Source organism: Vicugna pacos, unplaced genomic scaffold (genome assembly GCF_048564905.1).
Source record: "Vicugna pacos unplaced genomic scaffold, VicPac4 SAC-SAT, whole genome shotgun sequence".
Classification (NCBI taxonomy): domain Eukaryota; kingdom Metazoa; phylum Chordata; class Mammalia; order Artiodactyla; family Camelidae; genus Vicugna; species Vicugna pacos.
Window position 1 is genome coordinate 23,660,479 of NW_027328721.1, and position 71,675 is coordinate 23,732,153.

Consider the following 71,675-nt stretch of genomic DNA (forward strand, 5'->3'; position numbering starts at 1 on the left):
AGGATTCCGGAACCATTGTCAGGGCGTGGGGGAGCTCGAGAGAAAGCTCCACGCAGCTCTCTTCAGTCACAGGTGTTCCCTGTTCGGGGAAGTCCGAGAAATACCTTCCCTGACCTTGGGGAGGCAGCCTCGGTCACTGGGATATCCTGCAAACCCCCCTAGCATTCCCTGGCACAGAGACATTAGGAAAAACCTCAGGGGAGACGAACTTAGGCATTCCATTAGAACCCACGCGCTGCCGACCGTTGGTGGAACATCCCCACGCTCAGGATTCCGGAACAATTGTCAGTGCGTGGGGGAGCTCGAGAGAAAACTCCTAGCAGCTCTCTTCAGTCACAGGTGTTCCCTGTTCGGGGAAGTCCGGGAAATACCTTCCCTGAACTTGGGGAGGCAGCCTCGGTCACTGGGATATCCTGCAATCACCCCTAGCATTCCCTGGCACAGAGACATTAGGAATACCCTCAGGGGAGACGAGCTTTAGCATTCCTTTAGAACCCACGTGCTGCCGACCGTTGTTGGAACCTCCCCACGCTCAGGATTCCGGAAACATTGTCAGTGCTTGGGGGAGCTCGAGAGACAACTCCACGCAGCTCTCTTCAGTCACAGGTGTTCCCTGTTCGGGGAAGTCTGGGAAATAAATTCCCTGACCTCGGGGAGGCAGCCTCGGTCACTGGGATATCCTGCAATCACCCCTAGCATTCCCTGGCACAGAGACATTAGGAAAACCCTCAGGGAAGACGAGCTAAGGCATTCCGTTAGAACCCACGCGCTGCCGACCTTTTGTGGAACCTCCCCACGCTCAGGATTCTGGAACCATTGTCAGTGCGTGGGGGACCTCGAGAGACAACTCCACGCAGCTCTTTTCAGTCACAGGTGTTCCCTGTTCGGGAAAGTCCGGGAAATAACTTCCCTGACCTTGGGGAGGCAGACTCGGTCACTGGGATATCCTGCAATCAACCCTAGCATTCCCTGGCACAGAGACATTAGGAAAACCCTCAGGGGAGACGAGCTTAGGCATTCCGTTAGAACCCACGCGCTGCCGACCGTTGGTGGAACCTCCCCACGCTCAGGATTCCGGAACCATTGTTAGTGCGTGGGGGAGCTCGAGAGACAACTCCACGCAGCTCTCTTCAGTCACAGGTGTTCCCTGTTTGGGGAAGTCCGAGAAATATCTTCCCTGACCTTACGGAAGCAGCCTCGGTCACTGGGATATCCTTCAATCACCCCTAGCATTCCCTGGCACAGAGACATTAGGAAAACCCTCAGGGGAGACGAGCTAAGGCATTCCGTTAGAACCCACGTGCTGCCGACCGTTGGTGGTACCTCCTCACGCTCAAGATTCCGGAACCATTGTCAGTGCGTGGTTGTGCTCGAGAGACAACTCCACGCAGCTCTCTTCAGTCACAGGCGTTCCCTGTTCGGGGAAGTCCGAAAAATACCTTCCCTGACTTTGCGGAGGCAGCCTCGGCCACTGGGATATCGTGCAGTCACCCCTAGCATTCCCTGGCACAGAGACATTAGGAAAACCCTCAGGGGAGACGAGCTTTGTCATTCCGTTAGAACCCACGCGCTGCCGACCGTTGGTGGAACCTCCTCACGCTCAGGATTCCGGAACCATTGTCAGTGCGTGGGGGAGCTCGAGAGAAAACTCCACGCAGCTCTCTTCAGTCACAGGTTTTCCCTGTTCGGGGAAGTCCGAGAAATAACTTCCCTGACCTTGGGGAGGCAGCCTCGGTCACTGGGATATCCTGCAAACCCCCCTAGCATTCCCTGGCACAGAGACATTAGGAAAACCCTCAGGGGAGACGAGCTTAGGCATTCCATTCGAACCCACGCGCTGCCGACCTTTGGTGGAACCTCCCCACGCTCAGGATTCCGGAACCATTGTCAGTGCGTGGGGGAGCTCGAGAGACAACTCCACGCAGCTCTCTTCAGTCACAGGTTTTCCCTGTTCGTGGAAGTCCGGGAAATACCTTCCCTGAACTTGGGGAGGCAGCCTCGGTCACTGGGATATCCTGCAATCACCCCTAGCATTCCCTGGCACAGAGACATTAGGAAGACCCTCAGGGGAGATGAGCTTAGGCATTCCTTTTGAACCCACGCGCTGCCGACCGATGGTGGAACCTCCCCACTCTCAGGAATCTGGAACCATTGTCAGTGCGTGGGGGAGCTCGAGAGACAACTCCACGCAGCTCACTTCAGTCACAGGTGTTCCCTGTTCGGGGAAGTCCGAGAAATACCTTCCCTGACCCGCGGGGGCAGCCTCGGTCACTGGGATATCCTGCAATCACCCCTAGCATTCCCTGGCTCAGAGACATTAGGAAAATCCTCAGGGGAGACGAGCTTAGGCATTCCGTTAGAACCCACGTGCTGCCGACCGTTGGTGGAACCTCCCCACGCTCAGGATTCTGGAACCATTTTCAGTGCGTGGGGGAGCTCGAGAGACAACTCCACGCAGCTCTCTTCAGTCACAGGTGTTCCCTGTTCGGGGAAGTCCGAGAAATACCTTCCCTGAACTTGCGGAGGCAGCCTCGGCCACTGGGATATCCTACAATCACCCCTAGCATTTCCTGGCATATAGACATTAGGAAAACCCTCAGGGGAGACGAGCTTAGGCATTCCGTTAGAACCCACATGCTTTCGACCGTTGGTGGAACCTCCCCACGCTCAGGATTCCGGAACCATTGTCAGTGCGTGGGGGAGCACGAGAGACAACTCCACGCAGCTCTCTTCAGTCACAGGTGTTCCCTGTTCGGGGAAGTCCGAGAAATACCTTCCCTGAACTTGCGGAGGCAGCCTCGGGCACTGGGATATCCTGCAATCACCCCTAGCATTCCCTGGCACAGAGACATTAGGAAAACCCTCAGGGGAGACGAGCTTAGGCATTCCGTTAGAACCCACGCGCTGCCGACCGTTGGTGGAACCTCCCCACGCTCAGGATTCCGGAACAATTGTCAGTGCGTGGGGGAGCTCGAGAGACAACTCCACGCAGCTCTCTTCAGTCACAGGTGTTCCCTGTTCGGGGAAGTCATGGAAATACCTTCCCTGACCTTGCGGGGGCACCCTCGGCCACTGGGATATCCTGCAATCACCCCTAGCATTCCCTGGCTGAGAGACATTAGGAAAACCCTCAGGGGAGACGAGCTTAGGCATTCCGTTAGAACCCACGCGTTGCCGACCGTTGGTGGAACCTCCCCACGCTCAGGATTCCGGAACAATTGTCAGTGCGTGGGGGAGCTCGAGAGACAACTCCACGCAGCTCTCTTCATTCACAGGTGTTCCCTGTTCGGGGAAGTCCGAGAAATACCTTCCCTGAACTTGCGGAGGCAGCCTCGGCCACTGGGATATCCTGCAATCACCCCTAGCATTCCCTGGCACAGAGACATTAGGAAAACCCTCAGGGGAGACGAGCTTAGGCAATCCGTAAGAACCCACGCCCTGCCGACCGTTGGTGGAACCTCCCCACGTTCAGGATTCCGGATCAATTGTCAGTGCGTGGGGGAGCTCGAGAGACAACTCCACGCAGCTCTCTTCAGTCACAGGTGTTCCCTGTTCGGGGAAGTCCGAGAAATACCTTCCCTGACCTTGCGGAGGCAGCCACGGCCACTGGGATATCCTGCAATCACCCCTAGCATTCCCTTTCACAGAGACATTAGGAAAACCCTCAGGGGAGACGAGCTTAGGCATTCCGTTAGAACCCACGCGCTCCCGACCGTTGCTGGAACCTCCCCACGCTCAGGATTCCGGAAAAATTGTCAGTGCGTGGGGGAGCTCGAGAGACAACTCCACGCAGCTCTCTTCAGTCACAGGTGTTCCCTGTTCGGGGAAGTCCGAGAAATACCTTCCCTGACATTGCGGAGGCAGCCTCGGGCACTGGGATATCCTGCAATCACCCCTAGCATTCCCTGGCACAGAGACATTAGGAAAACCCTCAGGGGAGACGAGCTTAGGCATTCCGTTAGAACCCACGCGCTGCCGACCGTTGGTGGAACCTCCCCACGCTCAGGATTCCGGAACAATTGTCAGTGCGTGGGGGAGCTCGAGAGACAACTCCACGCAGCTCTCTTCAGTCACAGGTGTTCCCTGTTCGGGGAAGTCATGGAAATACCTTCCCTGACCTTGCGGGGGCACCCTCGGCCACTGGGATATCCTGCAATCACCCCTAGCATTCCCTGGCTGAGAGACATTAGGAAAACCCTCAGGGGAGACGAGCTTAGGCATTCCGTTAGAACCCACGCGTTGCCGACCGTTGGTGGAACCTCCCCACGCTCAGGATTCGGAAACAATATCACTGCGTGGGGGAGCTCGAGAGACTACTCCACGCATCTCTCTTCAGTCACAGGTGTTCCCTGTTCGGGGAAGTCCGAGAAATACCTTCCCTGACCTTGGGGAGGCAGGCTCTGTCACTGGGATATCCTGCAAACCCCCCTTGCATTCCCTGGCAAAGAGACATTAGGAAATACCTCAGGGGAGAAGAGCTTAGGCTTTCCGTTAGAACCCACGCGCTGCCGACCGTTGGTGGAACCTCCCCACGCTCAGGATTCCGGGACCATTGTCAGTGCGTGGGGGAGCTCGAGAGAGAACTCCACGCAGCTGTCTTCAGTCACAGGTGTTCCCTGTTCGGGGAAGTCCGAGAAATATCTTCCCTGAACTTGGGGAGGCAGCCTCTGTCAACGGGATATCCTGCAAAACCCCCTAGCATTCCAAGGCACAGAGATATTAGGAAAAACCTCAGGGGAAACGAGCTTAGGCTTTCCGTTAGAACCCATGCGCTGACGACCGTTGGTGGAACCTCCCCACGCTCAGGATTCTGGAAACATTGTCAGTGCGTGGGGGAGCTCGAGAGACAACTCCACGCAGCTCTCTTCAGTCACAGGTGTTCCCTGTTCGGGGAAGTCCGTGAAATATCTTCCTTGACCTTGGGGAGGCAGCCTCTGTCACTGGGATATCCTGCAAACCCCCCTAGCATTCCCTGGCAGAGAGACATTAGGAAAACCCTCAGTTGAGACGAGCTTAGGCTTTCCATTTGAACCCACGCGCTGCCGACCGTTGGTGGAACCTTCCCACGCTCAGGATTCCGGAAATATTATCACTGCGTCTGGGAGCTCGAGTGACAACTGCACGCAGCTCTCTTCAGTCACAGGTGTTCCCTGTTCTGGGAAGTCCGAGAAATAACTTCCCTGTCCTTGGGGAGGCAGCCTCTGTTACTGGGATATCCTGCAAACCCCCCTAGAATTCCCTGACACAGAGACATAAGGAAAACCCTCAGGGGAGACGAGCTTAGGCTTTCCGTTAGTACCCACGCGCTGCCGACCGTTGGTGGAACCTCCCCACACTCTGGATTCCGGAAACATTGTCAGTGCGTGGGGGAGCTCGAAAGACAACTCCACGAGGCTCTCTTAAGTCACACGTGTTCCCTGTTCGGGGAAGTCTGAGAAATACATTCCCTGAATTTGGGGAGGCAGCCTCTGTCACTGGGATATCCTGCAAACCCCCCTAGCTTTCCCTGGCACAGAGACATTATTAAAACCCTCAGGGGAGACGAGGTTAGGCTTTCCGTTAGAACCCACGCGCTGCCGACCGTTGGTGGAACCTCCCCACGCTCAGGATTCCGGAACCTTTGTCAGTTCGTGGGGGATCTCGAGAGACAACTCCACAGAGCTCTCTTCAGTCACAGGTGTTCCCTGTTCGGGGAAGTCCGAGAAATACCTTCCCTGACCTTGGGGAGGCAGCCTCTGTCACTGGGATATCCTGCAAAACCCCCTAGCATTCCCTGGCACAGAGACATTAGGAAAACCCTCAGGGGAGACGAGCATAAGCTTTCCGTTTGAACCCACGCGCTGCCGACCGTTGGTGGAACCTCCCCACTCTCAGGATTCCGGAACCATTGTCAGTGCGTGGGGGAGCTCGAGAGACAAATCCACGAGACTCTCTTAAGTCACACGTGTTCCCTGTTCGGGGAAGTCCGAGAAATACATTCACTGACCATGGGTAGGTAGCCTCTGTCACTGGGATATCCTGCAAACCCCCCTAGCATTCCCTGGCACAGAGATTTTAGGAAAACCCTCAGGGGAGACGAACTTAAGCATTCCGTTAGAACCCACGCGCTGCCGACCGTTGGTGGAACCTCCCCACGCTCAGGATTCCGGAAGCATTGTCAGTGCGTGGGGGATCTCGAGAGAAAACTCCACGCAGCTCTCTTCAGTCACAGGTGTTCCCTGTTTGAGGAAGTCCTAGAAATAACTTCCCTGACCTTGTGGAGGCAGCCTCTGTCACTGGGATATCCTACATACACCCCTAGCATTCCCTGGCACAGAGACATTAGGAAAACCCTCAGGGGAGACGAGCTTAGGCTTTCCGTTAGAACCCACGCGCTGCCGACCGTTGGTGGAACCTCCCCAAGCTCAGGATTCTGGAAAAATTGTCAGTGCGTGGGGGAGCTCGAGAGACAACTCCACGCAGCTCTCTTCATTTACAGGTGTTCCCTGTTCTGGGAAGTCCGAGAAATACCTTTCCTTAACTTGGGGAGGCAGCCTCTGACACTGGGATATCCTGCAAACACCCCTAGCATTCCCTGGCACAGAGACATTAGGAAAAACCTCAGGGGAGACGAGCTTAGGCTTTCCGTTAGAACCAACGCGCTGCCGACCGTTGGTGGAACCTCCCCACCCTCTGGATTCCGGAACCATTGTCAGTGCGTGGGGGAGCTCGAGAGACAACTCCACGCATCTCTCTTCAGTCACAGGTGTTCCCTGTTCGGGGAAGTCCGAGAAATACCTTCCATGACCTTGGGGAGGCAACCTCTGTCACTGGGATATCCTGCAAACCCCCCTAGCATTCCCTGGCACAGAGACATTAGGGAAACCTTCAAGGGAGACGAGCTTATGCTTTCCGTTAAAACCCACGCGATGCCGACCGTTGGTGGCCCTCCCCACGCTCAGGATTCCGGAAACACTGTCAGTGTCTGGGGGAGCTCGAGAGACAACTCCACGCAGCTCTCTTCAGTCACAGGTGTTCCCTGTTCGGGGAAGTCCGAGAAATAACTTCCCTGAACTTGGGGAGGCAGTCTCTCTCACTGGGATATCCTGCAAACCCCCCTAGCATTCCCTGGCACAGAGAAATTACAAAAAACCTCAGGGGAGACGAGCTTAGGCTTTCCGTTAGAACACACACGCTGCCGACCGTTGGTGGAACCTCCCCACGCTCAGGATTCCGGAACCATTGTCAGTGCGTGGGGCAGCTCGAGAGACAACTTCACGCAGCTCTCTTCAGTCACAGGTGTTCCCTGTTCGGGGAAGCCGAGAAATACCTTTCCTGTCCTTGGGGAGGCAACCTCTATCACTGGGATATCCTGCAAACCCCCCTAGCATTCCCTGGCACAGAGGCATTAGGGAAACCCTCAAGGGAGACGAGCTTATGCTTTCCGTTAGAACCCAAGCGATGCCGACCGTTGGAGGCCCTCCCCACGCTCAGGATCGCGGAAACATTGTCAGTGTCTGGGGGAGCTCGAGAGACAACTCCACGCAGCTCTCTTCAGTCACAGGTGTTCCCTGTTCGGGGAAGTCCGAGAAATAACTTCCCTGACCTTGGGGAGGCAGTCTCTGTCACTGGGATATCCTGCAAACCCCCCTAGCATTCCCTGGCACAGAGATATTAGGAAAACCCTCTGGGGAGACGAGCTTAGGCTTTCCGTTAGAACCCACGCGATGCCGACCGTTGGTGGAACCTCCCCACGCTCAGGATTCCGGAACGATTGTCAGTGCGTGGGGGATCTCGAGAGACAACTCCACGCAGCTCTCTTCAGTCACAGGTGTTCCCTGTTCGGGGAAGTCCGAGAAATACCTTCCCTGACCTTGGGGAGGCAGCCTCTGTCACTGGGATATCCTGCAAACCCCCCTAGCATTCCCTGGCACAGAGACATTAGGAAAACCCTCAGGGGAGACGAGCATAAGCTTTCCGTTTGAACCCACGCGCTGCCGACCGTTGGTGGAACCTCCCCACGCTCAGGATTCCGGAAACATTGTCAGTGCGTGGGGGAGCTCGAGAGAAACTCCACGCAGCTCTCTTCAGTCACAGGTGTTCCCTGTTCTGGGAAGTCCGTGAAATACCTTCCCTGACCATGGGGAGGCCGCCTCTGTCACTGGGATATCCTGCAAACCCCCCTAGCATTCCCTGGCACAGAGACATAAGGAAAAACCTCAGGGGAGACGAACTTAGGCTTTCCGTTGGAACCCACGCGCTGCCGACCGTTGGTGGAACCTCCCCACGCTCAGGACTCCGGAACCATTGTCAGTGCGTGGGGGAGTTCGAGAGAAAACTCCACGCATCTCTCTTCAGTCACAGGTGTTCCCTGTCCGGGGAAGTCAGAGAAATAACTTCCCTGAACTTGGGGAGGCAGCCTCTGTCACTGGGATATCCTGCAAACACCCCTAGCATTCCCTGGCACAGAGACATTAGGAAAATACTCAGGGGAGACGAGCTTAGGCTTTCCGTTAGAACCCACGCGCTGCCGACCGTTGGTGGATCCTCTCCACGCTCAGGATTCCGGAACCATTGTCAGTGTGTGGGGGAGCTCGAGAGACAATTCCACGCAGCTCTCTTCAGTCACAGGTGTTCCCTGTTCTGGGAAGTCCGAGAAATACCTTCACTGAACTTGGGGAGGCAGCCTCTGTCACTGAGATATCCTGCAAAAACCCCTAGCTTTCCCTGGCACAGAGACATTAGGAAAACCCGCAGGGGAGACGAGCTTAGGCTTTCCGTTAGAACCCACGCGCTGCCGACCGTTGGTGGAACCTCCCCACGCTCAGGATTCCGGAACCATTGTCAGTGCGTGGGGGATCTCGAGAGACAACTCCACGCAGCTCTCTTCAGTCACAGGTGTTCCCTGTTCGGGGAAGTCCGAGAAAAACCTTCCCTGACCTTGGGGAGGCAGCCTCTTTCACTGGGATATCCTGCAAAGCACCCTAGCATTCCCTGGCACAAAGAAATTAGGAAAACCCTCAGGGGAGACGAGCATTAGCTTTGCGTTTGAACCCACGCGCTGTCGACCTTTGGTGGAACCTCCCCACGCTCAGGATTCCGGAACCATTGTCAGTGCGTGGGGGAGCTCGAGAGACAACTCCACGAGGCTCTCTTAAGTCACACGTGTTCCCTGTTCGGGGAAGTCCGAGAAATACATTCCCTGACATTGGGTAGGTAGCCTCTGTCACTGGGATATCCTGCAAACCCCCCAAGCATTCCCTGGCACAGAGACATTAGGAAAACCCTCAGGGGAGACGAGCTTAGGGTTTCGGTTAGAACCCACGCGCTGCCGAACGTTGGTGGAACCTCCCCACGCTCAGGATTCCGGAACCATTGTCAGTGCGTGGGGGAGCTCGAGATACAACTCCACGCAGCTCTCTTCAGTCACAGGTGTTCCCTGTTTGAGGAAGTCCTAGAAATAACTTCCCTGACCTTGGGGATGCAGCCTCTGTCACTGGGATATCCTACAAACCCCCCTAGCACTCCCTGGCACAGAGACATTAGGAAAACACTCAGGGGAGACGAGCTTGGGCTTTCCGTTAGAACCCACGCGCTGCCGACCGTTGGTGGAACCTCCCCAAGCTCAGGATTCTGGAAAAATTTTCAGTGCGTGGGGGAGCTCGAGAGACAACTCCACGCAGCTCTCTTCAGTTACAGGTGTTCCCTGTTTTGTGAAGTCCGAGAAATACCATCCCTGAACTTGGGGAGTTAGCCTCTGTCACTGGGATATCCTGCAAACATCTCTAGCATACCCTGGCACAAAGAAATTAGGAAAACCCTCAGGGGAGACGCGCTTAGGCTTTCCGTTAGAACCCACGCGCTGCCGACCGTTGGTGGAACCTCCCCACGCACTGGATTCCGGAACAATTTTCAGTGCGTGGGGGAGCTCGAGAGAAACTCCACGCAGATCTCTTCAGTCACAGGTGTTCTCTGTTCGGGGAAGTCCGAGAAATACCTTCCCTAACCTTGGGTGGCAGCCTCTGTCAATGGGATATCCTGCAAACCCCCCTAGCGTTCCCTGGCACAGAGACATAAGGAAAACCCTCAGGGGAGACGAGCTTTGGCTTTCCGTTAGAACCCACGCGCTGCCGACCGTTGGTGGAACCTCCCCACGCTCAGGACTCCGGAACCATTGTCAGTGCCTGGGGTACCGCGAGACACAACTCCACGCAGCTCTCTTCAGTCACAGGTGTTCCCTGTTCGGGGAAGTCCGAGAAAAACCTTCCCTGACCTTGGGGAGGCAGCCTCTGTCACTGGGATATCCTGCAAACACCCCTAGCATTCCCTGGCACAGAGACATTAGGAAAACCCTCAGGGGAGACGAGCTTATGCTTTCCGTTAGAACCCACGCGCTGCCGACCGTTGGTGGAACCTCCCCACGCTCTGGATTCCGGAACCATTGTCAGTGCGTTGGGGAGCTCGAGAGACAACTCCACGCAGCTGTCTTCAGTCACAGGTGTTCCCTGTTCGGGGAAGTCCGAGAAAAACCTTCCCTGACCTTGGGGAGTCATCCTCTGTCACTGGGATATCCTGCAAACCCCCCTAGCATTCCCTGGCACAGAGACATTAGGAAAAACCTCAGGGGAGACGAGCTTAGGCTTTCCGTTAGAACCCACGCGCTGCCGACCGTTGGTGGAACCTCCCCACGCGCAGGATTCCGGAACCATTGTCAGTGCGTGTGGGAGCTCGAGAGACAACTCCACGCAGCTCTCTTCAGTCACAGGTGTTCCCTGTTTGGGGAAGTCCGAGAAATACCTTCCCTGACCTTGGGGAGGAAGCCTCTGTCACTGGGATATCCTGCAAACCCTCCTAGCATTCCCTGGCACAGAGACATTAGGAAAAACCTCAGGGAAGACGAGCTTAGGCTTTCCGTTAGAACCAAAGCGCTACCGACAGTTGGTGGAACCTCCCCACGCTCAGGATTACGGAACCATTGTCAGTGCGTGGGGGAGCTCGAGAGACAACTCCACGCAGCTCTCTTCAGTCACAGGTGTTCCCTGTTCGGGGAAGTCCGAGAAATACCTTCCCTGACCTTGGGGAGGCAGCTTATGTCACTGGGATATCCTGCAAACACCCCTAGCATTCCCTGGCACAGAGACATTAGGAAAACCCTCAGGGGAGACGAGCTTAGGCTTTCCGTAAGAACCTACGCGCTGCCGACCGTTGCTGTATCCTCCCCACGCTCAGGATTCCGGAACCATTGTCAGTGCGTGGGGGAGCTCGAGAGACAACTCCACGCAGCTCTCTTCAGTCACAGGTGTTCCCTGTTCGGGGAAGTCCGAGAAATACCTTCCCAGACCTTGGGGAGGCAGCCTCTGTCACTGGGATATCCTGCAAACACCCCTAGCATTCCCTGGCACAGAGATATTAGGTAAACCCTCAGGGGAGACGAGCTTAGGCTTTCCGTTAGAACCCACGCGCTGCCGACCGTTGGTGGAACCTCCCCACGCTCAGGATTCCGGAACCATTGTCAGTGCGTGGGGGAGCTCGAGAGACAACTCCACGCAGCTCTCTTCAGTCACAGGTGTTCCCTCTTCGGCGAAGTCCGAGAAATACCTTCCCTGACCTTGGGGAGGCAGCCTCTGTCACTGGGATATCCTGCAAAACCCCCTAGCATTCCCTGGCACAGAGACATTAGGAAAACCCTCAGGGGAGACGAGCTTAGGCTTTCCGTTAGAACCCACGCGCTGCCGACCGTTGGTGGAACCTCCCCACGCTCAGGATTCCGGAACCATTGTCAGTGCGTGAGGCAGCTCGAGAGAAAACTCCACACAGCTCTCTTCAGTCACAGGTGTTCCCTGTTCGGGGAAGTCCGAGAAATAACTTCCCTGATCTTGGGGAGGCAGCCGCTGTCACTGGGATATCCTGCAAACCCCCCTAGAATTCCCTGGCACAGAGACATTAGGAAAACCCTCAGGGGAGACGAGCTTAGGCTTTCCGTTACAACCCATGCGCTGCCGACCGTTGGTGGAACCTCCCCACGCTCAGGATTCCTGAACCATTGTCAGTGCGTGGGGGAGCTCGAGAGACAACTCCACGCAGCTCTCTTCAGTCACAGGTGTTCCCTGTTCCAGAAAGTCCGAGAAATACCTTCCCTGACCTTGGGGAGGCAGCCTCTGTCACTGGGATATCCTGCAAACCCCCCTAGCATTCCCTGGCACAGAGATATTAGGAAAACCATCAGGGGAGACGAGCTTAGGCTTTCCGTTAGAACCCACGCTGCCGACCGTTGGTGGAACCTCCCCACGCTCAGGATTCCGGAACCATTGTCAGTGCGTGGGGGAGCTCGAGAGACAAATCCACGCAGCTCTCTTCAGTCACAGGTGTTCCCTGTTCGAGAAAGTCGGAGAAATAACTTCCCTGAACTTGGGGAGGCAGCCTCTGTCACTGGGATATCCTACATGACCCCAAGCATTCCCTGGCACAGAGACATTAGGAAAACCCTCAGGGGAGACGAGCTTAGGCTTTCCGTTAGAACCCACGTGCTGCCGACCGTTGGTGGAACCTCCCCACGCTTAGGATTCCGGAACCATTGTCAGTGCGTGGGGCAGCTCGAGAGACAACTCCACGCAGCTCTCTTCCGTCACAGGTGTTCCCTGTTCGGGGAAGTCCGAGAAATAACTTCCCTGACCTTGGGGAGGCAGCCTCTGTCACTGGGATATCCTGCAAAAACCCCTAGAATTCCCTGGCACAGAGACATTAGGAAAATCCTCAGGGGAGACGAGCTTAGGTTTTCCGTTACAACCCATGCGCTACCGACCGTTGGTGGAACCTCCCCACGCTCAGGATTCCGGAACCATTGTCAGTGCGTGAGGGAGCTCGAGAGACAACTCCACGCAGCTCTCTTAAGTCACAGGTGTTCCCTGTTCGGGGAAGTCCGTGAAATATCTTCCTTGACCTTGGGGAGGCAGCCTCTGTCACTGGGATATCCTGCAAACCCCCCTAGCATTCCCTGGCAGAGAGACATTAGGAAAACCCTCAGTTGAGACGAGCTTAGGCTTTCCATTTGAACCCACGCGCTGCCGACCGTTGGTGGAACCTTCCCACGCTCAGGATTCCGGAAATATTATCACTGCGTCTGGGAGCTCGAGTGACAACTGCACGCAGCTCTCTTCAGTCACAGGTGTTCCCTGTTCTGGGAAGTCCGAGAAATAACTTCCCTGTCCTTGGGGAGGCAGCCTCTGTTACTGGGATATCCTGCAAACCCCCCTAGAATTCCCTGACACAGAGACATAAGGAAAACCCTCAGGGGAGACGAGCTTAAGCTTTCCGTTAGTACCCACGCGCTGCCGACCGTTGGTGGAACCTCCCCACACTCTGGATTCCGGAAACATTGTCAGTGCGTGGGGGAGCTCGAAAGACAACTCCACGAGGCTCTCTTAAGTCACACGTGTTCCCTGTTCGGGGAAGTCTGAGAAATACATTCCCTGAATTTGGGGAGGCAGCCTCTGTCACTGGGATATCCTGCAAACCCCCCTAGCTTTCCCTGGCACAGAGACATTATTAAAACCCTCAGGGGAGACGAGGTTAGGCTTTCCGTTAGAACCCACGCGCTGCCGACCGTTGGTGGAACCTCCCCACGCTCAGGATTCCGGAACCTTTGTCAGTTCGTGGGGGATCTCGAGAGACAACTCCACAGAGCTCTCTTCAGTCACAGGTGTTCCCTGTTCGGGGAAGTCCGAGAAATACCTTCCCTGACCTTGGGGAGGCAGCCTCTGTCACTGGGATATCCTGCAAAACCCCCTAGCATTCCCTGGCACAGAGACATTAGGAAAACCCTCAGGGGAGACGAGCATAAGCTTTCCGTTTGAACCCACGCGCTGCCGACCGTTGGTGGAACCTCCCCACTCTCAGGATTCCGGAACCATTGTCAGTGCGTGGGGGAGCTCGAGAGACAAATCCACGAGACTCTCTTAAGTCACACGTGTTCCCTGTTCGGGGAAGTCCGAGAAATACATTCACTGACCATGGGTAGGTAGCCTCTGTCACTGGGATATCCTGCAAACCCCCCTAGCATTCCCTGGCACAGAGATATTAGGAAAACCCTCAGGGGAGACGAACTTAAGCATTCCGTTAGAACCCACGCGCTGCCGACCGTTGGTGGAACCTCCCCACGCTCAGGATTCCGGAAGCATTGTCAGTGCGTGGGGGATCTCGAGAGAAAACTCCACGCAGCTCTCTTCAGTCACAGGTGTTCCCTGTTTGAGGAAGTCCTAGAAATAACTTCCCTGACCTTGTGGAGGCAGCCTCTGTCACTGGGATATCCTACATACACCCCTAGCATTCCCTGGCACAGAGACATTAGGAAAACCCTCAGGGGAGACGAGCTTAGGCTTTCCGTTAGAACCCACGCGCTGCCGACCGTTGGTGGAACCTCCCCAAGCTCAGGATTCTGGAAAAATTGTCAGTGCGTGGGGGAGCTCGAGAGACAACTCCACGCAGCTCTCTTCATTTACAGGTGTTCCCTGTTCTGGGAAGTCCGAGAAATACCTTTCCTTAACTTGGGGAGGCAGCCTCTGACACTGGGATATCCTGCAAACACCCCTAGCATTCCCTGGCACAGAGACATTAGGAAAAACCTCAGGGGAGACGAGCTTAGGCTTTCCGTTAGAACCAACGCGCTGCCGACCGTTGGTGGAACCTCCCCACCCTCTGGATTCCGGAACCATTGTCAGTGCGTGGGGGAGCTCGAGAGACAACTCCACGCATCTCTCTTCAGTCACAGGTGTTCCCTGTTCGGGGAAGTCCGAGAAATACCTTCCCTGACCTTGGGTAGTTAGCCTCTGTCACTGGGATATCCTGCAAACACCCCAAGCATTCCCTGACACAGAGACATTAGGAAAACCCTCAGGGGAGATGAGATTAGGCTTTCCGTTAGAACCCACGCGCTGCCGACCGTTGGTGGAACCTCCAAATCTCAGGATTCTGGAACAATTGTCAGTGCGTGGGGGAGCTCGCGAGACAACTCCACGCAGCTCTCTTCAGTTACAGGTGTTCCCTGTTCTGGGAAGTCCGAGAAATACCTTCCCTGAACTTGGGGAGGCATCCTCTGTCACTGGGATATCCTGCAAACACCCCTAGCATTCCCTGGCACAGAGATATTAGGAAAACCCTCAGGGGAGACAAGCTAAGGCTTTCCGTTAGAACACACACGCTGCCGACCGTTGGTGGAACCTCCTCACGCTCAGGATTCCGGAACCATTGTCAGTGCGTGGGGCAGCTCGAGAGACAACTTCACGCAGATTTATTCAGTCACAGGTGTTCCCTGATCTGGGAAGTCCGAGAAATACCTTCCCTTAACTTGGGGAGGCATCCTCTGTCACTGGGATATCCTGCAAACACCACTAGTATTCCCTGGCACAGAGAAATTAGGAAAACCCTCAGGGGAGACGAGCTTAGGCTTTCCGTTAGAACACACACGCTGCCGACCGTTGGTGGAACCTCCTCACGCTCAGGATTCCGGAACCATTGTCAGTGCGTGGGGCAGCTCGAGAGACAACTTCACGCAGCTCTCTTCAGTCACAGGTGTTCCCTGTTCGGGGAAGCCGAGAAATACCTTTCCTGTCCTTGGGGAGGCAACCTCTGTCACTGGGATATCCTGCAAACCCCCCTAGCATTCCCTGGCACAGAGACATTAGGGAAACCTTCAAGGGAGACGAGCTTATGCTTTCCGTTAAAACCCACGCGATGCCGACCGTTGGTGGCCCTCCCCACGCTCAGGATTCCGGAAACACTGTCAGTGTCTGGGGGAGCTCGAGAGACAACTCCACGCAGCTCTCTTCAGTCACAGGTGTTCCCTGTTCGGGGAAGTCCGAGAAATAACTTCCCTGAACTTGGGGAGGCAGTCTCTCTCACTGGGATATCCTGCAAACCCCCCTAGCATTCCCTGGCACAGAGAAATTACAAAAAACCTCAGGGGAGACGAGCTTAGGCTTTCCGTTAGAACACACACGCTGCCGACCGTTGGTGGAACCTCCCCACGCTCAGGATTCCGGAACCATTGTCAGTGCGTGGGGCAGCTCGAGAGACAACTTCACGCAGCTCTCTTCAGTCACAGGTGTTCCCTGTTCGGGGAAGCCGAGAAATACCTTTCCTGTCCTTGGGGAGGCAACCTCTATCACTGGGATATCCTGCAAACCCCCCTAGCATTCCCTGGCACAGAGGCATTAGGGAAACCCTCAAGGGAGACGAGCTTATGCTTTCCGTTAGAACCCACGCGATGCCGACCGTTGGAGGCCCTCCCCACGCTCAGGATCGCGGAAACATTGTCAGTGTCTGGGGGAGCTCGAGAGACAACTCCACGCAGCTCTCTTCAGTCACAGGTGTTCCCTGTTCGGGGAAGTCCGAGAAATAACTTCCCTGACCTTGGGGAGGCAGTCTCTGTCACTGGGATATCCTGCAAACCCCCCTAGCATTCCCTGGCACAGAGATATTAGGAAAACCCTCTGGGGAGACGAGCTTAGGCTTTCCGTTAGAACCCACGCGATGCCGACCGTTGGTGGAACCTCCCCACGCTCAGGATTCCGGAACGATTGTCAGTGCGTGGGGGATCTCGAGAGACAACTCCACGCAGCTCTCTTCAGTCACAGGTGTTCCCTGTTCGGGGAAGTCCGAGAAATACCTTCCCTGACCTTGGGGAGGCAGCCTCTGTCACTGGGATATCCTGCAAACCCCCCTAGCATTCCCTGGCACAGAGACATTAGGAAAACCCTCAGGGGAGACGAGCATAAGCTTTCCGTTTGAACCCACGCGCTGCCGACCGTTGGTGGAACCTCCCCACGCTCAGGATTCCGGAAGCATTGTCAGTGCGTGGGGGAGCTCGAGAGAAACTCCACGCAGCTCTCTTCAGTCACAGGTGTTCCCTGTTCTGGGAAGTCCGTGAAATACCTTCCCTGACCATGGGGAGGCCGCCTCTGTCACTGGGATATCCTGCAAACCCCCCTAGCATTCCCTGGCACAGAGACATAAGGAAAAACCTCAGGGGAGACGAACTTAGGCTTTCCGTTGGAACCCACGCGCTGCCGACCGTTGGTGGAACCTCCCCACGCTCAGGACTCCGGAACCATTGTCAGTGCGTGGGGGAGTTCGAGAGAAAACTCCACGCATCTCTCTTCAGTCACAGGTGTTCCCTGTCCGGGGAAGTCCGAGAAATAACTTCCCTGAACTTGGGGAGGCAGCCTCTGTCACTGGGATATCCTGCAAACACCCCTAGCATTCCCTGGCACAGAGACATTAGGAAAATACTCAGGGGAGACGAGCTTAGGCTTTCCGTTAGAACCCACGCGCTGCCGACCGTTGGTGGATCCTCTCCACGCTCAGGATTCCGGAACCATTGTCAGTGTGTGGGGGAGCTCGAGAGACAATTCCACGCAGCTCTCTTCAGTCACAGGTGTTCCCTGTTCTGGGAAGTCCGAGAAATACCTTCACTGAACTTGGGGAGGCAGCCTCTGTCACTGAGATATCCTGCAAAAACCCCTAGCTTTCCCTGGCACAGAGACATTAGGAAAACCCTCAGGGGAGACGAGCTTAGGCTTTCCGTTAGAACCCACGCGCTGCCGACCGTTGGTGGAACCTCCCCACGCTCAGGATTCCGGAACCATTGTCAGTGCGTGGGGGATCTCGAGAGACAACTCCACGCAGCTCTCTTCAGTCACAGGTGTTCCCTGTTCGGGGAAGTCCGAGAAAAACCTTCCCTGAACTTGGGGAGGCAGCCTCTGTCACTGGGATATCCTGCAAAGCACCCTAGCATTCCCTGGCACAAAGAAATTAGGAAAACCCTCAGGGGAGACGAGCATTAGCTTTGCGTTTGAACCCACGCGCTGTCGACCTTTGGTGGAACCTCCCCACGCTCAGGATTCCGGAACCATTGTCAGTGCGTGGGGGAGCTCGAGAGACAACTCCACGAGGCTCTCTTAAGTCACACGTGTTCCCTGTTCGGGGAAGTCCGAGAAATACATTCCCTGACATTGGGTAGGTAGCCTCTGTCACTGGGATATCCTGCAAACCCCCCAAGCATTCCCTGGCACAGAGACATTAGGAAAACCCTCAGGGGAGACGAGCTTAGGGTTTCGGTTAGAACCCACGCGCTGCCGAACGTTGGTGGAACCTCCCCACGCTCAGGATTCCGGAACCATTGTCAGTGCGTGGGGGAGCTCGAGATACAACTCCACGCAGCTCTCTTCAGTCACAGGTGTTCCCTGTTTGAGGAAGTCCTAGAAATAACTTCCCTGACCTTGGGGATGCAGCCTCTGTCACTGGGATATCCTACAAACCCCCCTAGCACTCCCTGGCACAGAGACATTAGGAAAACACTCAGGGGAGACGAGCTTGGGCTTTCCGTTAGAACCCACGCGCTGCCGACCGTTGGTGGAACCTCCCCAAGCTCAGGATTCTGGAAAAATTTTCAGTGCGTGGGGGAGCTCGAGAGACAACTCCACGCAGCTCTCTTCAGTTACAGGTGTTCCCTGTTTTGTGAAGTCCGAGAAATACCATCCCTGAACTTGGGGAGTTAGCCTCTGTCACTGGGATATCCTGCAAACACCCCTAGCATTCCCTGGCACAGAGATATTAGGAAAACCCTCAGGGGAGACAAGCTAAGGCTTTCCGTTAGAACACACACGCTGCCGACCGTTGGTGGAACCTCCTCACGCTCAGGATTCCGGAACCATTGTCAGTGCGTGGGGCAGCTCGAGAGACAACTTCACGCAGATTTATTCAGTCACAGGTGTTCCCTGATCTGGGAAGTCCGAGAAATACCTTCCCTTAACTTGGGGAGGCATCCTCTGTCACTGGGATATCCTGCAAACACCACTAGTATTCCCTGGCACAGAGAAATTAGGAAAACCCTCAGGGGAGACGAGCTTAGGCTTTCCGTTAGAACACACACGCTGCCGACCGTTGGTGGAACCTCCTCACGCTCAGGATTCCGGAACCATTGTCAGTGCGTGGGGCAGCTCGAGAGACAACTTCACGCAGCTCTCTTCAGTCACAGGTGTTCCCTGTTCGGGGAAGCCGAGAAATACCTTTCCTGTCCTTGGGGAGGCAACCTCTGTCACTGGGATATCCTGCAAACCCCCCTAGCATTCCCTGGCACAGAGACATTAGGGAAACCTTCAAGGGAGACGAGCTTATGCTTTCCGTTAAAACCCACGCGATGCCGACCGTTGGTGGCCCTCCCCACGCTCAGGATTCCGGAAACACTGTCAGTGTCTGGGGGAGCTCGAGAGACAACTCCACGCAGCTCTCTTCAGTCACAGGTGTTCCCTGTTCGGGGAAGTCCGAGAAATAACTTCCCTGAACTTGGGGAGGCAGTCTCTCTCACTGGGATATCCTGCAAACCCCCCTAGCATTCCCTGGCACAGAGAAATTACAAAAAACCTCAGGGGAGACGAGCTTAGGCTTTCCGTTAGAACACACACGCTGCCGACCGTTGGTGGAACCTCCCCACGCTAAGGATTCCGGAACCATTGTCAGTGCGTGGGGCAGCTCGAGAGACAACTTCACGCAGCTCTCTTCAGTCACAGGTGTTCCCTGTTCGGGGAAGCCGAGAAATACCTTTCCTGTCCTTGGGGAGGCAACCTCTATCACTGGGATATCCTGCAAACCCCCCTAGCATTCCCTGGCACAGAGGCATTAGGGAAACCCTCAAGGGAGACGAGCTTATGCTTTCCGTTAGAACCCACGCGATGCCGACCGTTGGAGGCCCTCCCCACGCTCAGGATCGCGGAAACATTGTCAGTGTCTGGGGGAGCTCGAGAGACAACTCCACGCAGCTCTCTTCAGTCACAGGTGTTCCCTGTTCGGGGAAGTCCGAGAAATAACTTCCCTGACCTTGGGGAGGCAGTCTCTGTCACTGGGATATCCTGCAAACCCCCCTAGCATTCCCTGGCACAGAGATATTAGGAAAACCCTCTGGGGAGACGAGCTTAGGCTTTCCGTTAGAACCCACGCGATGCCGACCGTTGGTGGAACCTCCCCACGCTCAGGATTCCGGAACGATTGTCAGTGCGTGGGGGATCTCGAGAGACAACTCCACGCAGCTCTCTTCAGTCACAGGTGTTCCCTGTTCGGGGAAGTCCGAGAAATACCTTCCCTGACCTTGGGGAGGCAGCCTCTGTCACTGGGATATCCTGCAAACCCCCCTAGCATTCCCTGGCACAGAGACATTAGGAAAACCCTCAGGGGAGACGAGCATAAGCTTTCCGTTTGAACCCACGCGCTGCCGACCGTTGGTGGGACCTCCCCACGCTCAGGATTCCGGAAGCATTGTCAGTGCGTGGGGGAGCTCGAGAGAAACTCCACGCAGCTCTCTTCAGTCACAGGTGTTCCCTGTTCTGGGAAGTCCGTGAAATACCTTCCCTGACCATGGGGAGGCCGCCTCTGTCACTGGGATATCCTGCAAACCCCCCTAGCATTCCCTGGCACAGAGACATAAGGAAAAACCTCAGGGGAGACGAACTTAGGCTTTCCGTTGGAACCCACGCGCTGCCGACCGTTGGTGGAACCTCCCCACGCTCAGGACTCCGGAACCATTGTCAGTGCGTGGGGGAGTTCGAGAGAAAACTCCACGCATCTCTCTTCAGTCACAGGTGTTCCCTGTCCGGGGAAGTCCGAGAAATAACTTCCCTGAACTTGGGGAGGCAGCCTCTGTCACTGGGATATCCTGCAAACACCCCTAGCATTCCCTGGCACAGAGACATTAGGAAAATACTCAGGGGAGACGAGCTTAGGCTTTCCGTTAGAACCCACGCGCTGCCGACCGTTGGTGGATCCTCTCCACGCTCAGGATTCCGGAACCATTGTCAGTGTGTGGGGGAGCTCGAGAGACAATTCCACGCAGCTCTCTTCAGTCACAGGTGTTCCCTGTTCTGGGAAGTCCGAGAAATACCTTCACTGAACTTGGGGAGGCAGCCTCTGTCACTGAGATATCCTGCAAAAACCCCTAGCTTTCCCTGGCACAGAGACATTAGGAAAACCCTCAGGGGAGACGAGCTTAGGCTTTCCGTTAGAACCCACGCGCTGCCGACCGTTGGTGGAACCTCCCCACGCTCAGGATTCCGGAACCATTGTCAGTGCGTGGGGGATCTCGAGAGACAACTCCACGCAGCTCTCTTCAGTCACAGGTGTTCCCTGTTCGGGGAAGTCCGAGAAAAACCTTCCCTGACCTTGGGGAGGCAGCCTCTGTCACTGGGATATCCTGCAAAGCACCCTAGCATTCCCTGGCACAAAGAAATTAGGAAAACCCTCAGGGGAGACGAGCATTAGCTTTGCGTTTGAACCCACGCGCTGTCGACCTTTGGTGGAACCTCCCCACGCTCAGGATTCCAGAACCATTGTCAGTGCGTGGGGGAGCTCGAGAGACAACTCCACGAGGCTCTCTTAAGTCACACGTGTTCCCTGTTCGGGGAAGTCCGAGAAATACATTCCCTGACATTGGGTAGGTAGCCTCTGTCACTGGGATATCCTGCAAACCCCCCAAGCATTCCCTGGCACAGAGACATTAGGAAAACCCTCAGGGGAGACGAGCTTAGGGTTTCGGTTAGAACCCACGCGCTGCCGAACGTTGGTGGAACCTCCCCACGCTCAGGATTCCGGAACCATTGTCAGTGCGTGGGGGAGCTCGAGATACAACTCCACGCAGCTCTCTTCAGTCACAGGTGTTCCCTGTTTGAGGAAGTCCTAGAAATAACTTCCCTGACCTTGGGGATGCAGCCTCTGTCACTGGGATATCCTACAAACCCCCCTAGCACTCCCTGGCACAGAGACATTAGGAAAACACTCAGGGGAGACGAGCTTGGGCTTTCCGTTAGAACCCACGCGCTGCCGACCGTTGGTGGAACCTCCCCAAGCTCAGGATTCTGGAAAAATTTTCAGTGCGTGGGGGAGCTCGAGAGACAACTCCACGCAGCTCTCTTCAGTTACAGGTGTTCCCTGTTTTGTGAAGTCCGAGAAATACCATCCCTGAACTTGGGGAGTTAGCCTCTGTCACTGGGATATCCTGCAAACATCTCTAGCATACCCTGGCACAAAGAAATTAGGAAAACCCTCAGGGGAGACGCGCTTAGGCTTTCCGTTAGAACCCACGCGCTGCCGACCGTTGGTGGAACCTCCCCACGCACTGGATTCCGGAACAATTTTCAGTGCGTGGGGGAGCTCGAGAGAAACTCCACGCAGATCTCTTCAGTCACAGGTGTTCTCTGTTCGGGGAAGTCCGAGAAATACCTTCCCTAACCTTGGGTGGCAGCCTCTGTCAATGGGATATCCTGCAAACCCCCCTAGCGTTCCCTGGCACAGAGACATAAGGAAAACCCTCAGGGGAGACGAGCTTTGGCTTTCCGTTAGAACCCACGCGCTGCCGACCGTTGGTGGAACCTCCCCACGCTCAGGACTCCGGAACCATTGTCAGTGCCTGGGGTACCGCGAGACACAACTCCACGCAGCTCTCTTCAGTCACAGGTGTTCCCTGTTCGGGGAAGTCCGAGAAAAACCTTCCCTGACCTTGGGGAGGCAGCCTCTGTCACTGGGATATCCTGCAAACACCCCTAGCATTCCCTGGCACAGAGACATTAGGAAAACCCTCAGGGGAGACGAGCTTATGCTTTCCGTTAGAACCCACGCGCTGCCGACCGTTGGTGGAACCTCCCCACGCTCTGGATTCCGGAACCATTGTCAGTGCGTTGGGGAGCTCGAGAGACAACTCCACGCAGCTGTCTTCAGTCACAGGTGTTCCCTGTTCGGGGAAGTCCGAGAAAAACCTTCCCTGACCTTGGGGAGTCATCCTCTGTCACTGGGATATCCTGCAAACCCCCCTAGCATTCCCTGGCACAGAGACATTAGGAAAAACCTCAGGGGAGACGAGCTTAGGCTTTCCGTTAGAACCCACGCGCTGCCGACCGTTGGTGGAACCTCCTCACGCGCAGGATTCCGGAACCATTGTCAGTGCGTGTGGGAGCTCGAGAGACAACTCCACGCAGCTCTCTTCAGTCACAGGTGTTCCCTGTTTGGGGAAGTCCGAGAAATACCTTCCCTGACCTTGGGGAGGAAGCCTCTGTCACTGGGATATCCTGCAAACCCTCCTAGCATTCCCTGGCACAGAGACATTAGGAAAAACCTCAGGGAAGACGAGCTTAGGCTTTCCGTTAGAACCAAAGCGCTACCGACAGTTGGTGGAACCTCCCCACGCTCAGGATTACGGAACCATTGTCAGTGCGTGGGGGAGCTCGAGAGACAACTCCACGCAGCTCTCTTCAGTCACAGGTGTTCCCTGTTCGGGGAAGTCCGAGAAATACCTTCCCTGACCTTGGGGAGGCAGCTTATGTCACTGGGATATCCTGCAAACACCCCTAGCATTCCCTGGCACAGAGACATTAGGAAAACCCTCAGGGGAGACGAGCTTAGGCTTTCCGTAAGAACCTACGCGCTGCCGACCGTTGCTGTATCCTCCCCACGCTCAGGATTCCGGAACCATTGTCAGTGCGTGGGGGAGCTCGAGAGACAACTCCACGCAGCTCTCTTCAGTCACAGGTGTTCCCTGTTCGGGGAAGTCCGAGAAATACCTTCCCAGACCTTGGGGAGGCAGCCTCTGTCACTGGGATATCCTGCAAACACCCCTAGCATTCCCTGGCACAGAGATATTAGGTAAACCCTCAGGGGAGACGAGCTTAGGCTTTCCGTTAGAACCCACGCGCTGCCGACCGTTGGTGGAACCTCCCCACGCTCAGGATTCCGGAACCATTGTCAGTGCGTGGGGGAGCTCGAGAGACAACTCCACGCAGCTCTCTTCAGTCACAGGTGTTCCCTCTTCGGCGAAGTCCGAGAAATACCTTCCCTGACCTTGGGGAGGCAGCCTCTGTCACTGGGATATCCTGCAAAACCCCCTAGCATTCCCTGGCACAGAGACATTAGGAAAACCCTCAGGGGAGACGAGCTTAGGCTTTCCGTTAGAACCCACGCGCTGCCGACCGTTGGTGGAACCTCCCCACGCTCAGGATTCCGGAACCATTGTCAGTGCGTGAGGCAGCTCGAGAGAAAACTCCACACAGCTCTCTTCAGTCACAGGTGTTCCCTGTTCGGGGAAGTCCGAGAAATAACTTCCCTGATCTTGGGGAGGCAGCCGCTGTCACTGGGATATCCTGCAAACCCCCCTAGAATTCCCTGGCACAGAGACATTAGGAAAACCCTCAGGGGAGACGAGCTTAGGCTTTCCGTTACAACCCATGCGCTGCCGACCGTTGGTGGAACCTCCCCACGCTCAGGATTCCTGAACCATTGTCAGTGCGTGGGGGAGCTCGAGAGACAACTCCACGCAGCTCTCTTCAGTCACAGGTGTTCCCTGTTCCAGAAAGTCCGAGAAATACCTTCCCTGACCTTGGGGAGTCAGCCTCTGTCACTGGGATATCCTGCAAACCCCCCTAGCATTCCCTGGCACAGAGATATTAGGAAAACCATCAGGGGAGACGAGCTTAGGCTTTCCGTTAGAACCCACGCTGCCGACCGTTGGTGGAACCTCCCCACGCTCAGGATTCCGGAACCATTGTCAGTGCGTGGGGGAGCTCGAGAGACAAATCCACGCAGCTCTCTTCAGTCACAGGTGTTCCCTGTTCGAGAAAGTCGGAGAAATAACTTCCCTGAACTTGGGGAGGCAGCCTCTGTCACTGGGATATCCTACATGACCCCAAGCATTCCCTGGCACAGAGACATTAGGAAAACCCTCAGGGGAGACGAGCTAAGGCTTTCCGTTAGAACGCACACGCTGCCGACCATTGGTGGAAACTCCCCACGCTCAGGATTCCGGAACCATTGTCAGTGCGTGGGGGAGCTCGAGAGACAACTCCACGCAGCTCTCTTCAGTCACAGGTGTTCCCTGTTCGGGGAAGACCGAGAAATAATTTCCCTGACCTTGGGGAGGCAGCCTCTGTCACTGGGATATCCTGCAAACTCCCCTTGCATTCCCTGGCACAGAGACATTAGGAAAACCCTCAGGGGAGACGAGCTTAGGCTTTCCGTTAGAACCCACGTGCTGCCGACCGTTGGTGGAACCTCCCCACGCTTAGGATTCCGGAACCATTGTCAGTGCGTGGGGCAGCTCGAGAGACAACTCCACGCAGCTCTCTTCCGTCACAGGTGTTCCCTGTTCGGGGAAGTCCGAGAAATAACTTCCCTGACCTTGGGGAGGCAGCCTCTGTCACTGGGATATCCTGCAAAAACCCCTAGAATTCCCTGGCACAGAGACATTAGGAAAATCCTCAGGGGAGACGAGCTTAGGTTTTCCGTTACAACCCATGCGCTACCGACCGTTGGTGGAACCTCCCCACGCTCAGGATTCCGGAACCATTGTCAGTGCGTGAGGGAGCTCGAGAGACAACTCCACGCAGCTCTCTTCAATCACAGGTGTTCCCTGTTGGAGGAAGTCGGAGAAATACCTTCCCTGAACTTGGGGAGGCAGCCTCTGTCACTGGAATATCCTGCAAACCCCCCTAGCATTCCCTGGCACAGAGACATTAGTAAAACCCTCAGGGGATACGAGCTTATGCTTTCCGTTAGAACCCACGCGCTGCCGACCGTTGGTGGAACCTCCCCACGCTCAGGATTCCGGAACAACTGTCAGTGCGTGGGGGAGCTCGAGAGACAACTCCACGCAGCTCTCTTCAGTCACAGGTGTTCCCTGTTCGGCGAAGTCCGAGAAATACCTTCCCTGACCTTGGGGAGGCAGCCTCTGTCACTGGGATATCCTGCAAACCCCCCTAGCATTCCCTGGCACACAGATATTAGGAAAACTCTCAGGGGAGACGAGCTTAGGCTTTCCGTTAGAACCCACGCGCTGCCGACCGTTGGTGGATCCTCCCCACGCTCAGGATTCCGGAATCATTGTCAGTGCGTGGGGGAGCTCGAAAGACAACTCCACGAAACTCTCTTCAGTCACAGGTGTTCCCTGTTCGGGGAAGTCCGAGAAATACCTTCCCTGACCTTGGGGCGGCAGCCTCTGTCCCTGGGATATACTGCAAACCCCCTAACATTCCCTGGCACAGAGACATTAGGAAAATCCTCAGGGGAGACGAGCTTAGGCTTTCCGTTAGAACCCACGCGCTGCCGACCGATGGTGGAACCTCCCCACGCTCAGGATTCCGGAAAAATTGTCAGTGCGTGGGGGAGCTCGAGAGAGAACTCCACGTAGCTCTCTTCAGTCACAGGTGTTCCTTGTTCGGGGAAGTCCGAGAAATAACTTCCCTGACCTTGGGGAAACAGCCTCTGTCACAGGGATATCCTGCAAATCCCCTAGCATTTCCTGGCAAAGAGATATTAGGAAAACCCTCAGGGGAGACGAGCTTAGGCTTTCCGTTAGAACCCACGCGCTGCCGACCGTTGGTGGAACCTCCCCACGCTCAGGATTCCGGAAACATTGTCAGGGCGTGGGGGAGCTCGAGAGACAACTCCACGCAGCTCTCTTCAGTCACAGGTGTTCCCTGTTCGGGGAAGTCCGAGAAATAACTTCCCTGACCTTGGGGAGGCAGCCTCTGTCACTGGGATATCCTGCAAACACCCCTAGCATTCCCTGGCACAGAGACATTAGGAAAACCCTCAGGGGAGACGACCTTAGGCTTTCCGTTAGAACCCACGCGCTGCCGACCGTTGGTGGAACCTCCCCACGCTCAGGATTCCAGAACCATTGTCAGTGCGTGGGGAAGCTCGAGAGACAACTCCACGCAGCTTTCTTCAGTCACAGGTGTTCCGTGTTCGGGGAAGTCCGAGAAATACCTTACCTGACCTTGGGGAGGCAGCCTCTGTCACTGGGATATCCTACAAACACCCCTAGCATTCCCTGGCACAGAGATATTAGGAAAATCCTCAGGGGAGATGAGCTTATGCATTCCGTTAGAACCCACGCAATGCCGACCGTTGGTGGAATCTCCCCACGCTCATAATTCCGGAACCATTGTCAGTGCGTGGGGAAACTCGAGAGACAACTCCACGCAGCTCTCTTCAGTCACAGGTGTTCCCTGTTCGGGGAAGTCCGAGAAATACATTCACTGACTTTGGGGAGGCAGCCTCTGTCACTGGGATATCCTGCAAACCCCCCTAGCATTCACTGGCACAGAGACATTTGGAAAACCCTCAGGGGTGACGAGCTTAAGCTTTCAGTTAGAACCCACGCGCTGCCGACCGTTGGTGGAACCTCCCCACGCTCAGGATTCCGGAACAATTGTCAGTGCGTGGGGGAACTCGAGAGAAAACTCCACGCAGATCTCTTCAGTCACAGGTGTTCCCTGTTCGGGGAAGTCCGATAACTAACTTCCCTGACCTTGGGGAGGCAGCCTCTGTCACTGGGATATCCTGCAAACCCCATTAGCATTCCCTGGCACAGAGACATTAGAAAAACCCTCAGGGGAGACGAGCATAAGCTTTCCGTTTGAACCCACGCGCTGGCGACCGTTGGTGGAACCTCCCCACGCTCAGGATTCCTGAACCATTGTCAGTGCGTGGGGGAGCTCGAGAGACAACTCCACGCAGCTCTCTTCAGTCACAGGTGTTCCCTGTTCCAGAAAGTCCGAGAAATACCTTCCCTGACCTTGGGGAGGCAGCCTCTGTCACTGGGATATCCTGCAAACCCCCCTAGCATTCCCTGGCACAGAGATATTAGGAAAACCATCAGGGGAGACGAGCTTAGGCTTTCCGTTAGAACCCACGCTGCCGACCGTTGGTGGAACCTCCCCACGCTCAGGATTCCGGAACCATTGTCAGTGCGTGGGGGAGCTCGAGAGACAAATCCACGCAGCTCTCTTCAGTCACAGGTGTTCCCTGTTCGAGAAAGTCGGAGAAATAACTTCCCTGAACTTGGGGAGGCAGCCTCTGTCACTGGGATATCCTACATGACCCCAAGCATTCCCTGGCACAGAGACATTAGGAAAACCCTCAGGGGAGACGAGCTAAGGCTTTCCGTTAGAACGCACACGCTGCCGACCATTGGTGGAAACTCCCCACGCTCAGGATTCCGGAACCATTGTCAGTGCGTGGGGGAGCTCGAGAGACAACTCCACGCAGCTCTCTTCAGTCACAGGTGTTCCCTGTTCGGGGAAGACCGAGAAATAATTTCCCTGACCTTGGGGAGGCAGCCTCTGTCACTGGGATATCCTGCAAACCCCCCTTGCATTCCCTGGCACAGAGACATTAGGAAAACCCTCAGGGGAGACGAGCTTAGGCTTTCCGTTAGAACCCACGTGCTGCCGACCGTTGGTGGAACCTCCCCACGCTTAGGATTCCGGAACCATTGTCAGTGCGTGGGGCAGCTCGAGAGACAACTCCACCAAACTCTCTTCAGTCACAGGTGTTCCCTGTTCGGGGAAGTCCGAGAAATAACTTCCCTGACCTTGGGGAGGCAGCCTCTGTCACTGGGATATCCTGCAAAAACCCCTAGAATTCCCTGGCACAGAGACATTAGGAAAATCCTCAGGGGAGACGAGCTTAGGTTTTCCGTTACAACCCATGCGCTACCGACCGTTGGTGGAACCTCCCCACGCTCAGGATTCCGGAACCATTGTCAGTGCGTGAGGGAGCTCGAGAGACAACTCCACGCAGCTCTCTTCAATCACAGGTGTTCCCTGTTGGAGGAAGTCGGAGAAATACCTTCCCTGAACTTGGGGAGGCAGCCTCTGTCACTGGAATATCCTGCAAACCCCCCTAGCATTCCCTGGCACAGAGACATTAGTAAAACCCTCAGGGGATACGAGCTTATGCTTTCCGTTAGAACCCACGCGCTGCCGACCGTTGGTGGAACCTCCCCACGCTCAGGATTCCGGAACAACTGTCAGTGCGTGGGGGAGCTCGAGAGACAACTCCACGCAGCTCTCTTCAGTCACAGGTGTTCCCTGTTCGGCGAAGTCCGAGAAATACCTTCCCTGACCTTGGGGAGGCAGCCTCTGTCACTGGGATATCCTGCAAACCCCCCTAGCATTCCCTGGCACACAGATATTAGGAAAACTCTCAGGGGAGACGAGCTTAGGCTTTCCGTTAGAACCCACGCGCTGCCGACCGTTGGTGGATCCTCCCCACGCTCAGGATTCCGGAATCATTGTCAGTGCGTGGGGGAGCTCGAAAGACAACTCCACGAAACTCTCTTCAGTCACAGGTGTTCCCTGTTCGGGGAAGTCCGAGAAATACCTTCCCTGACCTTGGGGCGGCAGCCTCTGTCCCTGGGATATACTGCAAACCCCCTAACATTCCCTGGCACAGAGACATTAGGAAAATCCTCAGGGGAGACGAGCTTAGGCTTTCCGTTAGAACCCACGCGCTGCCGACCGATGGTGGAACCTCCCCACGCTCAGGATTCCGGAAAAATTGTCAGTGCGTGGGGGAGCTCGAGAGAGAACTCCACGTAGCTCTCTTCAGTCACAGGTGTTCCTTGTTCGGGGAAGTCCGAGAAATAACTTCCCTGACCTTGGGGAAACAGCCTCTGTCACAGGGATATCCTGCAAATCCCCTAGCATTTCCTGGCAAAGAGATATTAGGAAAACCCTCAGGGGAGACGAGCTTAGGCTTTCCGTTAGAACCCACGCGCTGCCGACCGTTGGTGGAACCTCCCCACGCTCAGGATTCCGGAAACATTGTCAGGGCGTGGGGGAGCTCGAGAGACAACTCCACGCAGCTCTCTTCAGTCACAGGTGTTCCCTGTTCGGGGAAGTCCGAGAAATACCTTCCCTGACCTTGGGGAGGCAGCCTCTGTCACTGGGATATCCTGCAAACACCCCTAGCATTCCCTGGCACAGAGACATTAGGAAAACCCTCAGGGGAGACGACCTTAGGCTTTCCGTTAGAACCCACGCGCTGCCGACCGTTGGTGGAACCTCCCCACGCTCAGGATTCCAGAACCATTGTCAGTGCGTGGGGAAGCTCGAGAGACAACTCCACGCAGCTTTCTTCAGTCACAGGTGTTCCGTGTTCGGGGAAGTCCGAGAAATACCTTACCTGACCTTGGGGAGGCAGCCTCTGTCACTGGGATATCCTACAAACACCCCTAGCATTCCCTGGCACAGAGATATTAGGAAAATCCTCAGGGGAGATGAGCTTATGCATTCCGTTAGAACCCACGCAATGCCGACCGTTGGTGGAATCTCCCCACGCTCAGAATTCCGGAACCATTGTCAGTGCGTGGGGAAACTCGAGAGACAACTCCACGCAGCTCTCTTCAGTCACAGGTGTTCCCTGTTCGGGGAAGTCCGAGAAATACATTCACTGACTTTGGGGAGGCAGCCTCTGTCACTGGGATATCCTGCAAACCCCCCTAGCATTCACTGGCACAGAGACATTTGGAAAACCCTCAGGGGTGACGAGCTTAAGCTTTCAGTTAGAACCCACGCGCTGCCGACCGTTGGTGGAACCTCCCCACGCTCAGGATTCCGGAACAATTGTCAGTGCGTGGGGGAACTCGAGAGAAAACTCCACGCAGATCTCTTCAGTCACAGGTGTTCCCTGTTCGGGGAAGTCCGATAACTAACTTCCCTGACCTTGGGGAGGCAGCCTCTGTCACTGGGATATCCTGCAAACCCCATTAGCATTCCCTGGCACAGAGACATTAGAAAAACCCTCAGGGGAGACGAGCATAAGCTTTCCGTTTGAACCCACGCGCTGGCGACCGTTGGTGGAACCTCCCCACGCTCAGGATTCCGGAACCATTGTCAGTGCGTGGGGAAGCTCGAGAGACAACTCCACGCAGCTTTCTTAAGTCACAGGTGTTCCCTATTCGGGGAAGTCCGAGAAATACCTTCCCTGTCCTTGGGGAGGCAGCCTCTGTCACTGGGATATTCTGCAAATCCCCCTAGCATTCCCTGACACAGAGACATTAGGAAAACCCTCAGGGGAATAGGAGCTTAGGCTTTCCGTTAGAACCCACGTGCTGCCGACCGTTGGTGGAACCTCACCACGCTCAGGATTCCGGAACCAATGTCAGTGCGTGGGGGAGCTCGAGAGACAACTCCACGCAGCTCTCTTCAGTCACAGGTGTTCCCTGTTCGGGGAAGTCCGAGAAATAACTTCCCTGACCTTGGGGAGGCAGGCTCTGTCACTGGGATATCCTGCAAAAACCCCTAGAATTCCCTGGCACAGAGACATTAGGAAAACCCTCAGGGGAGACGAGCTTAGGCTTTCCGTTACAACCCATGCGCTGCCGACCGTTGGTGGAACATCCCCACGCTCAGGATTCCGGAATCATTGTCATTGCGTGAGGGAGCTCGAGAGACAACTCCACGAAGCTCTCTTCAGTCACAGGTGTTCCCTGTTCGAGGAAGTCCGAGAAATACCTTCCCTGAACTTGGGGAGGCAGCCTCTGTCACTGGAATATCCTGCAAACACCCCTAGCATTCCCTGGCACAGAGACATTAGTAAAACCCTCAGGGGATACGAGCTTATGCTTTCCGTTAGAACCCACGAGCTGTCGACCGTTGGTGGAACCTCCCCACGCTCAGGATTCCGGAACAAATGTCAGTGCGTGGGGGAGCTCGAGAGACAACTCCACGCAGCTCTCTTCAGTCACAAGTGTTCCCTGTTCGGCGAAGTCCGAGAAATACCTTCCCTGACCTTGGGGAGGCAGCCTCTGTCACTGGGATATCCTGCAAACCCCCCTAGCATTCCCTGGCACAGAGACATTTGGAAAACCATCAGGGGAGACGAGCTTAGGCTTTCCGTTAGAACCCACGCGCTGCCGACCTTTGGTGGATCCTCCCCACGCTCAGGATTCCGGAAACATTGTCAGTGCGTGTGGGAGCTCGAGAGACAACTCCACGCAGCTTTCTTAATTCACAGGTGTTCCGTGTTCGGGGAAGTCCGAGAAATAACTTCCCTGACCTTGGGGAGGCAGCCTCTGTCACTGGGATATCCTGCAAACACCCCTAGCATTCCCTGGCACAGAGACATTAGGAAAATCCTCAGGGGAGATGAGCTTATGCATTCCGTTAGAACCCACGCAATGCCGACCGTTGGTGGAACCTCCCCAAGCTCAGGATTCCGGAACCATTGTCAGTGCGTGGGAAACTCGAGAGACAAATCCACGCAACTCTCTTCAGTCACAGGTGTTCCCTGTTCGGGGAAGTCCGAGAAATACATTCACTGACTTTGGGGAGGCAGCCTCTGTCACTGGGATATCCTGCAAACCCCCCTAGCATTCACTGGCACAGAGACATTAGGAAAACCCTCAGTGGTGACGAGCTTAAGCTTTCAGTTAGAACCCACGCGTTGCCGACCGTTGGTGGAACCTCCCCACGCTCAGGATTACGGAACAATTGTCAGTGCGTGGGGGATCTCGAGAGACAACTCCACGCAGATCTCTTCAGTCACATGTGTTCCCTGTTCGGGGAAGTCCGATAACTAACTTCCATGACCTTGGGGAGGCAGCCTCTGTCACTGGGATATCCTGCAAACCCCATTAGCATTCCCTGGCACAGAGACATTAGGAAAACCCTCAGGGGAGACGAGCATAAGCTTTCCGTTTGAACCCACGCGCTGGCGACCGTTGGTGGAACCTCCCCACGCTCAGGATTCCGGAACCATTGTCAGTGCGTGGGGAAGCTCGAGAGACAAATCCACGCAGCTTTCTTAAGTCAGAGGTGTTCCCTGTTCGGGGAAGTCCGAGAAATACCTTCCCTGTCCTTGGGGAGGCAGCCTATGTCACTGGGATATCCTGCAAACCCCCCTAGCATTCCCTGACAGAGAGACATTAGGAAAACCCTCAGGGGAGAGGAGCTTAGGCTTTCCGTTAGAACCCACGCGCTGCCGACCGTTGGTGGAACCTCCACACGCTCAGGATTCCGGAATAATTGTCAGTGCGTAGAGGAGCTCGAGAGACAATTCCACGCTGCTCTCTTCAGTCACAGGTGTTCCCTGTTCGGGGAAGTCCGAGAAATAACTTCCCTGACCTTGGGGAGGCAGCCTCTGTCACTGGGATATCCTGCAAACACCCCTAGCATTCCCTGGCACAGAGACATTAGGAAAATCCTCAAGGGAAATGAGCTTAGGCATTCTGTTAGAACCCACTCAATGCCGACCGTTGGTGGAACATCCCCACGCTCAGGATTCCGGAAATATTCTCAATGCGTGGGGGAGCTCGAGAGACAACTCCACGCAGCTCTCTTCAGTCACAGGTGTTCCCTGTTCGGGAAAGTCCGAGAAATAGCTTCCCTGAGCTTGGGGAGGCAGTCTCTGTCACTGGGATATCCTGCAAACCCCCCTAGCATTCCCTGGCACAGAGACATTAGGAAACCCTCAGGGGAGACGAGCTTAGGCTTTCCGTTACAACCCATGCGCTGCCGACCGTTGGTGGAACCTCCCCACGCTCAGGATATCGGAACCATTGTCAGTGCGTGGGGTAGCTCGAGAGACAACTCCACGCAGCTCTCTTCAGTCACAGGTGTTCCCTGTTCCAGAAAGTCGGAGAAATACCTTCCCTGAACTTGGGGAGGCAGCCTCTGTCACTGGGATATCCTGCAAACCCCCCTAGCATTCCCTGGCACAGAGAAATTAGGAAAACCATCAGGGGAGACGAGCTTAGGATTTCCGTTAGAACCCACGCTGCCGACCGTTGGTGGAACCTCCCCACGCTCAGGATTCCGGAACCATTGTCAGTGCGTGGGGGAGCTCGAGAGACAACTCCACGCAGCTCTCTTCAGTCACAGGTGTTCCCTGTTCGAGAAAGTCGGAGAAATACCTTCCCTGAACTTGGGGAGGCAGCCTCTGTCACTGGGATATCCTACATGACCCCAAGCATTCCCTGGCACAGAGACATTAGGAAAACCCTCAGGGGAGACGAGCTAACGCTTTCCGTTAGAACGCACACGCTGCCGACCATTGGTGGAAACTCCCCACGCTCAGGATTCCGGAACCATTGTCAGTGCGTGGGGGAGCTCGAGAGACAACTCCACGCAGCTCTCTTCAGTCACAGGTGTTCCCTGTTCGGGGAAGACCGAGAAATAATTTCCCTGACCTTGGGGAGGCAGCCTCTGTCACTGGGATATCCTGCAAATCCCCCTAGCATTCCCTGGCACAGAGACATTAGGAAAAACCTCAGGGGAGACGAGCTTAGGCTTTCCGTTAGAACCCACGCGCTGCCGACCGTTGGTGGAACCTCCCCACGCTCAGGATTCCGGAATCATTGTCCCTGCGTGGGGGAGCTCGAGAGACAACTCCACGCAGCTCTCTTCAGTCACAGGTGTTCCCTGTTCGGGGAAGTCGGTGAAATAGCTTCCCTGACCTTGGGGAGGCAGTCTCTGTCACTGGGATATCCTGCAAACCCCCCTAGCAATCCCTGGCACAGAGAAATTAGGAAAACCCTCAGGGGAGACGAGCTTAGGCTTTCGGTTAGAACCCACGCGCTACCAACGGTTGGTGGAACCTCCCCACGCTCCGGATTCTGGAACAATTGTCCGTGCGTGGGGGAGCTCGAGAGACAACTTCACGCAGCTCTCTTCAGTCACAGGTGTTCCCTTTACGGGGAAGTCCGAGAAATACATTCCCTGGCCTTGGGGAGGCAGCCTCTGTCACTGGGATATCCTACAAACCCCCCAAGCATTCCCTGCCACAGAGACATTAGGAAAACCCTCAGGGAAGACGAGCTTAGGCTTTCCGTAAGAACCCACGTGCTGCCGACCGTTCGTGGAACCTCCCCACGCTCAGGATTCAGGAACTATTGTCAGTGCGTGGGGGATCTCGAGAGACAAATCCACACAGCTCTCTTCAGTCACAGGTGTTCCCTGTACGGGGAAGTCCGAGAAATAACTTCCCTGATCTTGGGGAGGCAGCCTCTGTCACTGGGATATCCTGCAAACCCCCCTAGCATTCCCTGGCACAGAGACATTAGGAAAACCCTCAGGGGAGACGAGCTTAGGCTTTCCGTTAGAACCCACGCGCTGCCGACCGTTGGTGGATCCTCCCCACGCTCAGGATTCCGGAAACATTGTCAGTGCGTAGGGGAGCTCGAGAGACAACTCCACGAAACTCTCTTCAGTCACAGGTGTTCCCTGTTAGGGGACGTCCGAGAAATACCTTCCCTGACCTTGGGGAGGCAGCCTCTGTCCCTGGGATATACTGCAAACCCCCTAACTTTCCCTGGCACAGAGACATTAGGAAAATCCTCAGGGGAGACGAGCTTAGGCTTTCCGTTAGAACCCACGCGCTGCCGACCGATGGTGGAACCTCCCCACGCTCAGGATTCCGGAAAAACTGTCAGTGCGTGGGGGAGCTCGAGAGACAACTCCACGCAGCTCTCTTCAGTCACAGGTGTTCCCTGTTCGGGGAAGTCCGAGAAATAACTTCCCTGACCTTGGGGAAGCAGCCTCTGTCACAGGGATATCCTGCAAATCCCCTAGCATTTCCTGGCACAGAGATATTAGGAAAACCCTCAGGGGAGACGAGCTTAGGCTTTCCGTTAGAACCCACGAGCTGCCGACCGTTGGTGGAACCTCACCACGCTCAGGATTCCGGAAACATTGTCAGTGCGTGGGGGAGCTCGAGTGACAACTCCACGCAGGTCTCTTCAGTCACAGGTGTTCCCTGTTCGGTGAAGTCCGAGAAATACCTTCCCTGACTTTGGGGAGGAAGCCTCTGCACTGGAATATCCTGCAAACCCCCCTAGCATTCCCTGGCACAGAGACATTTGGAAAATCCTCAGGGGAGACGAGCTTAGGCTTTCGTTAGAACCCACGTGCTGCCGACCGTTGGTGGAACCTCCCCACGCTCAGGATTCTGGAACCATTGTCAGTGCGTGGGGGAGCTCGAGAGACAACTCCACGCAGCTCTCTTCAGTCAAAGGTGTTCCCTGTTCGGGGAAGTCCGAGAAAGAGCTTCCCTGACCTTGGGGAGGCAGCCTCTGTCACTGGGATATCCTGCAAACCCCCCTAGCATTCCCTGGCACAGAGACATTAGGAAAACCCTCAGGGGAGACGAGCTTAGGCTTTACGTTAGAACCAACGGGCTGCCGACCGTTGGTGGAACCTCCCCACGCTCAGGATTCCGGAACCATTGTCAGTGCGTGGGGGAGCTCGAGAGACAACTCCACGCAGCTCTCTTCAGTCACAGGTGTTCCCTGTTCGGGGAAGTCCGAGAAATACCTTCCCTGACCTTGGGGAGGCAGCCTCTGTCACTGGGATATCCTGCAAACCCCCCTAGCATTCCCTGGCACAGAGACATTAGGAAAACCCTCAGGGGAGACGAGCTTAGGCTTTCTGTTAGAACCCACGCGCTGCCGACCGTTGGTGGAACCTCCCCACGCTCAGGATTCCGGAAACATTGTCAGTGCGTGGGGGAGCTCGAGAGACAACTCCACGCAGCTCTCTTCAGTCACAGGTGTTCCCTGTTCGGGGAAGTCCGAGAAATATCTTCCCTGACCTTGGGGAGGCAGCCTCTGTCACTGGGATATCCTGCAAACCCTTCTAGCATTCCCTGGCACAGAGACATTAGGAAAACCCTCAGGGGAGACGAGCTTAGGCTTTCCGTTAGAACCCACGCGCTGCCGACCGTTGGTGGAACCTCCCCAAGCTCAGGATTCCGGAACCATTGTCAGTGCGTGGGGGAGCTCGAGAGACAACTCCACGCAGCTCTCTTCAGTCACAAGTGTTCCCTGTTCGGGGAAGTCCGAGAAATACCTTCCCTGACCTTGGGGAGGCAGCCTCTGTCACTGGGATATCCTGCAAACCCCCCTAGCATTCCCTGGCACAGAGACATTAGGAAAACCCTCAGGGGAGACGAGCTTAGGCTTTCCGTTAGAACCCACACGCTGCCGACCGTTGGTGGAACCTCCCCACGCTCAAGATTCCGGAAACATTGTCAGTGCGTGGGGGAGCTCGAGAGACAACTCCACGCAGCTCTCTTCAGTCACAGGTGTTCCCTGTTCGGGGAAGTCCGAGAAATAACTTCCCTGAACTTGGGGAGGCAGCCTCTGTCACTGGGATATCCTGCAAACACCCCTAGCATTCCCTGGCACAGAGACATTAGGGAAAACCTCAGGGGAGACGAGCTTAGGCTTTCCGTTAGAACCCACGCGCTGCCGACCGTTGGTGGAACCTCCCCACGCTCAGGATTCCGGAACCATTGTCAGTGCGTGGGGGAGCTCGAGAGACAACTCCACGCAGCTCTCTTCAGTCACAGGTGTTCCCTGTTCGGGGAAGTCCGAGAAATACCTTCCCTGAACTTGGGGAGGCAGCCTCTTTCACTGGGATATCCTGCAAACCCCCCTAGCATTCCCTGGCACAGATACATTTGGAAAACCCTCAGGGGAGACGAGCTTAGGCTTTCCGTTAGAACCCACGCGCTGCCGACCGTTGGTGGAACCTCCCCACGCTCAGGACTCCGGAACCATTGTCAGTGCATGGGGGAGCTCGAGTGACAACTCCACGCAGGTCTCTTCAGTCACAGGTGTTCCCTGTACGGGGAAGTCCGAGAAATACCTTCCCTGACCTTGGGGAGGCAGCCTCTGTCTCTGGGATATCCTGCAAACCCCCCTAGCATTCCCTGGCACAGAGACATTAGGAAAACCCTCAGGGGAGATGAGCTTAGGCTTTCCGTTAGAACCCACGCGCTGCCGACCGTTGGTGGAACCTCCCCACGCTCAGGATTCCGGAACCATTGTCAGTGCGTGGGGGAGCTCGAGTGACAACTCCACGCAGGTCTCTTCAGTCACAGGTGTTCCCTGTTCGGGGAAGTCCGAGAAATACCTTCCCTGACTTTGGGGAGGCAGCCTCTGTCACTGGAATATCCTGCAAACCCCCCTAGCATTCCCTGGCACAGAGATATTAGGAAAAGACTCAGTGGAGACGAGCTTAGGCTTTCCGTTAGAACCCACGCGCTGCCGACCGTTGGTGGAACCTCCCCACGCTCAGGATTCCGGAAACATTGTCAGTGCGTGGGGGAGCTCGGGAGACAACTCCACGCAGCTCTCTTCAGTCACAGGTGTTCCCTGTTCGGGGAAGTCCGAGAAAAACCTTCCCTGACCTTGGGGAGGCACCCTCTTTCACTGGGATATCCTGCAAAACCCCCTAGCATTCCCTGGCATAGAGACATTAGGAAAACACTCAGGGGACACGAGCTTAGGCTTTCCGTTAGAAACAACACGCTGCCGACCGTTGGTGGAACCTCCCCACGCTCAGGATTCCGGAATCATTGTCAGTGCTTGGGGGAGCTCGAGAGACAACTCCACGGAGCTCTCTTCAGTCACAGGTGTTCCCTGTTCGGGGAAGTCCGAGAAATAACTTCCCTGACCTTGGGGAGGCAGCCTCTGTCTCTGGGATATCCTGCAAACCCCCCTAGCATTCCCTGGCACAGAGACATTAGGAGAACCCTCAGGGGAGACGAGTTTAGGCTTTCCGATAATACCGACGCGCTGCCGACCATTGGTGGAACCTCCCCACGCTCATGATTCCGGAACCATTGACAGTGCGTGGGGGAGCACGAGAGAGAACTCCACGCAGATCTCTTCAGTCACAGGTGTTCCCTGTTCGGGGAAGTCAGAGAAATACCTTCCCTGACCTTGGGGAGGCAGCCTCTGTCACTGGGATATCCTGCAAACCCCCCTAGCATTCCCTGGCACAGAGACATTAGGAAAACCCTCAGGGGAGACGAGCTTAGGCTTTCCGTTAGATCCCGCGCGCTGCTGACCGTTGGTGGAACCTCCCCACTCTCAGGATTCCGGAACCATTGTCAGTGCGTGGGGGATCCCGAGTGACAACTCCACGCTGCTCTCTTCAGTCACAGGTGTTCCCTGTTCGGGGAAGTCCGAGAAATACCTTCCCTGACCTTGGGGAGGCAGCCTCTGTCACTGGGATATCCTGCAAACCCTCCTAGCATTCCCTGGCACAGAGATATTAGGAAAACCCTCAGGGGAGACGAGCTTAGGCTTTCCGTTAGAACCCACGTGCTGCCGACCGTTGGTGGAACCTCCCCACGCTCAGGATTCCGGAACAATTGTCAGTGCGTGGGGGAGCTCGAGAGAAAACTCCACGCAGCTCTCTTCAGTCACAGGTGTTCCCTGTTCGGGGAAGTCCGAGAAATACATTCCCTGACTTGGGGAGGCAGACTCTGTCACTGGGATAACCTGAAAACACCCCTAGCATTCCCTGGCACAGAGACATTAGGAAAAACCTCAGGGGAGACGAGCTTAGGCTTTCCGTTAGAACTCACGCGCTGCCGACTGTTGGTGGAACATCCCCACGCTCAGGATTCTGGAACCATTGTCAGTGCGTGGGGGAGCTCGAGAGACAACTCCACGCAGCTCTCTTCAGTCACAGCTGTACCCTGTTCGGGGAAGTCCGAGAAATACCTTCCCTTACCTTGGGGAAGCAGCCTCTGTCACTGGGATATCCTGCAAAACCCCCTAGCATTCCCTGGCACAGAGACATTAGGAAAACCCTCAGGGGAGACGAGCTTAGGCTTTCCGTTAGAACCCACGCGCTGCCGACCGTTGGTGGAACCTCCCCACGCTCAGGATTCCGGAACCATTTTCAGTGCCTGGGGGAGCTCGAGAGAAAACTCCACGCAACTCTCTTCAGTCACAGGTGTTCCCTGTTCAGGGAAGTCCGAGAAATACCTTCCTTGACCTTGGGGAGGCAGCCTCTGTCACTGGGATATCCTGCAAACCCCCCTAGCATTCCCTGGCACAGAGACATTAGGAAAACCCTAAGGGGAGACGAGCTTAGGCATTCCGTTAGAACCCACGCGCTGCCGACCGTTGGTGGTACCTCCCAACGCTCAGGATTCCGGAACCATTGTCAGTGCGTGGGGCAGCTCGAGAGACAACTCCACGCAGCTCTCTTCAGTCACAGGTTTTCCCTGTTCGGGGAAGTCCGAGAAACAATTTCCCTGACCTTGGGGAGGCAGCCTCTGTCACTGGGATATCCTGCAAACACCCCTAGCATTCCCTTGCACAGAGACATTAGGAAAAACCGCAGGGGAGACGAGCTTAGGCTTTCCGTTAGAACCCACGCGCTGCCGACCGTTGGTGGAACCTCCCAACGCTCAGGATTCCGGAACCATTGTCAGTGCGTGGGGGAGCTCGAGAGACAACTCCACGCAGCTCTCTTAAGTCACAGGTGTTCCCTGTTCTGGGAAGTCCGAAAAATAGCTTCCCTGACCTTGGGGATGCAACCTCTGTCACTGGGATATCCTGCAAACCGCCCTAGCATTCCCTGGCACAGAGACATTAGGAAGACCCTCAGGGGAGACGAGCTGAGGCTTTCCGTTAGAACCCACGCGCTGCCGACCGTTGGTGGATCCTCCCCACTCTCAGTTTTCCGGAACCATTGTCAGTGCGTGGGGGAGCTCGAGAGAAAACTCCACGCAGCTCTCTTCAGTCACAGGTGTTCCCTGTTCGGGATAGTCCGAGAAATAGCTTCCCTGAACTTGGGGAGGCAGCCTCTGTCACTGGGATATCCTGCAAACCCCCCTAGCATTCCCTGGCACAGAGACATTAGTAAAACCCTCAGGGGAGACGAGCTTAGGCTTTCCGTTAGAACCCACGCGCTGCCGACCGTTGGTGGAACCTCCCCACGCTCGGGATTCCGAAACGATTGTCAGTGCGTGGGGGAGCTCGAGAGACAACTCCACGCAGCTCTCTTCAGTCACAGGTGTTCCCTGTTCGGGAAAGTCCGAGAAATACCTTCCCTGACCTTGGGGAGGCAGCCTCTTTCACTGGGATATCCTGCAAACCCCCCTAGCATTCCCTGGCACAGAGAAATTAGGAAAACACTCACGGGAGACGAGCTTAGGCTTTCCGTTAGAACCCACGTGCTGCCGACCGTTGGTGGAACCTCCCAACGCTCAGGATTCCGGAACCATTGTCAGTTCGTGGCGGAGCTCACGAAACAACTCCACGCAGCTCTCTTCAGTCACAGTTGTTCCCTGTTCAGGGAAGTCCGAGAAATACCTTCCCTGACCTTGGGGAGGCAGCCTCTGTCACTGTGATATCCTGCAAACACCCCTAGCATTCCCTGGCACAGAGACATTAGGAAAAACCTCAGGGGAGACGAGCTTAGGCTTTCCGTTAGATCCCACGTGCTGCCGACCATTGGTGGAACCTCCCCACACTCAGAATTCTGGAACCATTGTCAGTGCGTGGGGGAGCTCGTGTGACAACTCCACGCAGCTCTCTTCAGTCACAGGTGTTCCCTGTTCGGGGAAGTCCGAGAAATACCTTCCCTGACCTTGGGGAGGCAGCATCTGACACTGGGATATCCTGCAAACCCCCCTAGCATTCCCTGGCACAGAGACATTAGGAAAACCCTCTGGGGAGACGAGCTTACTCTTTCCGTTAGAACCCACGCGCTACCGACCGTTGGTGAAACCTCCCCACGCTCAGGATTCCGGAACCATTGTCAGTGCGTGGGGCAGCTCGAGAGACAACTCCACGCAGCTCTCTTCAGTCACAGGTGTTCCCTGTTCGGGGAAGTCCGAGAAATACCTTCCCTGAACTTGGGGAGGCAGCCTCTGTCACTGGGATATCCTGCAAACCCCCCTAGCATTCCCTGGCACAGAGACATTAGTAAAACCCTCAGGGGAGACGAGCTTAGGCTTTCCGTTAGAACCCACACGATGCCGAACGTTGCTGGAACCTCCCCACGCTCAGGATTCCGGAACAATTGTCAGTGCGTGGGGGAGCTCGAGAGACAACTCCACGCAGCTCTCTTCAGTCACAGGTGTTCCCTGTTTGGGGAAGTCCGAGAAATACCTTCCCTGACTTTGGGGAGTCAGCCTCTCTCACTGGGATATCCTGCAAACCCCCCTAGCATTCCATGGCACAGAGATATTAGGAAAACCCTCAGGGGAGACGAGCTTAGGCTTTCCGTTAGAACCTACGCGCTGCCGACCGTTGGTGGAACCTCCCCACGCTCAGGATTCCGGAACCATTTTCAGTGCGTGGGGGAGCTCGAGTGACAACTCCACGGAGCTCTCTTCAGTCACAGGTGTTCCCTGTTCGGGGAAGTCCGAGAAATACCGTCCCTGACCTATGGGAGGCAGCCTCTGTCACTGGGATATCCTGCAAACCCCCCAAGCATTCCCTGACACAGAGATATTAGGAAAACCCTCAGGGGAGACGAGCTTAGGCTTTCCGTTAGAATCCACGCGCTGCCGACCGTTGGTGGAACCTCCCAACGCTCAGGATTCCGGAACCATTGTCAGTGCGCGGGGGAGCTGGAGAGACAACTCCACGCAGATCTCTTCAGTCACAGGTGTTCCCTGTTCGGGGAAGTCCGAGATATACCTTCCTTGACCTTGGGGAGGCAGCCTCTGTCACTGGGATATCCTGCAAACTCCCCTAGCATTCCCTGGCACAGAGACATTAGGAGAACCCTCAGGGGAGACGAGCTTAGGCTTTCCGTTAGAACCCACGCGCTGACGATCGTTGGTGGAAAATCCCGACGCTCAAGATTCCGGAACCACTGTCAGTTCGTGGGGAAGCTCGAGAGACAACTCCACGCAGCTCTCTTCATTCAGAGGTGTTCCCTGTTCGGGGAAGTCCGAGAAATAACTTCCCTGACATTGTGGAGGCAGCCTATGTCACTGGGATAACCTGCAAACACCCCTAGCATTCCCTGACACAGAGATATTAGGAAAACCCTCAGGGGAGACGAGCTTAGTCTTTCCGTTAGAACCCACGCTCTGCCGACCTTTGGTGGAACCTGTCCACGCTCAGGATTTCGGAACCATTGTCAGTGCGTGGGGAACTCGAGAGACAACTCCACGCAGCTCTCTTTAGTCAGAGGTGTTCCCTGTTCGGGGAAGTCCGAGAAAAACTTTCCCTGACCTTGGGGAGGCAGCCTCTGTCACTGGGATATCCTGCAAACCCCCTTAGCATTCCCTGGCACAGAGACATTAGGAAAACTCTCAGGGGAGACGAGCTTAGGCTTTCCGTTAGAACCCACGCGCTGCCGACCGTTGGTGGAACCTCCCTACGCTTAGGATTCCGGAACAATTGTCAGTGCGTGGGGGAGCTCGAGAGAAAACTCCACGTAGCTCTCTTAAGTCACAGGTGTTCCCTGTTCGGGGAAGTCCGAGAAATACCTTCCCTGACCTTGGGGAGGCAGCCTCTGTCACTGGGATATCCTGCAAAACCCCCTAGCATTCCCTGGCACAGAGACATTAGGAAAACCCTCAGGGCAGAAGAGCTTAGGTTTTCCGTTAGAACTCACGCGCTGCCGACCGTTGGTTGAACCTCCCCACGCTCAGGATTCCGGAACCATTGTCAGTGAGTTTGGGAGCTCGAGAGACAACTCCACGCATCTCTCCTCAGTCACAGGTGTTCCCTGTTCGGGGAAGTCCGAGAAATACCTTCCCTGACCTTGGGGAGGCAGCCTCTGTCACTGGGATATCCTGCAAACCCCCCTAGCATTCCCTGGCACAGAGACATTAGGAAAACCCTCAGGGGAGACGAGCTTAAGCTTTCCGTTAGAACCCACGCGCTGCCGACCGTTGGTGGAACCTCCCCACGCTCAGGATCCGGAACCATTGTCAGTGCGTGGGGGAGCTCGAGATAAAACTCCACGCAGCTCTCTTCAGTCACAGGTGTTCCCTGTTCGGGGAAGTCCGAGAAATAACTTCCCTGACCTTGGGGAGGCAGCCTCTGTCACTGGGATATCCTGCAAACCCCCCTAGCATTCCCTGGCACAGAGACATTAGGAAAACACTCAGGGGAGACGAGCATAGGCTTTCATTTAGAACCCACGTGCTGCCGACCATTGGTGGAACCTCCCAACGCTCAGGATTCCGGAACCATTGTCAGTGCGTGGGGGAACTCGAGAGACAACTCCACGCAGCTCTCTTCAGTCACAGGTGTTCCCTGTTCGGGGAAGTCCGAGAAAGAACTTCCCTGACTTTGGGGAGGTAGCCTCTGTCACTGGGATATCCTGCAAACCCCCCAAGCATTCCCTGGCACAGAGACATTAGGAAAACCCACAGGGGAGACGAGCTTAGGCTTTCCGTATGAACCCACGCGCTGCCGACCGTTGGTGGAACCTCCCCACGCTCAGGATTCCGGAAAAATTGTCAGTGCTTGGGGGATCACAGGAGAAAACTCCACGCAGGTCTCTTCAGTCACAGGTGTTCCCTGTTCGGGGAAGTCCGAGAAATAACTTCCCTGACCTTGGGGAGGCAGCCTCTGTCCCTGGGATATCCTGCAAACCCCCCTAGCATTCCCTGGCACAGAGATATTAGGAAAACCCTCAGGGGAGACGAGCTTAGGCTTTCCGTTAGAACCCACGCGCTGCCGACCGTTGGTGGAACCTCCCCACGCTCAGGATTCCGGATCCATTGTCAGTGCGTGGGGGAGCACGAGAGACAACTCCACGCAGCTCTCTTCAGTCACAGGTGTTCCCTGTTCGGGGAAGTCCGAGAAAAACCTTCCCTGACCTTGGGGAGGCAGCCTCTTTCACTGGGATATACTGCAAACACCCCTAGCATTCCCTGGCACAGAGACATTAGGAAAAACCTCAGGGGAGACGAGCTTAGGCTTTCCGTTAGAACCCACGCGCTGCCGACAGTTGGTGGAACCTCCCCACGCTCAGGATTCCCGAACAATTTTCAGTGTGTGGGGGAGCTCGAGAGACAACTCCACGCAGCTCTCTTCAGTCACAGGTGTTCCCTGTTCGGGGAAGTCCGAGAAATACCTTCCCTGACATTGAGGAGGCAGCCTCTGTCAGTGGGATAACCTGCAAACCCCCCTAGCATTACCTGGCAGAGAGACATTAGGAAAACCCTCAGGGGAGACGAGCTTAGGCTTTCCGTTAGAAGCCACGCGCTGCCGACCGTTGGTGGAACCTCCACACGCTCAGGATTCCGGAACCATTGTCAGTGCGTGGGGGAGCTCGAGAGAAAACTCCACGCAGCTCTCTTCCGTCACAGGTGTTCCCTGTTGGGGGAAGTCCGAGAAATACCTTCCCTGACATTGAGGAGGCAGCCTCTGTCAGTGGGATAAAATGCAAACCCCCCTAGCATTACCTGGCAGAGAGACATTAGGAAAACCCTCAGGGGAGACGAGCTTAGGCTTTCCGTTAGAAGCCACGCGCTGCCGACCGTTGGTGGAACCTCCACACGCTCAGGATTCCGGAACCATTGTCAGTGCGTGGGGGGCTCGAGAGACAACTCCACGCAGCTCTCTTCAGTCACAGGTGTTCCCTGTTCGGGGAAGTCCGAGAAATACCTTCCCTGACTTTGGGGAGGCCGCCACTGTCACTGGGATATCCTGCAAACCCCCCTATCATTCCCTGGCACAGAGATATTAGGAAAACCCTCAGGGGAGACGAGCTTAGGCTTTCCGTTAGAACCCACGCGCTGCCGACCGGTGGTGGAACCTCCCCACGCTCAGGATTCCGGAACCATTGTCAGTGCGTGGGGGAGCTCGAGAGACAACTCCACGCAGCTCTCTTCAGTCACAGGTGTTCCCTGTTCGGGGAAGTCTGAGAAATACCTTCCCTGACCTTGGGGAGGCAGCCTCTGACACTGGGATATCCTGCAAACCCCCCTAGCATTCCCTGGCACAGAGATATTAGGAAAATCCTCAGGGGAGACGAGCTTAGGATTTCAGTTAGAACCCACGCGCTGCCGACCGTTGGTGGAACCTCCCCACGCTCAGGATTCCGGAAACATTGTCAGTCCGTGGGGGAGCACGAGACAGAACTCCACGCAGATCTCTTCAGTCACAGGTGTTCCCTGTTCGGGGAAGTCCGAGAAGTAACTTCCTTGAACTTGGGGAGGCAGCCTCTGTCACTGGGATATCCTGCAATCCCCCCTATCATTCCCTGGCACAGAGATATTAGGAAAACCCTCAGGGGAGACGAGCTTAGGCTTTCCGTTAGATCCTGCGCACTACCGACCGTTGGGGGAACCTCCCCACTCTCAGGATTCCGGAAACATTGTCAGTGCGTGGGGGAGCTCGAGTGACAACTCCACGCTGCTCTCTTCAGTCACAGGTGTTCCCTGTTCGGTGAAGTCCGAGAAATACCTTCCCTGACCTTGGGGAAGCAGCCTTTGTCACTGGGAGAACCTGAAAACACCCCTAGCATTCCCTGACACAGAGATATTAGGAAAACCCTCAGGGGAGACGAGCTTAGGCTTTTCGCTAGAACCCACGCGCTGCCGACCGTTGGTGGAACCTCCCCACGCTCAGGAATCTGGAACCATTGTCATTGTGTGGGGGAGCTCGAGAGACAACTCCACGCAGCTCTCTTCAGTCACAGGTGTTCCCTGTTCGGGGAAGTCCGAGAAATACCTTCCCTGACCTTGGGGAGGCAGCCTCTGTCACTTGGATATCCTGCAAACCCCCTAGCATTCCCTGGCCAGAGACATTAAGAAAACCCTCAGGGGAGACGAGCTTAGGCTTTCCGTTTGTACCCATGCGCTGCCGACCGTTGGAGGAACCTCCCCACGCTCAGGATTCCGGAACCATTGTCAGTGCGTGGGGGAGCTCGAGAGACAACTCCACGCATCTCTCTTCAGTCACAGGTGTTCCATGTTCGGGGAAGTCCTAGAAATACCTTCCCTGAACTTGGGGAGGCAGCCTCTGTCACTGGGATATCCTGCAAAACCCCCTAGCATTCCCTGGCACAGAGACATTAGGAAAACCCTCAGGGGAGACGAGCTGAGGCTTTCCGTTAGAACCCACGCGCTGCTGACCGTTGGTGAAACCTCCACACGCTCAGGATTCCGGAAACATTGTCAGTGCGTGGGGGAGCTCGAGAGACAACTCCACGCAGCTCTCTTCAGTCACAGGTGATCCCTGTTCGGGGAAGTCCGAGAAATATCTTCCCTGACCTTGGGGAGGCAGCCTCTGTCACTGTGATATCCTGCAATCACCCCTAGCATTCCCTGGCACAGAGACATTAGGAAAACCCTCAGGGGAGACGAGCTTAGGCTTTCCGTTAGAATCTACGTGCTGCCGACCGTTGGTGGAACCTCCCCACGCTCAGGATTCCGGAACCATTGTCAGTGCGTGGGGGAGCTCGAGAGACAACTCCACGCAGCTCTCTTCAGTCACAGGTGTTCCCTGTTCGGGGAAGTCCGAGAAATAGCCTCCCTGACATTGGGGAGGCAGCCTCTGCCACTGGGATATCCTGCAAACCCCCCTAGCATTCCCTGGCACAGAGAAATTAGGAAAACCCTCAGGGGAGACGAGCTTACGCTTTCCGTTAGAACCCACGCGCTGCCGACCGTTGGTGGAACATCCACACTCTCAGGATTCCGGAAAAATTGTCAGTGCGTGGGGGAGCTCGAGAGACAACTCCACGCAGCTCTCTTCAGTCACAGGTGTTCCCTGTTCGGGGAAGTCCGAGAAATAGCTTCCCTGACCTTGGGGAGGCAGCCTCTGACACTGGGATATCCTGCAAACCCCCCTAGCATTCCCTGGCACAGAGACATTAGGAAAACCCTCAGGGGAGAGGAGCTTAGGCATTCCGTTAGAAACCACGCGCTGCCGACCGTTGGTGGAACCTCCCCACGCTCAGGATTCCGGAAACATTGTCAGTGCGTGGGGGAGCTCGAGAGACAACTCCACGCAGCTCTCTTCAGTCACAGGTGTTCCCTGTTCGGGGAAGTCCGAGAAATACCTTCCCTGACCTTGGGGAGGCAGCCTCTGTCACTGGGATATCCTGCAAACACCCCTAGCATTCCCTGGCACAGAGATATTAGGAAAAACCTCAGGGGAGACGAGCTTAGGCTTTCTGTTAGAACCCACGCGCTGCCGACCGTTGGTGGAACCTACCCACGCTCAGGATTCCGGAACCATTGTCAGTGCGTGGGGGAGCTCGAGAGACAACTCCACGCAGCTCTCTTCAGTCACAGGTGTTCCCTGTTCGGGGAAGTCCGAGAAATATCTTCCCTGACCTTGGGAAGGCAGCCTCTGTCACTGGGATATCCTGCAAACCCCCCTAGCATTCCCTGGCACAGAGACATTTGGAAAACCCTCAGGGGAGACGAGCTTACGCTTTCCGTTTGAACCCACGTGCTGCCGACCATTGGTGGAACCTCCCCACGCTCAGGATTCCGGAACCATTGTCAGTGCGTGGGGGAGCTCGAGAGAAAACTCCACGCAACTCTCTTCAGTCACAGGTGTTCCCTCTTCGGGGAAGTCCGAGAAAGAACTTCCCTGACGTTGGGGGGGCAGCCTCTGTCACTGGGATATCCTGCAAACCCCCCTAGCATTCCCTGGCACAGAGACATTAGGAAAACCCTCAGGGGAGACGAGCTTAGGCTTTCCGTTTGAACCCACGTGCTGCCGACCGATGGTGGAACCTCCACACGCTCAGGATTCCGGAATCATTGTCAGTGCGAGGGGGAGCACGAGACAGAACTCCACGCAGATCTCTTCATTCACAGGTGTTCCCTGTTCGGGGAAGTCCGAGAAATATCTTCCCTGACCTTGGGAAGGCAGCCTCTGTCACTGGGATAACCTGCAAACCCCCCTAGCATTCCCTGGCACAGAGACATTAGGAAAACACTCAGGGAAGACGAGCTTAGGCTTTCCGATAGAACCCACGCGCTGCCGACCGTTGGTGGAACCTCCCCACGCTCAGGATTCCGGAACCATTGTCAGTGCGTGGGGGAACTCGAGAGACAACTCCACGCAGCTCTCTTCAGTCACAGGTGTTCCCTGTTCGGGGAAGTCCGAGAAATAACTTCCCTGATCTTGGGGAGGCAGCCTCTGCCACTGGGATATCCTGCAAACCCCCCTAGCATTCCCTGGCACAGAGATATTAGGAAAACTCTCAGGGGAGACGAGCTTAGGCTTTCCGTTATAACCCACGCGCTGCCGACCGTTGGTGGAACCTCCCCACGCTCAGGATTCCGGAACCATTGTCAGTGCGTGTGGGAGCTCGAGAGACAACTCCACGAAGTTGTCTTCAGTCACAGGTGTTCCCTGTTCGGGGAAGTCCGAGAAATAACTTCACTGACCTTGGGGAGGCATCCTCTGTCACTGGGATATCCTGCAAACCCCCCTAGCATTCCCTGGCACAGAGATATTAGGAAAACCCTCAGGGGAGACGAGCTTAGGCTTTCCGTAAGAACCCACGCGATGCCGACCGTTGGTGGAACCTCCCCACGCTCAGGATTCCGGAACCATTGTCAGTGCGTGGGGGAGATCGAGAGACAACTCCACGCAGCTCTCTTAAGTCAAAGAGTTCCCTGTTCGGGGAAGTCCGAGAAAAACCTTCCCTGACCTTGGGGAGGCAGCCTCTGTCACTGGGATATCCTGCAAACCCCCCTAGCATTCCCTGGCACAGAGACATTAGGAAAACCCTCAGGGGAGACGAGCTTAAGCATTCCGTTAGAACCCACGCGCTGCCGACCGTTGGTGGAACCTCCCCACGCTCAGGATTCCGGAAACATTGTCAGTGCGTTCGGTAGCTCGAGAGAAAAGTCCACGCAGCTCTCTTCAGTCACAGGTGTTCCCTGTTCGGGGAAGTCCGAGAAATACCTTCCCTGACCTTGGGGAGGCAGCCTCTGTCACTGGGATATCCTGCAAACCCCCCTAGCATTCCCTGGCACAGAGACATTAGGAAAACCCTCAGGGGAGTCGAGCTTAGGCTTTCGGTTCGAACCCACGTGCTGCCGACCGTTGGTGGAACCTCCCCACGCTCAGGATTCCGGAACAATTGTCAGTGCGTGGGGGAGATCGAGAGACAACTCCACGCAGCTCTCTTCAGTCACAGGTGTTCCCTGTTCGGGGAAGTCCGAGAAATAAATTCCCTGACCTTGGTGAGGCAGCCTCTGTCACTGGGATATCCTGCAAACCCCCCTAGCATTCCCTGGCACAGAGACATTAGGAAAACCCTCAGGGGAGACGAGCTTAGGCTTTCCGTTAGAAACCACGCGCTGCCGACCGTTGGTGGAACCTCCCCACGCTCAGGATTCCGGAAACATTGTCAGTGCGTGGGGGAGCACGAGAGACAACTCCACGCATCTCTCTTCAGTCACAGGTGTTCCCTGTTCGGGGAAGTCCGAGAAATACCTTCCCTGACCTTGGGGAGGCAGCCTCTGTCACTGGGATATCCTGCAAACACCCCTAGCATTCCCTGGCACAGAGATATTAGGAAAAACCTCAGGGGAGACGAGCTTAGGCTTTCTGTTAGAACCCAAGCGCTGCCGACCGTTGGTGGAACCTACCCAGGCTCAGGATTCCGGAACCATTGTCAGTGCGTGGGGGAGCTCGAGAGACAACTCCACGCAGCTCTCTTCAGTCACAGGTGTTCCCTGTTCGGGGAAGTCCGAGAAATATCTTCCCTGACCTTGGGAAGGCAGCCTCTGTCACTGGGATATCCTGCAAACCCCCCTAGCATTCCCTGGCACAGAGACATTTGGAAAACCCTCAGGGGAGACGAGCTTACGCTTTCCGTTTGAACCCACGTGCTGCCGACCATTGGTGGAACCTCCCCACGCTCAGGATTCCGGAACCATTGTCAGTGCGTGGGGGAGCTCGAGAGAAAACTCCACGCAACTCTCTTCAGTCACAGGTGTTCCCTCTTCGGGGAAGTCCGAGAAAGAACTTCCCTGACGTTGGGGAGGCAGCCTCTGTCACTGGGATATCCTGCAAACCCCCCTAGCATGCTCTGGCACAGAGACATTAGGAAAACCCTCAGGGGAGACGAGCTTAGGCTTTCCGTTTGAACCCACGTGCTGCCGACCGATGGTGGAACCTCCACACGCTCAGGATTCCGGAATCATTGTCAGTGCGAGGGGGAGCACGAGACAGAACTCCACGCAGATCTCTTCATTCACAGGTGTTCCCTGTTCGGGGAAGTCCGAGAAATATCTTCCCTGAACTTGGGGAGGCAGCCTCTGTCACTGGGATATCCTGCAAACCCCCCTAGCATTCCCTGGCACAGAGACATTAGGAAAACACTCAGGGAAGACGAGCTTAGGCTTTCCGATAGAACCCACGCGCTGCCGACCGTTGGTGGAACCTCCCCACGCTCAGGATTCCGGAACCATTGTCAGTGCGTGGGGGAGCTCGAGAGACAACTCCACGCAGCTCTCTTCAGTCACAGGTGTTCCCTGTTCGGGGAAGTCCGAGAAATAACTTCCCTGATCTTGGGGAGGCAGCCTCTGCCACTGGGATATCCTGCAAACCCCCCTAGCATTCCCTGGCACAGAGATATTAGGAAAACCCTCAGGGGAGACGAGCTTAGGCTTTCCGTTATAACCCACGCGCTGCCGACCGTTGGTGGAACCTCCCCACGCTCAGGATTCCGGAACCATTGTCAGTGCATGTGGGAGCTCGAGAGACAACTCCACGAAGTTGTCTTCAGTCACAGGTGTTCCCTGTTCGGGGAAGTCCGAGAAATAAATTCACTGACCTTGGGGAGGCATCCGCTGTCACTGGGATATCCTGCAAACCCCCCTAGCATTCCCTGGCACAGAGATATTAGGAAAACCCTCAGGGGAGACGAGCTTAGGCTTTCCGTTAGAACCCACGCGATGCCGACCGTTGGTGGAACCTCCCCACGCTCAGGATTCCGGAACCATTGTCAGTGCGTGGGGGAGATCAAGAGACAACTCCACGCAGCTCTCTTAAGTCAAAGGAGTTCCCTGTTCGGGGAAGTCCGAGAAAAACCTTCCCTGACCTTGGGGAGGCAGCCTCTGTCACTGGGATATCCTGCAAACCCCCCTAGCATTCCCTGGCACAGAGACATTAGGAAAAAACTCAGGGGAGACGAGCTTAGGCTTTCCGTTTGAACCCACGCGCTGCCGACCGTTGGTGGAACCTCCCCACGCTCAGGATTCCGGAACAATTGTCAGTGCGTGGGGGAGCTCGAGAGACAACTCCACGCAGCTCTCTTCAGGCACAGGTGTTCCCTGTTCGGGGAAATCCTAGAAATAACTTCCCTGAACTTGGGGAGGCAGCCTCTGTCACTGGGATATTATGCAAACACCCCAAGCATTCCCTGGCACAGAGACATTAGGAAAACCCTCAGGGGAGACGAGCTTAAGCATTCCGTTAGAACCCACGCGCTGCCGACCGTTGGTGGAACCTCCCCACGCTCAGGATTCCGGAACCATTGTCAGTGCGTGGGGTAGCTCGAGAGAAAAGTCCACGCAGCTCTCTTCAGTCACAGGTGTTCCCTGTTCGGGGAAGTCCGAGAAATACCTTCCCTGACCTTGGGGAGGCAGCCTCTGTCACTGGGATATCCTGCAAACCCCCCTAGCATTCCCTGGCACAGAGACATTAGGAAAACCCTCAGGGGAGACGAGCTTAGGCTTTCGGTTCGAACCCACGTGCTGCCGACCGTTGGTGGAACCTCCCCACGCTCAGGATTCCGGAGAAATTTTCAGTGCGTGGGGGAGATCGAGAGACAACTCCACGCAGCTCTCTTCAGTCACAGGTGTTCCCTGTTCGGGGAAGACCGAGAAATACCTTCCCTGACCTTGGGGAGGCAGCCTCTGTCACTGGGATAACCTGCAAACACCCCTAGCATTCCCTGGCAAAGAGAAATTAGGAAAAACCTCAGCGGAGACGAGCTAAGGCTTTCCGTTAGAACCCACGCGCTGCCGACAGTTGGTGGAACCTCCCCACGCTCAGGATTCCGGAACCATTGTCAGTGCGTGGGGGAGCTCGAGAGACAACTCCACGCAGCTCTCTTCAGTCACAGGTGTTCCCTGTTCGGGGAAGTCCGAGATATGCGTTCCCTGAACTTGGGGAGGCAGCCTCTGTCACTGGGATATCCTGCAAACCCCCCTAGCATTCCCTGGCACAGAGACATTAGGAAAACCCTCAGGGTATATGAGCTTAGGCATTTCGTTAGAACCCACGTGCTGCCGACCGTTGGTGGAACCTCCCCACGTTCAGGATTCCGGAACAATTTTCATTGCGTGGGGTAGCTCGAGAGACAACTCCACGCAACTCTCTTAAGTCACAGGTGTTCCCTGTTTGGGGAAGTCCGAGAAATAACTTCCCTGACCTTGGGGAGGCAGCCTCTTTCACTGGGATATCCTGCAAACCCCCCTAGCATTCCCTGGCACAGAGACATTAGGAAAAACCTCAGCGGAGACGAGCTTAGGCATTCTGTTAGAACCCACGCGCTGCCGACCGTTGGTGGAACCTCCCCATGCTCAGGATTCCGGAACCATTGTCAGTGCGTGGGGGAGCTCGAGAGACAACTCCACGCAGCTCTCTTCAGTCACAGGTGTTCCCTGTTCGGGGAAGTCCGAGAAATACCTTCCCTGACCTTGGGGAGGCAGCCTCTGTCACTGGGATATCCTGCAAACCCCCCTAGCATTCCCTGGCACAGAGACATTAGGAAAACAATCAGGGGAGTCGAGCTTAGGCATTCCGTTAGAACCCACGCGCTGCCGAGCGTTGGTGGAACCTCCCCACGCTCAGGATTCTGGAACCATTGTCAGTGCGTGGGGGATCTCGAGAGACAACTCCACGCAGCTCTCTTCAGTCACAGGTGTTCCCTTTTTGGGGAAGTCCTAGAAATAACTTCCCTGACCTTGGGGAGGCAGCCTCAGTCACTGGGATATCCTGCAAACCCCTCTAGCATTCCCTGGCACAGAGACATTAGGAAAACCCTCAGGGGAGACGAGCTTAGGCTTTCCGTTAGAACCCACGTGCTGCCGACCTTTGGTGGAACCTCCCCACTCTCAGGATTCCGGAATCATTGTCAGTGCGTGGGGGAGCTCGACAGACAACTCCACGCAGCTCTCTTCAGTCAAAGGTGTTCCCTGTTCGGGGAAGTCCGAGAAATACCTTCCCTGACCTTGGGGAGGCAGCCTCTGACACTGGGATATCCTGCAAACCCCCCTAGCATTCCCTGGCACAGAGACATTAGGAAAACCCTCAGGGGAGACGAGCTTAGGCTTTCCGTTAGAACCCAAGCGTTGCCGGTCGTTGGTGGAACATCCCCACGCTCAGGATTCCGGAACCATTGTCAGTGCGTGGGGGAGCTCGAGAGACAACTCCACGCAGCTCTCTTCAGTCACAGGTGTTCCCTGTTCGGGGAAGTCCGAGAAATAACTTCCCTAAATTTGGGGAGGAAGCCTCTGTCACTGGGATATCCTACAAACCCCCCTAGCATTCCCTGGCACAGAGACATTTGGAAAACCCTCAGGATAGACGAGCTTAGGCTTTCCGTTAGAACCCACGCGCTGCCGACCGTTGGTGGAACCTCCCCACGCTCAGGATTCCGGAACCATTGTCAGTGCGTGGGGAACTCTAGAGACAACTCCACGCAGCTCTCTTCAGTCACAGGTGTTCCCTGTTCGGGGAAGTCCGAGAAATACATTCCCTGAACTTGGGGAGGCAGCCTCTGTCACGGGGATATCCTGCAAACACCCCTAGCATTCCCTGGCTCAGAGACATTAGGAAAACCCTCAGGGGAGACGAGCTTAGGCTTTCCGTTAGAACCCACGCGCTGCCGACCGTTGGTGGAACCTCCCCACGCTCAGGATTTCGGAACAATTGTCAGTGCATGGGGGAGCTCGAGAGACAACTCCACGCAGCTCTCTTCAGTCACAGGTGTTCCCTGTTCTGGGAAGTCCGAGAAATACCTTCCCTGACCTTGGGGAGGCAGCCTCTGTCACGGGGATATCCTGCAAACCCCCCTAGCATTCCCTGGCACAGATATATTAGGAAAACTCTCAGGGGAGACGAGATTAGGCTTTCCGTTAGAACCCACGCGCTGCCGACCGTTGGTGGAACCTCCCCACGCTCAGGATTCCGGAACCATTGTCAGTGCGTGGGGGAGCTCGAGAGACAACTCCACGCAGCTCTCTTCAGTCACAGGTGTTCCCTGTTCGGGGAAGTCCGAGAAATATATTCCCTGAACTTGGGGAGGCAGCCTCTGTCACTGGGATATCCTGCAAACCCCCCTAGCATTCCCTGGCACAGAGACATTAGGAAAACCCTCCGGGGAGACGAGCTTAGGCTTTCCGTTAGAACCCAAGCGCTGCCGACCGTTGGTGGAACCTCCCCACGCTCAGGATTCCGGAACCATTGTCAGTGCGTGGGGGAGCTCGAGAGACAACTCCACGCAGCTCTCTTCAGTCGCAGGTGTTCCCTGTTCGGGAAAGTCCGAGAAAAACCTTCCCTGACCTTGGGGAGGCAGCCTCTGTCACTGGGATATCCTGCAAACCCCCCTAGCATTCCCTGGCACAGAGACATTAGGAAAACCCTCAGGGGAGACGAGCTTAGGCTTTCCGTTAGAACCCACGCGCTGCCGACCGTTGGTGGAACCTCCCCACGCTCAGGATTCCAGAACCATTGTCAGTGCGTGGGGAAGCTCGAGAGACAACTCCACGCAGCTCTCTTCAGTCACAGGTGTTCCCTGTTCGGGGAAGTCCGAGAAATACCTTCCCTGACCTTGGGGAGGCAGCCTCTGTCACTGGGATATCCTGCAAACCCCCCTAGCATTCCCTGGCACAGAGACATTAGGAAAACCCTCAGGGCAGACGAGCTTAGGCTTTCCGTTAGAACCCACGCGCTGCCGACCGTTGGTGGAACCTCCCCACGCTCAGGATTCCGGAACCATTGTCAGTGCGTGGGGGAGCTCGAGAGACAACTCCACGCAGCTCTCTTCAGTCACAGGTGTTCCCTGTTCGGGGAAGTCCGAGAAATACCTTCCCTGACCTTGGGGAGGCAGCCTCTGTCACTGGGATATCCTGCAAACCCCCCTAGCATTCCCTGGCACAGAGACATTAGGAAAACCCTCAGGGGAGACGAGCTTAGGCTTTCCGTTAGAACCCACGCGCTGCCAACCGTTGGCGGAACCTCCCCACGCTCAGGATTCCGGAACCATTGTCAGTGCGTGGGGGAGCTCGAGAGACAACTCCACGCAGCTCTCTTCAGTCACAGGTGTTCCCTGTTCGGGGAAGTCCGAGAAATACCTTCCCTGACCTTGGGGAGGCAGCCTCTGTCACTGGGATATCCTGCAAACCCCCCTAGCATTCCCTGGCACAGAGACATTAGGAAAACCCTCAGGGGAGACGAGCTTAGGCTTTCCGTTAGAACCCACGCGCTGCCAACCGTTGGCGGAACCTCCCCACGCTCAGGATTCCGGAAACATTGTCAGTGCGTGGGGGAGCTCGAGAGACAACTCCACGCAGCTCTCTTCAGTCACAGGTGTTCCCTGTTCGGGGAAGTCCGAGAAATACCTTCCCTGACCTTGGGGAGGCAGCCTCTGTCACTGGGATATCCTGCAAACCCCCCTAGCATTCCCTGGCACAGAGACATTAGGAAAACCCTCAGGGGAGACGAGCTTAGGCTTTCCGTTAGAACCCACGCGCTGCCCACCGTTGGCGGAACCTCCCCACGCTCAGGATTCCGGAACCATTGTCAGTGCGTGGGGGAGCTCGAGAGACAACTCCACGCAGCTCTCTTCAGTCACAGGTGTTCCCTGTTCGGGGAAGTCCGAGAAATACCTTCCCTGACCTTGGGGAGGCAGCCTCTGTCACTGGGATATCCTGCAAACCCCCCTAGCATTCCCTGGCACAGAGACATTACGAAAACCCTCAGGGGAGACGAGCTTAGGCTTTCCGTTAGAACCCACGCGCTGCCGACCGTTGGTGGAACCTCCCCACGCTCAGGATTCCGGAAGCATTGTCAGTGCGTGGGGGATCTCGAGACACAACTCCACGCAGCTCTCTTCAGTCACACGTGTTCCCTGTTCGGGGAAGTCCGAGAAATACCTTCCCTGATCTTGGGGAGGCAGCCTCTGTCACTGGGATATCCTGCAAACCCCCCTAGCATTCCCTGGCACAGAGACATTACGAAAACCCTCATGGGAGACTAGCTTAGGCTTTCCGTTAGAACCCACGCGCTGCCGACCGTTGGTGGAACCTCCCCACGCTCAGGATTCCGGAAGCATTGTCAGTGCGTGGGGGAGCTCGAGACACAACTCCACGCAGCTCTCTTCAGTCACAGGTGTTCCCTGTTCGGGGAAGTCCGAGAAATACCTTCCCTGACCTTGGGGAGGTAGCCTCTGTCACGGGGATAACCTGCAAACCCCCCTAGCATTCCCTGGCACAGAGACATTAGGAAAACCCTCAGGGGAGACGAGCTTAGGCTTTCCGTTAGAACCCACGCGCTGCCGACCGTTGGTGGAACCTCCCCACGCTCAGGATTTCGGAACAATTGTCAGTGCATGGGGGAGCTCGAGAGACAACTCCACGCAGCTCTCTTCAGTCACAGGTGTTCCCTGTTCTGGGAAGTCCGAGAAATACCTTCCCTGACCTTGGGGAGGCAGACTCTGTCACGGGGATATCCTGCAAACCCCCCTAGCATTCCCTGGCACAGAGACATTAGGAAAACCCTCAGGGGAGACGAGCTTAGGCTTTCCGTTAGAACCCACGCGCTGCCGACCGTTGGTGGAACCTCCCCACGCTCAGGATTCCGGAACCATTGTCAGTGCGTGGGGGAGCTCGAGAGACAACTCCACGCAGCTCTCTTCAGTCACAGGTGTTCCCTGTTCGGGGAAGTCCGAGAAATATATTCCCTGAACTTGGGGAGGCAGCCTTTGTCACTGGGATATCCTGCAAACCCCCCTAGCATTCCCTGGCACAGAGACATTAGGAAAACCCTCCGGGGAGACGAGCTTAGGCTTTCCGTTAGAACCCACGCGCTGCCGACCGTTGGTGGAACCTCCCCACGCTCAGGATTCCGGAACCATTGTCAGTGCGTGGGGGAGCTCGAGAGACAACTCCACGCAGCTCTCTTCAGTCGCAGGTGTTCCCTGTTCGGGAAAGTCCGAGAAAAACCTTCCCTGACCTTGGGGAGGCAGCCTCTGTCACTGGGATATCCTGCAAACCCCCCTAGCATTCCCTGGCACAGAGACATTAGGAAAACCCTCAGGGCAGACGAGCTTAGGCTTTCCGTTAGAACCCACGCGCTGCCGACCGTTGGTGGAACCTCCCCACGCTCAGGATTCCGGAACCATTGTCAGTGCGTGGGGGAGCTCGAGAGACAACTCCACGCAGCTCTCTTCAGTCACAGGTGTTCCCTGTTCGGGGAAGTCCGAGAAATACCTTCCCTGACCTTGGGGAGGCAGCCTCTGTCACTGGGATATCCTGCAAACCCCCCTAGCATTCCCTGGCACAGAGACATTAGGAAAACCCTCAGGGGAGACGAGCTTAGGCTTTCCGTTAGAACCCACGCGCTGCCAACCGTTGGCGGAACCTCCCCACGCTCAGGATTCCGGAAACATTGTCAGTGCGTGGGGGAGCTCGAGAGACAACTCCACGCAGCTCTCTTCAGTCACAGGTGTTCCCTGTTCGGGGAAGTCCGAGAAATACTTTCCCTGACCTTGGGGAGGCAGCCTCTGTCACTGGGATATCCTGCAAACCCCCCTAGCATTCCCTGGCACAGAGAAATTAGGAAAACCCTCAGGGGAGACGAGCTTAGGCTTTCCGTTAGAACCCACGCGCTGCCGACCGTTTGTGGAACCTCCCCACGCTCAGGATTCCGGAAGCATTGTCAGTGCGTGGGGGAGCTCGAGACACAACTCCACGCAGCTCTCTTCAGTCACAGGTGTTCCCTGTTCGGGGAAGTCCGAGAAATACCTTTCCTGACCTTGGGGAGGCAGCCTCTGTCACTGGGATAACCTGAAAACCCCCCTAGCATTCCCTGGCACAGAGACATTAGGAAAACCCTCAGGGGAGACGAGCTTAGGCTTTCCGTTAGAACCCACGCGCTGCCGACCGTTGGTGGAACCTCCCCACGCTCAGGATTCCGGAAAAATTGTCAGTGCGTGGGGGAGCTCGAGAGACAACTCCACGCAGCTCTCTTCAGTCACAGGTGTTCCCTGTTCGGGGAAGTCCGAGAATACCTTCCCTGACCTTGGGGAGGCAGCCTCTGTCACTGGGATATCCTGCAAACACCCCTAACATTCCCTGGCACAGAGACATTAGGAAAACACTCAGGGGAGACGAGCTTAGGCTTTCCGTTAGAACCTACGCGCTACCGACCGTTGGTGGAACCTCCCCACGCTCAGGATTCCGGAACCATTGTCAGTGCGTGGGGGTGCTCGAGAGACAACTCCACGCAGTTCTCTTCAGTCACAGGTGTTCCCTTTTCGGGGAAGTCCGAGAAATACCTTCCCTGAACTTGGGGAGGCAGCCTCTGTCACTGGATTATCCTGCAAACCCCCCTAGCATTCCCTGGCACAGAGACATTAGGAAAACCCTCAGGGGAGACGAGCTTAGGCTTTCCGTTAGAACCCACGCGCTGACGACCGTTGGTGGAACCTCCCCACGCTCAGGATTCCGGAACCATTGTCAGTGCGTGGGGGAGCTCGAGAGACAACTCCACGCAGCTCTCTTCACTCACAGGTGTTCCCTGTTCGGGGAAGTCCGAGAAATACCTTCCCTGACCTTGGGGAGGCAGCCTCTGTCATTGGGATATCCTGAAAACCCCCCTAGCATTCCCTGGCACCGAGACATTAGGAAAACCCTCAGGGGAGACGAGCTTAGGCTTTCCGTTAGAACCCACGCGCTGCCGACCGTTGGTGGAACCTCCCCACGCTCAGGATTCCGGAACCATTGTCAGTGCGTGGGGGAGCTCGAGAGACAACTCCACGCAGCTCTCTTCAGTCACAGGTGTTCCCTGTTCGGGGAAGTCCGAGAAATACCTTCCCTGACCTTGGGGAGGCAGCCTCTGTCACTGGGATATCCTGTAAACCCCCCTAGCATTCCCTGGCACCGAGATATTAGGAAAATCCTCAGGGGAGACGAGCTTATGCTTTCCGTTTGAACCCACGCGCTGCCGACCGTTGGTGGAACCTCCCCACGCTCAGGATTCCGGAACCATTGTCAGTGCGTGGGGGACCTCGAGAGACAACTCCACGCAGCTCTCTTCAGTCACAGGTGTTCCCTGTTCGGGGAAGTCCGAGAAATACCTTCCCTGACCTTGGGGAGGCAGCCTCTGTCACTGGGATATCCTGCAAACCCCCCTAGCATTCCCTGGCACCGAGACATTAGGAAAACCCTCAGGGGAGACGAGCTTAGGCTTTCCGTTAGAACCCACGCGCTGCCGACCGTTGGTGGAACCTCCCCACGCTCAGGATTCCGGAACCATTGTCAGTGCGTTGGGGAGCTCGAGAGACAACTCCACGCAGCTCTCTTCAGTCACAGGTGTTCCCTGTTCGGGGAAGTCCGAGAAATACCTTTCCTGACCTTGGGGAGGCAGCCTCTGTCACTGGGATATCCTGCAAACACCCCTAACATTCCCTGGCACAGAGACATTTGGAAAACACTCAGGGGAGACGAGCTTAGGCTTTCCGTTAGAACCTACGCGCTACCGACCGTTGGTGGAACCTCCCCACGCTCAGGATTCCGGAAACATTGTCAGTGCGTGGGGGTGCTCGAGAGACAACTCAAAGCAGTTCTCTTCAGTCACAGGTGTTCCCTTTTCGGGGAAGTCCGAGAAATACCTTCCCTGAACTTGGGGAGGCAGCCTCTGTCACTGGGATATCCTGCAAACCCCCCTAGCATTCCCTGGCACAGAGACATTAGGAAAACCCTCAGGGGAGACGAGCTTAGGCTTTCCGTTAGAACCCACGCGCTGACGACCGTTGGTGGAACCTCCCCACGCTCAGGATTCCGGAACCATAGTCAGTGCGTGGGGGAGCTCGAGAGACAACTCCACGCAGCTCTCTTCAGTCACAGGTGTTCCCTGTTCGGGGAAGTCCGAGAAATACCTTCCCTGACCTTGGGGAGGCAGCCTCTGTCATTGGGATATCCTGAAAACCCCCCTAGCATTCCCTGGCACCGAGACATTAGGAAAACCCTCAGGGGAGACGAGCTTAGGCTTTCCGTTAGAACCCACTCGCTGCCGACCTTTGGTGGAACCTCCCCACGCTCAGGATTCCGGAACCATTGTCAGTGCGTGGGGGAGCTCGAGAGACAACTCCACGCAGCTCTCTTCAGTCACAGGTGTTCCCTGTTCGGGGAAGTCCGAGAAATACCTTCCCTGACCTTGGGGAGGCAGCCTCTGTCACTGGGATATCCTGCAAACCCCCCTAGCATTCCCTGGCACCGAGATATTAGGAAAATCCTCAGGGGAGACGAGCTTATGCTTTCCGTTTGAACCCACGCGCTGCCGACCGTTGGTGGAACCTCCCCACGCTCAGGATTCCGGAACCATTGTCAGTGCGTGGGGGACCTCGAGAGACAACTCCACGCAGCTCTCTTCAGTCACAGGTGTTCCCTGTTCGGGGTAGTCCGAGAAATAACTTCCCTGACCTTGGGGAGGCAGCCTCTGTCACTGGGATATCCTGCAAACACCCCTAGCATTCCCTGGCACCGAGATATTAGGAAAACCCTCAGGGGAGACGAGCTTATGCTTTCCGTTTGAACCCACGCGCTGCCGACCGTTGGTGGAACCTCCCCACGCTCAGGATTCCGGAACCATTGTCAGTGCGTGGGGGACCTCGAGAGAAAACTCCACGCAGCTCTCTTCAGTCACAGGTGTTCCCTGTTCGGGGTTGTCCGAGAAATAACTTCCCTGACCTTGGGGAGGCAGCCTCTGTCACTGGGATATCCTGCAAACCCCCCTAGCATTCCCTGGCACAGAGACATTAGGAAAACCCTCAGGGGAGACGAGCTTAGGCTTTCCGTTAGAACCCACGCGCTGCCGACCGTTGGTGGAACCTCCCCACGCTCAGGATTCCGGAAACATTGTCAGTGCGTGGGGGAGCTCGAGAGACAACTCCACGCATCTCTCTTAAGTCACAGGTGTTCCCTGTTCGGGGAAGTCCGAGAAATAACTTCCCTGACCTTGGGGAGGCAGCCTCTGTCACTGGGATATCCTGCAAACCCCCCTAGCATTCCCTGGCACCGAGACATTAGGAAAACCCTCAGGGGAGACGAGCTTAGGCTTTCCGTTAGAACCCACGCGCTGCCGACCGTTGGTGGAACCTCCTCACGCTCAGGATTCCGGAAAAATTGTCAGTGCGTGGGGGAGCCCGAGAGACAACTCCACGCAGCTCTCTTAAGTCACAGGTGTTCCCTGTTCAGGGAAGTCCGAGAAAAAACTTCCCTGACCTTGGGGAGGCAGCCTCTGTCACTGGGATATCCTGCAAACCCCCCTAGCATTCCCTGGCACCGAGATATTAGGAAAACCCTCAGGGGAGACGAGCTTAGGCTTTCCGTTAGAACCCAAGCCTTGCCGACCGTTGGTGGAACCTCCCCACGCTCAGGATTCCGGAACCATTGTCAGTGCGTGGGGGAGCTCGAGAGACAACTCCACGAAGCTCTCTTCAGTCACAGGTGTTCCCTGTTCGGGGAAGTCCGAGAAATACCTTCCCTGACCTTGGGGAGGCAGCCTCTGTCACTGGGATATCCTGCAAACCCCCCTAGCATTCCCTGGCACAGATACATTAGGAAAACCCTCAGGGGAGTCGAGCTTAGGCTTTCCGTTAGAACCCACTCGCTGACGACCGTTGGTGGAACCTCCCCACGCTCAGGATTCCGGAACCATTGTCAGTGCGTGGGGGAGCTCGAGAGACAACTCCACGAAGCTCTCTTCAGTCACAGGTGTTCCCTGTTCGGGGAAGTCCGAGAAATACCTTCCCTGAACTTGGGGAGGCAGCCTCTGTCACTGGGATATCCTGCAAACCCCCCTAGCATTCCCTGGCACAGAGATATTAGGAAAATCCTCAGGGGAGACAGCTTAGGCTTTCCGTTAGAACCCACGCGCTGCCGACCTTTGGTGGAACCTCCCCACGCTCAGGATTCCGGAACCATTGTCAGTGCGTGGGGGAGCTCGAGAGTCAACTCCACGCAGCTCTCTTCAGTCACAGGTGTTCCCTGTTCGGGGAAGTCCGAGAAATACCTTCCCTGACCTTGGGGAGGCAGCCTCTGTCACTGGGATATCCTGCAAACCCCCCTAGCATTCCCTGGCACCGAGACAATAGGAAAACCCTCAGGGGAGACGAGCTTAGGCTTTCCGTTAGAACCCACGCGCTGCCGACCGTTGGTGGAACCTCCCCACGCTCAGGATTCCGGAACCATTGTCAGTGCGTGGGGGAGCTCGAGAGACAACTCCACGCAGCTCTCTTCAGTCACAGGTGTTCCCTGTTCGGGGAAGTCCGAGAAATACCTTCCCTGACCTTGGGGAGGCAGCCTCTGTCACTGGGATATCCTGCAAACACCCCTAACATTCCCTGGCACAGAGACATTAGGAAAACACTCAGGGGAGACGAGCTTAGGCTTTCCGTTAGAACCTACGCGCTACCGACCGTTGTTGGAACCTCCCCACGCTCAGGATTCCGGAAACATTGTCAGTGCGTGGGGGTGCTCGAGAGACAACTCCACGCAGTTCTCTTCAGTCACAGGTGTTCCCTTTTAGGGGAAGTCCGAGAAATAACTTCCCTGAACTTGGGGAGGCAGCCTCTGTCACTGGGATATCCTGCAAACCCCCCTAGCATTCCCTGGCACAGAGACATTAGGAAAACCCTCAGGGGAGACGAGCTTAGGCTTTCCGTTAGAACCCACGCGCTGACGACCGTTGGTGGAACCTCCCCACGCTCAGGATTCCGGAACCATTGTCAGTGCGTGGGGGAGCTCGAGAGACAACTCCACGCAGCTCTCTTCAGTCACAGGTGTTCCCTGTTCGGGGAAGTCCGAGAAATACCTTCCCTGACCTTGGGGAGGCAGCCTCTGTCATTGGGATATCCTGCAAACCCCCCTAGCATTCCCTGGCACCGAGACATTAGGAAAACCCTCAGGGGAGACGAGCTTAGGCTTTCCGTTAGAACCCACGCGCTGCCGACCGTTGGTGGAACCTCCCCACGCTCAGGATTCCGGAACCATTGTCAGTGCGTGGGGGAGCTCGAGAGACAACTCCACGCAGCTCTCTTCAGTCACAGGTGTTCCCTGTTCGGGGAAGTCTGAGAAATACCTTCCCTGACCTTGGGGAGGCAGCCTCTGTCACTGGGATATCCTGCAAACCCCCCTAGCATTCCCCGGCACCGAGATATTAGGAAAATCCTCAGGGGAGACGAGCTTATGCTTTCCGTTTGAACCCACGCGCTGCCGACCGTTGGTGAAACCTCCCCACGCTCAGGATTCCGGAACCATTGTCAGTGCGTGGGGGACCTCGAGAGACAACTCCACGCAGCTCTCTTCAGTCACAGGTGTTCCCTGTTCGGGGTAGTCCGAGAAATAACTTCCCTGACCTTGGGGAGGCAGCCTCTGTCACTGGGATATCCTGCAAACCCCCCTAGCATTCCCTGGCACAGAGACATTAGGAAAACCCTCAGGGGAGACGAGCTTAGGCTTTCTGTTAGAACCCACGCGCTGCCGACCGTTGGTGGAACCTCCCCACGCTCAGGATTCCGGAAACATTGTCAGTGCGTGGGGGAGCTCGAGAGACAACTCCACGCAGCTCTCTTCAGTCACAGGTGTTCCCTGTTCAGGGAAGTCCGAGAAAAAACTTCCCTGACCTTGGGGAGGCAGCCTCTGTCACTGGGATATCCTGCAAACCCCCCTAGCATTCCCTGGCACAGAGACATTAGGAAAACCCTCAGGGGAGACAAGCTTATGCTTTCCATTAGAACCCACGCGCTGCCGACATTTGGTGGAACCTTCCCACGCTCAGGATTCCGGAACCATTGTCAGTGCGTGGGGGAGCTCGAGAGACAAATCCACGCAGCTCTCTTCAGTCACAGGTGTTCCCTCTTCGGGGAAGTCCGAGAAATACCTTCCCTGAACTTGGGGAGTCAGCCTCTGTCACTGGGATATCCTGCAAATCCCCCTAGCATTCCCTGGCAAAGAGACATTAGGAAAACCCTCAGGGGAGACGAGCTTAGGCTTTCCGTTAGAACCCACGCGCTGCCGACCGTTGGTGGAACCTCCCCACGCTCAGGATTCCGGAACAATTGTCCGTGCGTGGGGGAGCTCTAGAGACAACTCCACGCAGCTCTCTTCATTCACAGTTGTTCCCTGTTCAGGGAAGTCCGAGAAATACCTTCCCTGACCTTGGGGAGGCAGCCTCTGTCACTGGGATATCCTGCAAACCCCCCTAGCATTCCCTGGCACAGAGACATTAGGAAAAGCCTCAGGGGAGACGAGCTTAGGCTTTCCATTAGAACCCACGCGCTGCCGACCGTTGGTGGAACCTCCCCACGCTCAGGATTCCGGAACCATTGTCAGTGCGTGGGGGAGCTCGAGAGACAACTCCACGCAGCTCTCTTCAGTCACAGGTGTTCCCTGTTTGGGGAAGTCCGAGAAATACCTTCCCTTACATTGGGGAGGCAGCCTCTGTCACTGGGATATCCTGCAAACCCCCCTAGCATTTCCTGGCACAGAGACATTAGGAAAACCCTCAGGGGAGACGAGCTTAGGCTTTCCGTTAGAACCCACGCGCTGCCGACCGTTAGTGGAACCTCCCCACGCTCAGGATTCCGGAACCATTGTCAGTGCGTGGGGGAGCTCGAGAGACAACTCCACGCAGCTCTCTTCAGTCACAGGTGTTCCCTGTTCGGGGAAGTCCGAGAAATACCTTCCCTGACCTTGGGGAGGCAGCCTCTGTCACTGGGATATCCTGCAAACCCCCCTAGCATTCCCTGGCACCGAGACATTAGGAAAACCTTCAGGGGAGACGAGCTTAGGCTTTCCGTTAGAACCCACGCGCTGCCGACCGTTGGTGGAACCTCCCCACGCTCAGGATTCCGGAACCATTGTCAGTGCGTTGGGGAGCTCGAGAGACAACTCCACGCAGCTCTCTTCAGTCACAGGTGTTCCCTGTTCGGGGAAGTCCGAGAAATACCTTTCCTGACCTTGGGGAGGCAGCCTCTGTCACTGGGATATCCTGCAAACACCCCTAACATTCCCTGGCACAGAGACATTTGGAAAACACTCAGGGGAGACGAGCTTAGGCTTTCCGTTAGAACCTACGCGCTACCGACCGTTGGTGGAACCTCCCCACGCTCAGGATTCCGGAAACATTGTCAGTGCGTGGGGGTGCTCGAGAGACAACTCAAAGCAGTTCTCTTCAGTCACAGGTGTTCCCTTTTCGGGGAAGTCCGAGAAATACCTTCCCTGAACTTGGGGAGGCAGCCTCTGTCACTGGGATATCCTGCAAACCCCCCTAGCATTCCCTGGCACGGAGACATTAGGAAAACCCTCAGGGGAGACGAGCTTAGGCTTTCCGTTAGAACCCACGCGCTGACGACCGTTGGTGGAACCTCCCCACGCTCAGGATTCCGGAACCATAGTCAGTGCGTGGGGGAGCTCGAGAGACAACTCCACGCAGCTCTCTTCAGTCACAGGTGTTCCCTGTTCGGGGAAGTCCGAGAAATACCTTCCCTGACCTTGGGGAGGCAGCCTCTGTCATTGGGATATCCTGAAAACCCCCCTAGCATTCCCTGGCACCGAGACATTAGGAAAACCCTCAGGGGAGACGAGCTTAGGCTTTCCGTTAGAACCCACTCGCTGCCGACCGTTGGTGGAACCTCCCCACGCTCAGGATTCCGGAACCATTGTCAGTGCGTGGGGGAGCTCGAGAGACAACTCCACGCAGCTCTCTTCAGTCACAGGTGTTCCCTGTTCGGGGAAGTCCGAGAAATACCTTCCCTGACCTTGGGGAGGCAGCCTCTGTCACTGGGATATCCTGCAAACACCCCTAGCATTCCCTGGCACCGAGATATTAGGAAAATCCTCAGGGGAGACGAGCTTATGCTTTCCGTTTGAACCCACGCGCTGCCGACCGTTGGTGGAACCTCCCCACGCTCAGGATTCCGGAACCATTGTCAGTGCGTGGGGGACCTCGAGAGACAACTCCACGCAGCTCTCTTCAGTCACAGGTGTTCCCTGTTCGGGGTAGTCCGAGAAATAACTTCCCTGACCTTGGGGAGGCAGCCTCTGTCACTGGGATATCCTGCAAACACCCCTAGCATTCCCTGGCACCGAGATATTAGGAAAACCCTCAGGGGAGACGAGCTTATGCTTTCCGTTTGAACCCACGCGCTGCCGACCGTTGGTGGAACCTCCCCACGCTCAGGATTCCGGAACCATTGTCAGTGCGTGGGGGACCTCGAGAGAAAACTCCACGCAGCTCTCTTCAGTCACAGGTGTTCCCTGTTCGGGGTTGTCCGAGAAATAACTTCCCTGACCTTGGGGAGGCAGCCTCTGTCACTGGGATATCCTGCAAACCCCCCTAGCATTCCCTGGCACAGAGACATTAGGAAAACCCTCAGGGGAGACGAGCTTAGGCTTTCCGTTAGAACCCACGCGCTGCCGACCGTTGGTGGAACCTCCCCACGCTCAGGATTCCGGAAACATTGTCAGTGCGTGGGGGAGCTCGAGAGACAACTCCACGCATCTCTCTTAAGTCACAGGTGTTCCCTGTTCGGGGAAGTCCGAGAAATAACTTCCCTGACCTTGGGGAGGCAGCCTCTGTCACTGGGATATCCTGCAAACCCCCCTAGCATTCCCTGGCACCGAGACATTAGGAAAACCCTCAGGGGAGACGAGCTTAGGCTTTCCGTTAGAACCCACGCGCTGCCGACCGTTGGTGGAACCTCCTCACGCTCAGGATTCCGGAAACATTGTCAGTGCGTGGGGGAGCCCGAGAGACAACTCCACGCAGCTCTCTTCAGTCACAGGTGTTCCCTGTTCAGGGAAGTCCGAGAAAAAACTTCCCTGACCTTGGGGAGGCAGCCTCTGTCACTGGGATATCCTGCAAACCCCCCTAGCATTCCCTGGCACCGAGACATTAGGAAAACCCTCAGGGGAGACGAGCTTAAGCTTTCCGTTAGAACCCACGCGCTGCCGACCGTTGGTGGAACCTCCCCACGCTCAGGATTCCGGAACCATTGTCAGTGCGTGGGGGAGCTCGAGAGACAACTCCACGCAGCTCTCTTCAGTCACAGGTGTTCCCTGTTCGGGGAAGTCCGAGAAATAGTTTCCCTGACCTTGGGGAGGCAACCTCTGTCACTGGGATATCCTGCAAACCCCCCTAGCATTCCCTGGCACAGAGACATAAGGAAAACCCTCAGGGGAGACGAGCTTAGGCTTTCCGTTAGAACCCACGCGTTGTGGACCGTTGGTGGAACCTCCCCACGCTCAGGATTCCGGAACAATTCTCAGTGCGTGGGGGAGCTCGAGAGACAACTCCACGCAGCTCTCTTCAGTCACAGGTGTTCCCTGTTCAGGGAAGTCCGAGAAAAAACTTCCCTGACGTTGGGGAGGCAGCCTCTGTCACTGGGATATCCTGCAAACCCCCCTAGCATTCCCTGGCACAGAGACATTAGGAAAACCCTCAGGGGAGACGAGCTTAGGCTTTCCATTAGAACCCACGCGCTGCCGACATTTGGTGGAACCTTCCCACGCTCAGGATTCCGGAACCATTGTCAGTGCGTGGGGGAGCTCGAGAGACAAATCCACGCAGCTCTCTTCAGTCACAGGTGTTCCCTCTTCGGGGAAGTCCGAGAAATACCTTCCCTGACCTTGGGGAGGCAACCTCTGTCACTGGGATATCCTGCAAACCCCCCTAGCATTCCCTGGCATCGAGAAATTAGGAAAATCCTCAGGGGAGACGAGCTTCGGCTTCCCGTTAGAACACACGCGCTGCCGACCGTTGGTGGAAGCTCCCCACGCTCAGGATTCCGGAAACATTGTCAGTGCGTGGTGGAGCTCGAGAGACAACTCCACGCAGCTCTCTTCAGTCACAGGTGTTCCCTGTTCGGGGAAGTCAGAGAAATACCTTCCCTGACCTTGGGGAGGCAGCCTCTGTCACTGGGATATCCTGCAAACACCCCTAGCATTCCCTGGCACCGAGATATTAGGAAAACCCTCAGGGGAGACGAGCTTATGCTTTCCGTTTGAACCCACGCGCTGCCGACCGTTGGTGGAACCTCCCCACGCTCAGGATTCCGGAACCATTGTCAGTGCGTGGGGGACCTCGAGAGACAACTCCACGCAGCTCTCTTCAGTCACAGGTGTTCCCTGTTCGGGGTTGTCCGAGAAATAACTTCCCTGACCTTGGGGAGGCAGCCTCTGTCACTGGGATATCCTGCAAACCCCCCTAGCATTCCCTGGCACAGAGACATTAGGAAAACCGTCAGGGGAGACGAGCTTAGGCTTTCCGTTAGAACCTACGTGCTGCCGACCGTTGGTGGAACCTCCCCACGCTCAGGATTCCGGAAACATTGTCCGTGCGTGGGGGAGCTCTAGAGACAACTCCACGCAGCTCTCTTCAGTCACAGGTGTTCCCTGTTCGGGGAAGTCCGAGAAATAACTTCCCTGACCTTGGGGAGGCAGCCTCTGTCACTGGGATATCCTGCAAACCCCCCTAGCATTCCCTGGCACCGAGATATTAGGAAAACCCTCAGGGGAGACGAGCTTAGGCTTTCCGTTAGAACCCAAGCCTTGCCGACCGTTGGTGGAACCTCCCCACGCTCAGGATTCCGGAACCATTGTCAGTGCGTGGGGGAGCTCGAGAGACAACTCCACGAAGCTCTCTTCAGTCACAGGTGTTCCCTGTTCGGGGAAGTCCGAGAAATACCTTCCCTGACCTTGGGGAGGCAGCCTCTGTCACTGGGATATCCTGCAAACCCCCCTAGCATTCCCTGGCACAGATACATTAGGAAAACCCTCAGGGGAGTCGAGCTTAGGCTTTCCGTTAGAACCCACTCGCTGACGACCGTTGGTGGAACCTCCCCACGCTCAGGATTCCGGAACCATTGTCAGTGCGTGGGGGAGCTCGAGAGACAACTCCACGAAGCTCTCTTCAGTCACAGGTGTTCCCTGTTCGGGGAAGTCCGAGAAATACCTTCCCTGAACTTGGGGAGGCAGCCTCTGTCACTGGGATATCCTGCAAACCCCCCTAGCATTCCCTGGCACAGAGATATTAGGAAAATCCTCAGGGGAGACAGCTTAGGCTTTCCGTTAGAACCCACGCGCTGCCGACCTTTGGTGGAACCTCCCCACGCTCAGGATTCCGGAACCATTGTCAGTGCGTGGGGGAGCTCGAGAGTCAACTCCACGCAGCTCTCTTCAGTCACAGGTGTTCCCTGTTCGGGGAAGTCCGAGAAATACCTTCCCTGACCTTGGGGAGGCAGCCTCTGTCACTGGGATATCCTGCAAACCCCCCTAGCATTCCCTGGCACCGAGACAATAGGAAAACCCTCAGGGGAGACGAGCTTAGGCTTTCCGTTAGAACCCACGCGCTGCCGACCGTTGGTGGAACCTCCCCACGCTCAGGATTCCGGAACCATTGTCAGTGCGTGGGGGAGCTCGAGAGACAACTCCACGCAGCTCTCTTCAGTCACAGGTGTTCCCTGTTCGGGGAAGTCCGAGAAATACCTTCCCTGACCTTGGGGAGGCAGCCTCTGTCACTGGGATATCCTGCAAACACCCCTAACATTCCCTGGCACAGAGACATTAGGAAAACACTCAGGGGAGACGAGCTTAGGCTTTCCGTTAGAACCTACGCGCTACCGACCGTTGTTGGAACCTCCCCACGCTCAGGATTCCGGAAACATTGTCAGTGCGTGGGGGTGCTCGAGAGACAACTCCACGCAGTTCTCTTCAGTCACAGGTGTTCCCTTTTAGGGGAAGTCCGAGAAATAACTTCCCTGAACTTGGGGAGGCAGCCTCTGTCACTGGGATATCCTGCAAACCCCCCTAGCATTCCCTGGCACAGAGACATTAGGAAAACCCTCAGGGGAGACGAGCTTAGGCTTTCCGTTAGAACCCACGCGCTGACGACCGTTGGTGGAACCTCCCCACGCTCAGGATTCCGGAACCATTGTCAGTGCGTGGGGGAGCTCGAGAGACAACTCCACGCAGCTCTCTTCAGTCACAGGTGTTCCCTGTTCGGGGAAGTCCGAGAAATACCTTCCCTGACCTTGGGGAGGCAGCCTCTGTCATTGGGATATCCTGCAAACCCCCCTAGCATTCCCTGGCACCGAGACATTAGGAAAACCCTCAGGGGAGACGAGCTTAGGCTTTCCGTTAGAACCCACGCGCTGCCGACCGTTGGTGGAACCTCCCCACGCTCAGGATTCCGGAACCATTGTCAGTGCGTGGGGGAGCTCGAGAGACAACTCCACGCAGCTCTCTTCAGTCACAGGTGTTCCCTGTTCGGGGAAGTCTGAGAAATACCTTCCCTGACCTTGGGGAGGCAGCCTCTGTCACTGGGATATCCTGCAAACCCCCCTAGCATTCCCCGGCACCGAGATATTAGGAAAATCCTCAGGGGAGACGAGCTTATGCTTTCCGTTTGAACCCACGCGCTGCCGACCGTTGGTGAAACCTCCCCACGCTCAGGATTCCGGAACCATTGTCAGTGCGTGGGGGACCTCGAGAGACAACTCCACGCAGCTCTCTTCAGTCACAGGTGTTCCCTGTTCGGGGTAGTCCGAGAAATAACTTCCCTGACCTTGGGGAGGCAGCCTCTGTCACTGGGATATCCTGCAAACCCCCCTAGCATTCCCTGGCACAGAGACATTAGGAAAACCCTCAGGGGAGACGAGCTTAGGCTTTCTGTTAGAACCCACGCGCTGCCGACCGTTGGTGGAACCTCCCCACGCTCAGGATTCCGGAAACATTGTCAGTGCGTGGGGGAGCTCGAGAGACAACTCCACGCAGCTCTCTTCAGTCACAGGTGTTCCCTGTTCAGGGAAGTCCGAGAAAAAACTTCCCTGACCTTGGGGAGGCAGCCTCTGTCACTGGGATATCCTGCAAACCCCCCTAGCATTCCCTGG